The sequence below is a fragment of the Eleutherodactylus coqui genome, chromosome 1, assembly GCF_035609145.1.
Source record: "Eleutherodactylus coqui strain aEleCoq1 chromosome 1, aEleCoq1.hap1, whole genome shotgun sequence".
NCBI classification, from domain to species: Eukaryota; Metazoa; Chordata; class Amphibia; order Anura; family Eleutherodactylidae; genus Eleutherodactylus; species Eleutherodactylus coqui.
This window is the reverse complement of record NC_089837.1, coordinates 243,815,676-243,887,764: the sequence shown is the minus strand read 5'-3', so window position 1 is coordinate 243,887,764 and position 72,089 is coordinate 243,815,676.

Here is a 72,089-nt window from a genome sequence, read left to right as displayed (position 1 = left end):
TCAGAACAAAGGAAAGAGTGCATTATATAGAAAACATTACTTTCACTTTCTCCTGCAAATATGACACGTTATGATTGGTTTACATGTTATCACAAACTTCTGTACCACCTTAATTCCTAGATTTAGGCAGTCTTCAACCTCCATCTTGTGATACTTTTAACTAGGTTACAAATACACATTTTTAAAACAAAATAGCAGAAAACATATTTTCATTATGTGATTAAATCATCCTATAACTGACACACTATATAATATAAGTATATAAATAAATAAATCTTGTTATTTGTATAGTGCCAACTTATTCTGCAGCGCTTTCAGGTAATTTTTTTATTATCCCCCACCAAGCTGAGTACTCGGTTTACCGACCTCAGAAGGATGGAAAGGGGAGTCAACCTTGAGTTGGCTACCTGAACCAAGCAGGGATTGAACTCACAAACTTCAAACCATGGCCTAGAGCTTAGGGCTGCATTTCTGCTGCCCTAACACTCTGCACTACACGAGTACAAAAAGCTACTGAAAAAAGGAAAATAAAGGAATATAACAAGGTCTGAGTACGTTCTGGTTTTGGTTAATCTTTTACATTAACATTTAGCCATTTTCTTTCCAGGCCTACTTACCACAGATAGATTGGACTTTTACAGATCAGCAATACTAAATATGTTTTGGGGGTGTTTTGATTATTATTATTATATTATAAAACAATAGAAAGGGTTTTTCTTAAAACTTTTAATATATTTAATTTTTTACAATAAAAGAATTTTGTTTTTCACTTATTTTTACTTTTTATTTTAGTCACTTTTGGGGACTTGAACTTGTGATCATTCTGTATTACAGTATATGGCGTTTCTGCAGGCAATCTATTAGGACAGCACATCTTAATAGGCAAAAATTTATGGCAGCCCTGGAGGTCTTCAGAAAGGCCTCAACTGCCATGACACCCGGATGGCAACCAGCAATGTCATCACGGCGATCGGACCACTTTAATGCCACTGTTAGAACTGAAGGGTAAACAGCTGCGATTGGCATGAAATCCAATAGTAGCTGTTGTCATCAAAAGGTCCTTCATCCCCAGTGAGGAAATTACGAGGAAATTACATGCTCCGCCCATATCACATCACAGTGACATCATCACAGGTCCTGTACACACATGGCTGTTATTTCGCTAGGTGTTCATTAGTATTCCATAGCAACTGAGGCCACAGGGGGTTTGTATTCCACCCGTAATCTGCACAAGGAGGCAGGACCTTAGATGCTGTCACCATCAAGTGATCAGGGGCAAAGCATGTAAGTCATTCACTCGGGATGAACGTCATGATCATGTGATCAGTGGCGGAGCCTGATTGTTACGCCACCGCAGGTGCTTCATCTCCAGTGCTGTGCTGCTTCTGATCCCTATTGTATAGTATGAACAATGTATGTAGCAGTGCTGAGCATGTAGCACAGCTGTGTGCCAATGAGTGACTGTGTGGGTTACATGTGATGATGTGAATTCACCTGTGTTAGAGGAGTCCGGGGTCACATGACCAGGGTGTAATAAGTGTGTGCAAGACTCTGTTGTGCTAGTTGTGATCCCTGTTGTACGGGATGAACAATGTATGTAGCAGAGCTGTATGCGATGTACATGTAGCAGAGCTGTGGGTGACGTCCATGTATCAGAGATGTGTGTGTGTGAAGTGCATGTAGCAGAGCTGTATGTGAGACATGCATGTAGCAGAGCTGTGTGTGTGTGTGACATGAAAGGAGCAGAGCTGTGTGTGATGTCCATGTAGCAGAGCTCTGTGTGTGTGTGATGTGTTGCTTGTGGCAAAGTTGTGTGTGTGATGTGCATGTAGCACAGTTGTGTGTGTGTGTGATGTGCATGTAGCAAAGCTGTGTGTATGTGTGACATGCAGTAGCAGAGCTGTGTGTGTGACATGCATGTAGCAGAGCTGTGTGTGTGACATGCACGTAGCAGAGGTGTGTGTGTGACGTGCATGTAGCAGAGTTGTCTATTATTTATTAAACACCCTTAAGGCACAATGACGGTGACTTCATCACAGGTCCTAAACCAGTAGGTTCTAAAACAGAAGCCGTGTGCTTACAACTCCAATCTTTTTCACTATATTATATTAGTAACATTGCACCACCAGAAACAATAGTACTATAATTTCCTAATAATTGCTAGTAGTGTGTATAAAAGAGGCCTTACCAAAAGATACTGCACTTAATTTATGTCAGAATATCTACTGCCACTTGCAACTGAATTCAACATTGAGTTCTTAATGTATTTGTCCAGCTTTTTATCATTGGTATACTAATTTGGCATGGACAGGAGCGAGCTGTGATTCATGCAATTATGTAACAGGAATGTGATTCTGTCATTGACACAACTTATAAAGGAATTACTTGGCTAATTGTTGTAATTCAGTCATGGTAACATAAGGTTTATTAAACCTTGTGATAAATGCAAACAATATGCAGAGAACACATCAAAACATTGACATGCTTAAATGCATTAGGAGAATTAAAACATTAAATATTCATATTCACTACATGTATATATGATGCAGCTAACTGAAGATTATGCTAATTGCAATCAACATCACATGCAGTGCAAAGACACAGTATAGATTGAGGGGAAAACACATTTGCAGCTAATGTTACCCATGACAGTAAATACAAGTCTCTTTACAATTTACTTTAGTTTCAAGAAATTCCCTTTAACAAAGGGAGCTAGTGACAACCTCTGCATGATAAAAAAGGCATATTGTCATCATAATGCTCAATATTTTAGGAATAGGGATACACTCATGCCAGATTCCCATACAACAGCTGCAGAGTGCCGTTTCTTTTAAGTTGCCAACGCTATAACCAGATCCAAAATGGAAGAAAAGCAAAAGTTTTGTATGAAAAAATTATTTTCATTTTACAGCCTTTAAAGGGAAACTGTTGTGTCTGCAAAGCACCATCCATAAACTAAGTTATGGTGCGGTTAGTGGATGTGACAGGGAGCAGAGTGAAAATATGATTCTTTTCAGAGTCCTGTGCGCACACCCTTCCCTAGACGTGTATGAGATAGCATGCATATGGGACTCTGAAAAGAGTAAGAGCAGGAGGGTATAAAAACAATACATCCCCCGGCTCTCTGTCACATCTGCTGCTAATTTTATTATTTGCAAATATGGTGATACCAAATTTCTATATGATAAGAGATACGGTAAAATCAAATTTCATATTTTGCTATCATTGCATAATAAAGAGATTTAAATGACAATTAATGGGGAAAAAATCAGGGTTTCATTGTTTACTTTCTAGTGGATAAAATTCTGTCCTGATCATGTGATGGACACATGCGTGCCGGACTTATTACAGAACAAGGTAACAGAGCCAGTAGCATATCAATAGGGATCGCAGTTGCAACCAGTCCCTAAGTTAGGGAGCCCCAGAGATCCCCCTTACCACTGTAGCGCAGCAACCAGGAGAAAGCCCCAAGCCAGAGGAGGAGTAGCATGCTGGTGTAACCTGGGTATGTATCTATATATATAAAGACGAAAGCCCTCACTGACTCACTGACTCACTGACTGACTCGCCACTAATTCTCCAACTTCCCGATGTCGTAAAAAACATGAAATTTGGCACGAGCGTTGATTATATCCAAAATAGGAAAAGTAAAGGGGTCCCAACTCGATTATTCAATTCTAGCGCAAAAGAACTAGCGTCCAAATTTTACGTACGTAATCTAATTCTCTCACTTCCCAACGTCGTAGAAACATGAAATTTGGCACGAGCATTGATTATGTCATAAATAGGAAAAGTTAGTGAGTCCCAACTTGATTATTCAATTATAGCGCAAAAGAATTAGCGTCCAAATTTTACGGACGTAATCTAATTCTCTCACTTGAAATTTGGCAAGAGCATTGATTGTTATGTCATAAATAGGAAAAGTTAATGGGTTCCAACTTGATTATTCAATTCTAAGCACAAAAGAATTAGCATCCAAATTTTACGTACGTAATCTAATTCTCTCACTTCCCAATGTCATAGAAACTTGAAATTTGGCACGGATATTGATTATGTCAAAAATAGGAAAAGCTAATGGGCCCTAACTCAATTATTCAATTCTAGCGCGAAAGAATTAGCGTTCAAACTTTACTTACAGAATCTAATTCTCTCACTCCCCGGTCGCATAGAAACTTGAAATTTGGCACGGGCATTGATTATGTCATAAATAGGAAAAAATAATGGGTCCGAACTCAATTATTCAATTCTAAGCGCAAAAGAATTAGCGTCCAAATTTTACGTACGTAATCTAATTCTCTCACTTCCAGATGTCATAAAAATTTGAAATTTGGCACGAGCATTGATTATGTCATAAATAGGCAAAGCTAATGGGTCCCAACTCAATTATTCAATTTTAGCGCAAAAGAATTAGCATCCAAATTTTACTTACAGAATCTAATTCTCTTATTTCCCGATGTCATAGAAACTTGAAATTTGGCATGAGCATTGATTGTCATAAATAGGAAAAGCTAATGGGTTCCAACTTGATTATTTAATTTGAGCGCAAAAGAATTAGCGTAGAAATTTTACATACAGAATCTAATTCTCTCACTTTCCGATGTCATAGAAACATGAAATTTGGCACGAGCATTGATTATCTCATAAATGGGAAAAGCTAATGGGTCCCAACTCGATTATTCAATTATAGCGCAAAAGAATTAGCATCCATATTTTACGTACGTAATCTAATTCTCTCACTTGAAATTTGGCACGGGCATTGATTATGTCAAAAAAAGGCAAAAATAATAGGTCCCAACTCGATTATTCAATTCTAAGCGCAAAAGAATTAGTGTCCAAATTTTATGTACATAATCTAACTCCTCACTTCCCGATGTCATAGAAATTTGAAATTTGGCACGGGCATTTATTATTTCATAAATAGGAAAAGTTAATGGGTCATAACTCGATTATTCAATTCTAAGCGCTAAAGAATTAGCGTTAAAATTTTATGTGCGGAATCTAATTCTCTCACTTCCTGATGCCATTTTATATAAAGGAAATGTCGCATGGTTAGCTCCACGTGGTGTTTCCTGGGTAACGCAAAGAACCATGCAAAATGGTGAACATATTTTTTTCCTTGGTATCTCTAAAGTAACCACGACTTAATAAGATTTTCCGTGTGTACACCAGATAAACACCAGTACCAAATTAACTAGGGCGAAGCCGGGTATATCAGCTAGTATAACTATATATCTGCAGCTGGTATAGTTTTATGGTATAACTTATACCAGCTGTACATATGTAATTACTAGCAATTATTAGGAAATTATAGGTCCAGTGTTTATGGTGGCGCAATGCGCAACACAACTTTGCTACATGCACGTCATACACACAGCTGTGGTACATGGGCATGTGACAGAAACACAGAGCTGTGCTAAATGCCATGCGCCTGACAGACACAGCTCTGCTACATGACATGCCCATCATAGATGCAGCATTGGTACATGACATTTGCATGGTTCAAACACAGCTCTGCTACATTACATGTGCATGACAGATACAGCAGTGCCACATGCGAATGTTACAAACTCATCTCTGCTACATGACATGTGTGTCACAGACACAGCTTTGGTATATGACATGCGCCAGACAGACATAACATGCGCATGGTACAAACACAGCTCTGCTACATTATATATGTGTGACAGATACAGCTGGGCACAGTGATGAGCCCCTGGTTATGTAATCCCTGACTCCACCCACACAGGTGATCACATAATGGTGACATCATCACAGGTCCTGGTACTTTCTGTTGGCTTGTCCAGTATACAGTACTGCCAAAGTCACAAATGGCTCCTCCCACAGCAGTGACGTCACCACAGATCCTTCAGCCTGCTGGATCTCTGTGGTGTAGGTAGGTCAGTGTCTCTTGTCAGTGCCACTGAGTTGTGTCTGACATAATAATGGCTTAGTTGAGTCCTCAGTGTGTTAGGATCTGCCATAACGGCGCCAGGGAGTGGAACTATGATGGCACCAAGGGGGCGAGGCTATGACATTGCCAGGGTGGAGCTATGGTATCACCAGGGGCGAGGCTATGATGTCGCCAGAGAGCCGAGCTATGAGACTCACTCACTCACATACAAACAGACAAGTAGTTTGATGTACAGGATATACCCAGGTTACACAAGCATGCTCCATATCACTGTATACAGGGAGATGTATGGACCATGCTTTTATAACCTGGGTTTCTCCTATATATAATTGTATATGTACAACTGGTATAACTTATACATCTCCTGTATATAGTGCTATGGGCCAAGCTGGTATACCATAGGCATCTCCTGTAAATGATTGCAGAATTTGCACACAATTAAAATAATGCATCAGATACCTGCATGCGGTTTTCATAAACTGTATAAATCCACATGCAGTTTTTAACCCCTTAAGGACCAGGGTGCTTAGGTCCTAAAGTACCAGATACTTTTTAAGGAATTCTGCCCATGTGCTGCCGCATAATAGGTTGATATACAAAATGAGACAGCTCGGATTGGATGAAAACGTGTGTACATGGGTAAAGAATTGGCTCAGAGATAGAAAGCAGAGGGTGGTAATAAACGATTCATACTCAGATTAGACTACCGTCGCTAGCAGAGTGCCACAGGGCTCAGTATTGGGCCCCATTCTGTTCACTATATATTTATCAACGACCTGATAGAGGGGCTGCACAGTAAAATATTAATATTTGCAGACGATACAAAATTATACAAGATAATTAAAGCAACAGAGGACAATGTACGGCTTTAAACGGACCTAGATGAACTGGGGACTTGGGCAGAAAAATGGCAAATGAAGTTCAATGTTGACAAATGTAAGGTTCTGCACATAGGCAGGAGAAATGGATGTCACCAATATTCACTGAATGGGGTACTGCTAGGGAAAAGTGATATGGAAAAATACCTGGGGGTACTAGTGGACTGTAGATTTAACTGGCACAATCAATGCCAGTCAGCTGCTACAAAAGCTAATAAAGTCTTGGGGCGCATTAAAAGAGGTATAGGGGCGAGGGACGAGAACATTATTCTTCCGCTATATAAGGCACTTGTCAGGCCTCACATGGAATACTGCATACAGTTCTGGACACCGGTACTTAGGAAAGATGTTGCAGTGCTGAAGAGAGTTCAAAGAAGGGCAACTAAACTAATACATGGAATGAAGGGACTGGAATATCCAGAGAGGCTATTAAAATTGGGATTATTTACCCTGGAAAAAAGACAGCTAAGGAGCGATCAAATAACCATGTATATATACATTAGGGGACTATACAAGGATCTCTCCCATGATTTGTTTATACCCAGGACTGTGACGGTAACAAGAGGGGATCCGCTACATCTAGAAGAAAGCAGGTTTCATCACCAACACAGAAAAGGGTTCTTTACTGTAAGAGCAGTGAGACTGTGGAACTCGCTGCCTGAGGACGTGGTGATGGCAAAATTCATAGAGGAATTTAAGAGGGGACTTGATGTCTTTATTGAGCGGAAGGATATTACAGGATATAGATTTTAGGAGCGCAGCGGGTTGTTGACCCGGGTCTTACAGACAGGTAGTAACTATTAACAGGCTGAACTAGATGGACGTTGTCTTCATTTGGCCTAGCATACTATGTTACTATGTTACTTTTATTCTTCAGCTACTAGAATTTTTTTTGCTGTTTTTTTTTGTGACACATAGGGCTATTTTTTTTACTGACTTTTTTCCAGTTTTTTAATTTTAATAGGGGTAAAAAATACAAAAATTATTTTTTTAAAATCTATACTTGTTTATTTTCAAAATTAGTATATTTCTATTAAAGTAAACTTCAGGAATGAGTTCCTCATTTAGTTTTGATATATAATTTGTATAGCCTTAGATTACAAGATACATATGACGACAGTTTTGGTTGGCATTGGAGGTGGGTCAATTTCTTTTTTATATATATGTTTTTATTTTATTTTGTAACTTTTTAAAACTTATTTTTGCTACTATATTTGTTAACATCTTTTTTCCCCCATGATGTCATATAAGATCTTTGGGGGTCATTCACATTGTATCTATTTTTTTTATTTCATACTTTTCCACTGTAACTGTAGCATCTATAGGAGCCCCAGTTACAGGAAAAATATCACCCATGTAGTGACAATAAATGAAGAGAAACAAAGACTTACTAGCAGCACTCAAATATACCCCGCATGGTTGGGACTGGGATAATGCAGCAACCACAAAATGGAACCAGTGTTCCAAAAATCGGATCCACAGAAAGAAAGTTTGTGGCAGCATAAATTGGTGCAAAGAAGTGTAATCGACTGCGTTGGTCGAAACGTAGCTGTTTATCTGGGCATGGAGGAATAAAGTGATTACACTTCTTTGCACCAATTTATGCTGCCACAAACTTTCTTTCTGTGCCTGTAATGACAATAGTCACTGACAGAGCTGATCTGGGCCTGCTAAGACCCGGCAGCTCTGTCTTGTCAGTGAAAACCTGGCGGTCATGTGATCGCTGGATCAAATAGTGGAAGTGACACTTTCACGTTCTCTCCTCAATACATAGCACTCATTGAGCACTATGTAGCCTGTAAAGGAGAAAGCAAAAGCGGTTAAAAACTGCTTCTGCTTTCTTCATCGGGTCCTCTGGTTTGATATATACGGCCAAGGACACTACTTGTTCCTGCTGTGTTGCACAGCCTAAGGGGCCCACAAACAAATTTTCATGTATTCCAGGAAATTTGTCATGTTTGGAAAGATTATGTAAAGGGGCTGTATGGTTGAGGTATGGGTGTGGGTACAGATGACTACATGTTGTATCCTTTAGGTATGGGTACAGTTGCAGATGACTGCATGTTGTATGCTTTAGGTATGGGTACAGGTGAGGATAACTGCAATCCTGTATGGTTTTGGTATGGGTACAAGTAGAGATAACTGCATGTTGTATGTTTTAGGTATGGGTACAGGTGCAGGTAACTGTAGGCTATATGGTTTAGGTAAGGGTACAGGTACAGATGGCTGCAGCCTGTATGGTTTAGGCATGGTTACTTGAGCAAATGACTGCAGACTGTATGTTTTAGATATGGGTATAGGTGCAGATGATTGCAGGCTGTATGGTTTAGGTATGGCTACAGGTGCAGATGACTGCAGGCTGTATGGTTTAGATATGGGTACAGGTGCAGGTGACTGCATGTTGTATGGTTTAGGTATAGGTACAGGTACAGATGATTGCAGGCTTTATGGTTTAGATATGGGTGCAGATGCAGATGACTGCAGACCCTATGGTCTAGGTATAGGTGCAGATGATTGCATGATGTGTGGTTTAGGTATGGGTACAGATGCTGATGACTGCTGACTATATGTAACTTTGAGATGGATATTGATCTGGAAAATAATATTAAGCAACAACTGATGCCACCAATCAGAGGGATGTCACATGTGATCATAGAGGTAAGGGAAGATTTACATGGGATAATTATGGGCCAAAAAAAGTTCAAATTTTCAGTAATTTTCAATGGTAGTTGTTTTGTGTAAACAAGGAAACCCATAAGGTATTGGGAAAGAAATAACTCAGTCATTGCTAGACGCTTTGTTTTACTTACTGAAAATAAATGATTAGTGAGCGACTCGGTATCAGTGTAAACAGGTAGTTGTTCATCTTTGAACAACTGCCTGTTTACAGTGAATGGAGGAACGTGGTTGGAAGAGATCCTCAGCATGCTCCACCTCCATTCTTTGAACAACTTTGCAGCTGCATGAAAGCACACGAGCAATAGTCATTGGGACAGCTGTCATGTGCTTATGCTCTGGACAGTCATCCTGTGTAAAGTAACCCTAAATGCAATGTAATCACTATCACTGTGTAGAGCTGGCGTCTGACTTTTATATGATGACTGCATTATTTTGAGGTATGCTAGATCCTAGAGCTAAATCACTCTATCTAACTAAGCCCACTGTTATAAGAGTTGTTTTGTAGGTATGGTGCCTGTGAGATGATAGATAGATAGATAGATAGATAGTAGTATGTAAGGCTGAAAAAAGACATATGTCCATCCAGTTCAGCCTTTTACCCCCAATGTTGATCCAGAGTAAGGCAAAAAAAAACCCACAGAGGTAAAAGCCAATTTTCCCCATTCAAAGGAATAAAATTCCTTCCCGAATCTGGCAAATGGAGTAGTCCCTGGATCAACAACTCTTTTTAAGTTATTAATGGTTATAACATATAATTTTGTATCGCTCAAGAAAGACGTTCGGGGCTCTCTTGAACTCTTTTATCCAAATTGTCATCACCACGTACTTAGGCAGAGAGTTCCACACATTTACTGCTCTTACAATAAAAAACCTCCTTTGTCGATGTAGAAACCTTCTTTCCTATAGACGTAGAGGATGTCCGATTGTTACAGTCACAGTTCTGGGTATAAACAGATCATGGGAGAGATCTCTGTATTATCCCCTGATATATTTATACATAGTTATTAGGTCACTGCTCAGCTGTCTTTTTTCTAAATTAAATAATCCCAATTTTGATCGATTGTAGTCCACACATTTCGTTTATTACTTTAGTTGCCCGCCTTTGAATCCGCTCAAGCTGTGATATGTTCTTCTTGAGTACCGGTGTCCCAAACTGTACTATTATTGTAATATTCCATGTGTGGTCTGAACAGTGACTTGTAAAGTGAAAGAACAATGTTCTCATCATGTGCCCCTAAACTGCTTTTGATGCACCCCGTGATCCTATTTGTCTTCGCAGCAGCTGCCTGACACTGGTTGCTCCAGTTAAGCTTACAGGTAACTAAAATCCCCAAGTCCTTTTCCATGTCAGTGTTTACCAGTAGTTTTCCATTTAGTGTGTAATGGTGACATATATTTCCTCTGCCAATGTGCATAACTTTACATTTATCAGTGTTAAATCTCATTTGCCACTTTTCTGCCGATGCCCCCAACTTATCCAGTCTCCTTGTGTCCTCTCTTGTGTTAATATTGTTACATAGTTTTGTGTTATCTGCAAATATTTATATTTTGTTCCAGGTCATTAATAAATATATTAAAAAGAATGGGGCCCAAAACTGGCACCTGTGGTACCCCACTAGTAAACTGGTGACATTCAGTGTGGCGTTTACTTTGCACTCTGCATCTCATCTGACATTTCACTTTCCTCTGTAAATACACTAGAGAAAAATCTATTTAATAGATTTGTTTTCTCCTCATCATCCTCTACAATTTCTCCTGCATTATTTATTAAAGGTTCAATACTATATTAAATATTAATCTAATTATTATTTATATAGTCAAAGAATAGTTTAGGGTTATTTTTGCGGTCTTTGGCAATAAGTTTTTTTACATAATTCATTTTTTTTCTTAGGTTTTTAGTGCTTCTTCTCTGCCTTGTTGTTTTCATAGTTTGAATGCTTTATTTTTGCTGTTTGCTGCCTTCTTTACATCTTTAATAAACCATATTGGTCTTTTACTCCTGTAAGGTATGAACCTCCCACAGTAAGTAATTAGGATGTTTTTAAACCTTTCCCATGTATTGCTTGCACTCTAATTTTTAAAGACATTGTCCCAGTCAATAAGGTTAAGGGTATCACTAAGCTGATTGAACTTGGCCTTTCTAAAGTTTAGTATTTTCGTAGTTCCCCTAAAAAATTCTCTCTTGAACGACACGTTTCACGCTTAGCACAATATATTTAACTTGCAGGAAGAAAATACAATGTAGCACAATGTATTGGCTAAACGATTACTGTGACATGATATAAAACACAAATAGACAAATGCAAACTGAAAAGGGAAATATGCACTCAGCAATTCCATTAATCCCAAATCACACTTACGACACAGTACACTTAGAACACAGCACAATTATGTCAGCCATGCATGGTCACTTAGGCCGCCTGCAGACAGCCAGGTCGGATCCGGCAGCGAGAATTCTCGCTGCGGGACCTGACCCAAGCGCCTGCAGAGAGCAGCGCATACTCACCCGCGCCGCGCAGCTCCGGATCTTTCATGTGCCGGCTGCCAGGCAGCCGGCGCATGCGCAGAACGGAGTCGGCAGCCGGTGAGTGACCACAGCCGTCTGCCTAGGATTGCGTTTGCGAACGCAATCCTATGGCAGCTTCCAAGGGTGGAAATTCTGCGGGAAATCCCGCCGCAGAATTTCCGCCCGTCTGCAGGTGTTCATAGGCTTGAGTTGATAGAACACTTACTTGTAGCGCTTCTGTTCTTCCTCTGTTTGGAAGATAGATAGATAGATAGATAGATAGATAGATAAAACGATGGATATGTTATTTTTTCTACTAGTGGTGGAAGAGGGATGATACATGAGTTTCGTAGCTCATGCACCTAATTTTGTCAGACGTCTGCAACATCCCTGGTTGCTAGTGTTCCATGGGTGGGTCTCCCAAGAGACATGGTGATGCTGCAGAAAGCTCTGAGCAGACCACAGCCTGCAGTCATCAAGTGCGGTAAGGAACAAGGGGCAAGCTGAACTTGTGCACCCGAGCTCCTGAGCCTTTAGCTATGTCCCTGATCAGAGCTCTGTCTTTCTGCAACTATCAGGACACCTGTATGTTCATCACTGGACCTGGACAGATGCTTGTCCGCTGGAAGTACCCAATGATGGTTCCTATTGAATCGCTACAAGCAGGTAGCTTTAAATTTGTGCAAAAAGTATATTCAGGAATTGTATAATTTTTAAATTACTGAATGAATAAATGTAATCAGGTGCAGTCAAATTACTGCTTTAATAATGGACTAATGTTATGTAACATATATCCAAGGCCTAAAAGTACACTTAGCTACTGTTACTACCTTTTTTCCAGAACTCTTCTTTAGCTTTCCATTTGCCCAAAACTCTTATGTTCTGTTATGGATTTACTGTCAGTTGTCAATTCCATCCTGAAATTGGTAAAATGAATAATCTGTTCAATGTCTAATAGTAATGGGTCAGACTCCTCTACCATGACTTCATTTATGGACTTCTTCAGTGTAAATACACTTTTCATGAATTGAACATCGAGTAGTATTTAATTTTAATTTGCAGTGTTGAATTCTGTTACCATTGACTGTTGGACAATTCAATTGGGAGTACATCAGTGGCTGTAGGCAGGAAACTGTTTGTGAATTGGGTACTTCACTACATGAAGTGAAACACTACAAGCAGCTTGCAGGCTTTTTAACTCTCAGTCCTTTGTGTCAAACAAGCAGCTGTGAAGATTGAGCCATCTTCTGCTCTATTCTACCCCTGGATGTTACAAAATAATTGACTAAAAGAGTAATCAGGATTATGCTTTAAATAGGAATCACGTCTTCAAACTGAAATAATGTCCTTTTGTAAAGGAAGTTCTCCTGTCCCTGTTCACATGGCTCCTCTGAAATCCGTAATTGGGTGGGTCTGGAATAAGAAGCAATGTTTCTGTTCTGTAGATGGTTATAGAAAATAACTTTTGATCTCAGAACCATATTTTTTGTGTGAATCTTTTCAAAAAACTAAAGACGTAATTTGTGAGTCGCCCACCCTGCCCTCAGCAATCTTAGCCTTCTAAATGACTATTTATTACATGATTACATTGCCATTCACTAAGAGACAAAATCCATTCTGGACAGTGATTTTCCATTGTGGAATGAGATCACTGGAGAAAATAATGTTGTATGAGAGTGTATTCAAACAAGCTGTTATGCTGGAGTAAGGCCCAATGTCTGTCCGTGGATTTGATTTGCGGGACAAATGCGGGGGAGATTCGCAAATCAAGCCACCCATAGGGATGCATGGGCGCCCACAAGGCAATGAATAGTATAGGGTCGTGATTTTTTTTTCGCGGCGTGCGGATCGCATGCGCGGGAAGAATTCACAGCATGTTCCATTTTCCTGCGATTCCCACGGGAGTGGCTTCCATTGAAGTCAATGGAAGCCGTCCAATCCACGGACTGCTCACAGCTGTCACCATGGACGTGCCACAGACCTGTGGGAAAGCAGGAGTTTAAAAAGATATATATATATATAAAGCACTGCGTATGCACCAGGCGCGTTGGCCGGCGCACCTGAACACATCCGTCGTGCTAAAGATAGAAGATCCAGCCGTAACGGAGGATACACGCGCTGGATCTAGAGAGGTAAGAAACTGCGGCATTCAGCAGTGGAATCTGTGCGTTCAAGTGGACATTGGGCCTAAGGCTTATTTTTCCAATGACATTTCTATTCATGGGTGGTTTCACATCTGTACTCAAGGTAATGCATTCTTACTCTGTTTGGGAAGTGGGAAAGGGGAATTCCCACAGTCGAACATCTCAGTCTTCAGACCAAACTGATTATAATGGGCGCCTATAGGTTTCTGCTCAGCTGCCCAGTTTTTTGATGTAAGAAAAAGCTCTGCATGCAGGGTAGTGGCCCGAAGTCTATATATCTGGCCCCTCCATAATTGTCATACATGTCACAACTTCAGTGTGGATGCACTGTGCAAATTGTCTTGTTTCTAGTTATGTGTTTTGCACAGCTGCAGGATGCAAGAGGTTAATGTCTGAAAGTGGCTGGGATATGTCTAGAAAATGTAACAAGTTTGTCTAGTCATGTGATGATTGTATGAGATAAATATGAGTGCAAGGTATGTTTAGAAAAGTCTCCCAGGAGATCCATCCTCTTCAACGGTTGAGAGTGAAGTGAGTGTGCCGGCCACATGGTGATACCTTCAACCCTCATGTGGTGAAGGGATGGAAGCTGAGGAGAGGTATCCTGATGTTCCCAATTACAGGAACCCCTTTGAGGAGTGAGAAAAGAGGAGTCCACCGTGCAGCAATTAAGCTACTAATCTCAAGTGAGTGTCTGCGGAGTGTTGTGTCCCCCTTCAGTGTTATTCTACATCCCAGAAGGTGTGTGTCCAGGAGTGGAGTCATAGAGAAATCTCAATTGTAGGCATGGTTTCAACCCGTATCCTTCTCCCCGACCGTCTGCTAAATCTTTCTTTTCTGCACTGTCATTCAAAGCTGAACTCTACAAGTGAGAAGTACAGTTTTCCAGTCACTGTCTGTTCCCAGTGATTGAGTTTCCAAGGTTAATCGTGTGTGGACTATATTATTTCTACCACTGGAGAATCAAAGGTGTGAAGGAATGGTGGCGTCACGAGTGACAACTTCTTCAGTCCATTACACATATAAAGGTAACCGCTGTCCCAGCATTGCCTGGAAGAGGCCTAGCAGTGCCTTGGCCGAGGTTGCATGCGTTCCTCCGGGAAGAAGTTTGGTAAAGCCACCGTGACAAGTGCCATCTCTACCCCTGCCAGATCCTCAGCATGGGTCTTGTGTCTCGGTCACTGAAGCAGTGCTTTTTTTTCTCGTATTTTGAGCCGGATCAGTGACAGAACCTCTGACCGAAGGTTCCAATGCAGATGTGAAGCTGGCTTATTGCTACCAGAAACCTTTAGTTTGATGCTGTTTAACCGGAACATAGACTATTATGGACTGCACTGATCTTGACTGGTATATATTAACATAACATGGGAGATACAGATATAAATATTATAACAGACTAGTAACTTAAATTACTACAGGCCCGTATATAGAAGAGAGTTCTGTTAACCCCTTTACGTCACAGGGCATAAGTGTACGTCCTGGCTGTGGGGTACTTAACGCAACAAGACATACATTTCCATCCTGTGGATAGAAGATCAGAAGAGATCCCGCGCTATCTGGCAGTGGGAGACGGCTGTCACCAATAGCTGGCCTCAACCTGCAATAGCGGAGGTGCATTGGGACTGTGACCCCCGCTATTAACCCTTTCCCTGCCGCAATCTATGTAGATTGCGGCATGCAAAGCATTCGCAGAGGGAGCGTGCTCCCTCTATGACATCATTGGACTCAGCTACAAATGTCCTGCTTTGCCATTGCCTATAATCGCTAATACAAGTGATAAGGACAGAAGTCCTGCAATGCCTTACCATAGCGATCATGGGGTAATGGTGCAAGTACCCTACAGGACCATAAATAGTGTAAAAAAAAGTAAAAAAAAAAACCTTCTTATGCTTCTTTCCTTATTAGTATTAAAAAAAATGGAGAATTACATTTTTTTTTAATGCAGATGTCAATATTACTTTTAACATTAAAAAGTCCCATTGACATTTACATAAAAAAATGCTCTGATATTACAGTGGGTAGGAACCCTAAGTGTTGCTGGGAATCTGGGTAAAATATAAAGCAGGGTAATTAGAGGGCTATTTGGTCCCTGTATCCCCACAAAAGCACCATAGATACCCAAAATATCTTGATAGCTGGGCAACTCCATCAGATGTGGAGCATAATGCCCCCATACCACATCTCCAACAAACCTTTGAGATATTTGGATACATACGGTACACATCTACTGTATACATACGGCAACAGTACCACCTGGCCAGAACTTTATAATTCTTCTCCATAACCCGTGAAGACAAGGATACACTGTGAGGAAAAAGATAGGCTCTTAGAACAGCCTCCTAACTGAAAGCAACTCCCAGTTGAAAGAAACTCCTATTTGCTAAGGAAATTTACTCTGCCTGGGTTATTAGTTTAAAGGAATAAACTATACATATGGAATATTTCTCTCCCCTTCCCTGCTGAGAGAAAAAACACATTGTTGAATTGAGACAATGTAGGTAACACTGTCCTATGTCACCAAATGTGCCCTCTATCTTAGGGTATAGGGAAAACAGTTTAATTGGACTCTTAAACCACATGACTTAACCATATATATCATAGGCACAGTGTAACCAGTGGACATTTTACAGTTGAGCACAGGACGGAGAAGCTGCATCATGTTTATATGCCTATATAACAAATGGTCTGTTGTTAGGGACAGATATCTACAGACAATATATTGCTGCTGGGTATGAAAGCTTGTATACTGGGGTTGTATTGCAGGGAACAGAGAAAGAAGCATATATGCCTATATAAAACGTGATCTGTTGTTAGGGACTAGAGATGAGCGAACGTACTCGGTAAGGGCGATTTCGCAATCGAGCACCGCGATTTTCGAGTACTTCACTACTCGGGTGAAAAGTACTCGGGTGCGCTGTGGGTGAGCGGGGGGTTGCAGCGGGGAGTGGGGGGGGAGAGGGAGAGAGAGAGGGCTCCCCCCTGTTCCCCGCTGCTACCCCCCACTCCCCTCTGCAACCCCCCGCCCCACAGCGTACCCGAGTACTTTTCACCCGAGTAGTGAAGTACTCGAAAATCGCGGTGCTCGATTGCGAAATCGCCCTTACTGAGTACGTTCGCTCATCTCTATTAGGGACAGATATTCTACAGAGGATATATTGCTGCTGGTGTAAAGGCTTGTATACCAACAGTGAAATTAAACAGGGTTCTATTAGAGGGGTCAGAGAAAGTTGCAGTATCACGTTTATCTGCCTATACAAAAACATGGTCTGTACATTGGGAGAGGGTTTATTTCTGCTGCTATCAACATATATAGCAGCAAGGCAGACAGACAAAATACACTTTGCGTTGGGAAATATTGCAGCACTGGCCTCAGAAGTCGTTCAAAGTCACCAGTCCAACCACAACAAATTATTTGCAGACCTTACGCAGCTAGCAGTGGGGTTTGGGGACTTCAGTTGCACTGCACCAAACAGGGACAGTGCGCAAATATACAAGCTATACTGTATGGCTTTCTGTTTTCACATATCATGCTACCCAGGGACTGCGGCTTATTTAGTTGACAGGGCTTTTTTATTAATCTATATATATAAAATTGAATGTATGCGTGTGTGTCTGTATGCGTGCGTGTCTGTCTGTCTGTGTGTGTGTCTGTCTGTCTGTGTGTGTGTCTGTCTGTCTGTCTGTTTGTCCTTTATGCGCTACTACACCATTCATCCGATCGCCATGAAACTTTGGGAAGTTGTTGAGTACACTCCTGGGAAGATTATAGGCATAGTACATTTATGCTACGATAAATGGCGCGCGCGCGTCGTCGACAGTTACGACCCCCCCCCACGTAGATTGTTCGATTTCCATCATTGCCACTAATTCTCTCACTTCCCGATGTTGTAGAAACATGAAATTTGGCACGAGCATTGATTATGTCATAAATAGGAAAAGGTAATGGGTCCCAACTCGATTATTCAATTCTAAGCGCCAAAGAATTAGCGTCCAAATTTTACGTACGGAATCTAATTTTCTGGCTTCCCAATGTCATAGAAACTTGAAATTTGGCACAAGCATTGATTATGTCATAAATCGGAAAAGTTAATGGGTCCCAACTCGATTATTCAATTGTAAACGCCAAAGAATTAGTGTCCAAATTTTACGTACGGAATCTAATTTTCTCGCTTCCCAATGTCATAGAAACTTGAAATTTGGCACAAGCATTGATTATGTCATAAATAGGTAAAGGTAACGGGTCCCAACTCGATTATTCAATTCTATACGCCAAAGAAATAGCGTCCAAATTTTACGTACGGAATCTAATTTTCTCGCTTCCCAATGTCATAGAAACTTGAAATTTGGCACGGGCATTGATTATGTCATAAATAGGAAACGCTAATGGGTCCCAACTCGATTATTCAATTCTATGCGCAAAAGAATTAGCGTCCAAATTTTACGTACGGAATGTAATTTTCTCACATAGAAACTTGAAATTTGGCACGGGCATTGATTATGTCATAAATAGGAAAAGCTAATGGGTCCCAAGTCGATTATTCAATTCTATGCGCAAAACAATTAGCGTCCAAATTTTACGTACGTAATTTAATTCTCTCACTTCCTGATATATATAAATGAATGTATGTATGTCTGTCTGTCCTTTATGCATTACTACACCATTCATGCAATTGCCATGAAACTCTGGGAAGTTGTTCAGTACACTCCTGGGAAGGTTACTGGCATAGTACAACTATCCTACGATAGGTGGCGCGCGTGCGAGCATCGTTGACAGTTATGCCCCCCAGACAAAGATCGTTTCATTTCCATCTCAAGCACGAAAGCAAAAGGCATTACGAGCAACGGGATGAGTGTTCAACTACAAAATGATGCATCCGCCGAACGTTTCGCAAGACAATTGCTGGATATTGAGAATGCTGAGGTAAAATGAAAGCTGTGCTGTGATTGGTTGCTATTTCTTATACTGCTGAGGTAACATGAAAGCTGTGCTGTGATTGGTGGCTACTTCTTATACTTCTGAGGTTGCATGAAAGCTGTGCTGCGATTCGTTGTTATATATTATACCACTGAGGTAACATGCAAGCTGCGCTGTGATTGGTTGCTATATATAATACCGCAGAGGTAACATGAAAGCTGCGCTGTGATTGGTTGCTATTTTTTATATTGCTGAGGCAGAATAAAAGTTGCGCTGTGATTGGTTGTTATTTCTCTTACTGCTGAGGTAACATGAAAGCTGCGCTGTGATTGTTTGATAGATTTTATACTGCTAAGGTAACATGAAAGCTGCGCTGTGATTGGTTGTTATATATTATACCACTGAGGTAACATGAAAGCTGCGCTGTGATTGGTTGTTATCTAGATATATAAAAACGAATGAATGTATGTCTGTCTGTCTTCGCAGCAGCGCGCGACGGGTAAGCTAGTCTATATATATAAAATTGAATGTATGTCTGTATGCGTGCGTGTCTGTCTGTTTGTCCTTTATGCGCTACTACACCATTCATCCGATCGCCATGAAACTTTGGGAAGTTGTTGAGTACACTCCTGGGAAGATTATAGGCATAGTACAACTATCCTACGATAAATGGCGCGCGTGCGAGCGTCGTCGACAGTTACGCCCCCCCACGTAGATCGTTCGATGTCCATCACTGCCACTAATTCTCTCACTTCCCAATGTCGTAGAACCATGAAATTTGGCATGAGCATTGATTATGTCATAAATAGGAAAAGCTAATGGGTCCCAACTCGATTATTCAATTGTAAGCGCCAAAGAATTAGCGTCCAAATTTTACATACAGAATCTAATTTTCTCGCTTCCCAATGTCATAGAAACGTGAAATTTGGCAGGAGCATTGATTATGTCATAAATAGGAAAAGCTAATGGGTCCCAACTCGATTATTCAATTCTATGCGCCAAAGAATTAGCGTCCAAATTTTACCTACGGAATGTAATTTTCTCACATAGAAACTTGAAATTTGGCACGAGCATTGAATATCTCACAAATTGGAAACGCTAATGGGTCCCAACTCGATTAGTCAATTCTATGCGCCAAAGAATTAGCGTCCAAATTTTACGTACGGATTGTAATTTTAAATAGGAAAAGATAATAGGTCCCAACTCGATTATTCAATTCTAAGCGCAAAAGAATTAGCGTCCAAATTTTACATACGGAATCTAATTTTCTCGCTTCCCAATGTCATAGAAACTTGAAATTTGGCACGAGCATTGATTATGTCATAAATAGGAAAAGTTAATAGGTCCCAACTCAATTATTCAATTCTAAGCGCAAAATAATTAGCGTCCAAATTTTACATAAGGAATCTAATTCTCTCACTTCCTGATGTCATCTATTTATATAAAAAGGAATGTATGTCTGTCTGTCCTTTTTGCGCTACTACACCATTCATCTAATCGCCATGAAACTTTGGGAAGTTGTTGAGTACACTCCTGGGAAGATTACTGGCATAGTACAACTATCCTGCGAGCATCGTCGACAGTTAGGCCCCCCAGGCAAAGATCGTTTGATTTCCATCTCAAGCACAAAAGCAAAAGGCATTACGAGCAACGGGATGCGTGTTCAACTACAAAATGATGCATCCGCTGAACGTTTCGCAAGACAATTGCTGGATATTGAAAATGCTGAGGTAAAATGAAAGCTGTGCTGTGATTGGTTGCTATTTCTTATACTGCTGAGGTAAAATGAAAGCTGTGCTGTGATTGGTTGCTATATATTATCCCGCTGAGGTAACATGAAAGCTGTGCTGTGATTGGTTGCTATATATTATACTGCTGAGGTAACATGAAAGCTGCTGTGCTGTGATTGGTTGTTATTTATTATACCGCTGAGGTAACTTGAAAGCTGCGCTGTGATTGGTTGTTATCTAGATATATAAAAACTAATGTATGTATGTATGTCTGTCTTCGTGGCAACGCACGACGGGTACGCTAGTATAAAATAAAAAGAAAACCCAACAAGAAAACAGCAAATACATGCCGTACATGTTAGCAGCCTCAGACGTAGTTCAAAGTCACCTGTCCAGCCACTATGAGTTATCTGTAGGCCATACACAGCTAGCAGTGGTTTTCTGCAAACTACAAAGTTAGCTGATAAGTTGCATAAAACTACACAAAAAAATAGCAAACATGAAGAAAGCATGGGATAGAGGACATGTCAGTAGTGGTGGTAATGGAGGTGGTAGAGAATGGGCCAAGTTGCCAATCAATTATCTCCCACTGAAGCAACATTCTGTAGGAGGCAAGGAAAGCCTGCTGCCATTAAGTAGAAGTGACTCTGCCTATGAGTTGCATCCACAGCATGCAGAACAGGTCATAGAGTGGATGACACAGCACGCCTCAAGAACCATCACCTACTCTTTCTCCCAGTCACAGGTACACAACAGTCAGTCTGCACCAATCGGTCATGAGCATTCCTCATCTACTTCATCCCATGCTAAATCGCCCTCCAAAGCAGTCCAGATGGATCAGTCTAAGGAGCTATTTAATCATATGTTCAGTATCATGGATGCAGTCGAAACAACCAGAGGTACCTGCCTGAACTCTGCCTGCCCCGACCCTCGGACTTGTGACCCGAATCTTGTTTGAACAGCACCAGCCGAGACATCGGTCTGTATCCAAACCCTGCACTTTGGCCTGTCTGATGGTGCATTGCAGCAGTGTCATTGACCCCTGCGGGTCAGCCCCCAACTACAGCGGGACTACTCCAAGAGGTAGCAGCCTGCTCAGTTCCCTGCTGTAAAGGCCAGATCCCTGTACAGTGGTTAAAGCCAAACCAGTTAGTTGGCGCAGTGGGTCCACACCCACTGGTCATAACAGAAATTAAGCTCTTGATGCTCATTGTGACACACAGTCCACTCAAGAGGAGGAGGATGATGAAGAGGAAGAGGAAGTAGAAGATGATGAGGTACTTGACCCAACGTGGGCAAGCAAGGAGATTTATGAGAGCAGCTCCTAGGGAAGGAGGAAGAGGTGGACGTTGTACGGCAGCACCATGCTAAGACAGGAATAGATTATCACAGGCAAACATAACGGCTGTACCATCACCATCAGTTACTGTTAGTTGCAGCAGCACCAACATCAGGATCACAGTTAGGTCTGCTCACAGGACTTGTAGAGCCTTGGCAATCTTTGAAACCCCACATGATGACAGAAGAGGGGTCATTTGTAAGATCTGTGGTAAGCATTTAAAATATGGCAGTGACATAAATAACCTCAACACAATGTGTATGAACAGTCACATGAATTCCCATTACCTGCTGCCCTGGTAAGCCCACTTTAGCCAGAAGGCCAAAAGTAGGCCTCATCCTGCTCCCTCTTCCACTGCCTCTTCTTCCATCTCCCTCCATGTTCATGCTGTCGCATCTGAGCACACTTGGCGTCTCGTTAACATATATATCTCAAATATACCATTTTCCTTGGCAGCAGCAAGGCACATGGCATAAATAACCATCTTTGGCCATAGGCCCTGACCTCATATGGAGCAGTGTCCTTACGCGTCACGCTTCAGTTATCTTAACCAACTATGCAAGGCTTTGTATTCGTAATCTATGGTGCCATAACTTATCACACTAATGCTATCACAGTCCCGTTAGTCCATCAACCCCACCCTGGGGTTTGAAACTCATTTGGCTATTTGCTTTTGCTTCTTTCTTCTTATGCATCAAAGCCATTTCGCAGACCACTCACTGTGTACACTGTAGATCTTTGGCACTGCTGCTGTGATGTCAAGCACTGTGGGGAGAGAGACTCCTTCTTCTCCCACGCGCTGCAAGGATTTTTATCGCAGGAGTCTTGCAGCTCCATCCTTCTTTGTTCATCAGGGCCTTCTGGTCTCTTTTTGGGTAGCTCCAAAGCATAGGAAGCTGCCTGCTGCATAACCCCTCTGCAATGGCTACCTTAGCTTCTTGGCTCTTTCTATGGTGCTGGCCCTTTACGAGACACTTCTGCTATCTCTCTTGCTGTGTCCAGACTGCACTGTAGTGCGACGCAGCTCCTTATCTTTAAACGACATCTGGCTGTGCTGAGAAACTTCTCTCAGGCTTGGGGCGTGGGTAGGGCCTCATCCTGCATTTTCCCTACTGGGGCGAGGTCCTCAGGGTGGTGACACGTCATGTCTGCCTCACCAGGAAAGCAGAGCCTCCTTTAACATGGTGTCTTGCGTCTCTCTACAGCTCCCTGCTGCTGGTCTGGCAGGGGAGCGGGGCCTAGAAATCGCACTCCTCAGCGCCTTTGACAGCCCATGTATACTGTTCTGTCTCCTCCTCTTGGCCAGGTAGAAGGCCAAAGGGGGCTGGGCTAGTTGCTATGGCTCCCTGGCCATTTGACAGTGAATGCATGCTACTCTATTTTGTAATAAAGAGCGTGCAGCACTACCCCCTTATATATGCACTCATGTTTACTGTATAACTATGAAGGTATAAATAGGGTACCGTGACTGTATATATTGACCCTAAATTATGTGGACATGTCTATAACTGTCATCTGACTAACATGGTAAAAACGTGATGACTACTGACAGTTACTGAAGACTGACACTGAAGTTCTCAGAATGACACTGCCAGACTCTGTGACCCCAGTCTCTGCAGCTTCAACACTGGAATGCATTCTAGTCACCTCTACACCACCTCCTCTTCTGCAGGATTACTTGAGATTTGGGGCATTGAATGTATGGAAAACTTAAGCCTGAAGCTCCCTTCCGTCTGAGCATCTATCTGCATATTGACTTGACTCAACTATTCAATACAGCCCTGTAAATGTTTTACTATCTTTTTCCAGACTTCTTCTTTTCTCTACAATTTTTCCATATCAAAGATTTGTGAACGAATCGCATGTGGCCCAAAATGATTGACTTTGCTGCAGACCACCACCTTGGCCTGCATCTGGTGGAACCTTATGTTGCTGAAAACTAAGATCCATTCCTGCAATATCTGTTTCAGGGCCACACTTTTCAATCCAATGACAAACTGGTCTATAAGACTCTGACTCGTATTTCCAAGGGTCCCCATAGTGTGGATCTTTCTTGTGAATACTAATCATTATCTTCTGAAGGGCATTCTCACAGTGAGGGATTCTCTCATTTTCCCATTGAAGTCAGGTGAAAAACCAAGTTTATAGATTACCAGCATAGGTGTCACTCTATAAGCAGCCTTAAATGCTTTGCAATCCAATTTTGGATTCAGGGTTTCCTAGGGGGCTTTCTCTTTCTGCCATTATACAATGGCACCATCTGCTGGCTAGAGCCAGTACTGCGGTATGGGACATCCTGGAGAGGCCACCAACAACAGAAAGGCCATTAATATACAGTAAGAATACCCTGACGGACGTCTTCCGACATCAGAGCTGTACAGCCTGTCTTCAGAGGTCAGTGGATTGGAAAGGGTTAATACTGTATTTCAAAGACTGTGACCAAAGTTCTATGCTCTGGTTCTGTTTTTTATTAATACAGTTTTCAAGCACCCCCCTCTAAGGCACTGAGAGCTAGTAAAAATTAAAGCTCTGGAGCCGCACTGTACAGTCTTACAGTCCTCTTTAGCATTTAGATCTAATTAGACAGCATAGCTCCCAAAATAGGTCCAACCAGCAATAGCATTGTATATGCTCCACCACTAGCAGCACTAGACATTGCAGCCATTACACTAGCACTTTCCATCTCATTCATCATATCTTCACGACTACACAAAATTGAAACTGATTGCAGGTACAAATTATGACGTTGGTTATGAACAGGCTTTACACTAGTTAAACAAACAATGCTTTACTGAATGCATGATAAAGAATAATATACTAATAATATTCAACAATATTAGTTGGATACAATGCAAACAGTGTACTATCAATCGATTAATGCTATAACTCAGGCTGTACCCTACGAATTAGGTGTTTTTAATATTGTGCCCGAACTATAAAATTATCACATTCAATAAATGGTTTACCCTGGCCAGGGGTAATTAGCTCGAAAGATACTGTTTTAAAATAGGAGTCTCATCTGAAGTCATCCCTTAAACAGCATGTATGCAAGTACTTGGATAAAAATGGAGTAGTTAACCAGAGCTAGCATGGGTTTGTAACAAACAAGTCATGCCAGATGAATCTAATTTCCTTCTAGAACAGAATCACCGACTGGGTTGACCAGGGAAATGCGGAGGATTTAGTATATCTTGACTTTAGTAAAGCATTTGACAAAGTATCTCATACTATACTTATTGAATAAATGACCAAATATGGGATTGACAAGGCAACTGTTAGGTGGATTCACAACTGGCTGAGTGATCGGATTCAAAGAGTGGTCATAAATGGCTGTACATCCAAGTGGAAGAATGTATCAAGTGGGCTACCACAAGGCTAGGTCTAGGCCCAGTATTGTTCAACATTTTTATAAATGATCTGGAGCAGGAAATTGATGGGAAACTCATCAAATTTGCCGACAACACAAAGCTAGGTGTGATAGCTAACACTAGGGAAGAGAGACAGAGAGTATTCAAAAAGATCTAGAAAAGCTAGAACAGTGGGCAGCAACTAACAGAATGGTATTTAACAAGGAGAAATGCAAAGTCCTACATCTGGGCAAGAAAAATGAAAAAAGCACATACAGAATGGGAGGAATTGGGCTAAGCAACAGCACATGTGAAAAAGACTTGGGTATACTAATAGATCATAGACTGAACATGAGTCAACAATGTGATGCAGCAGCCAAAAAGGCAAACACAATTCTGGAATGTATTAAGAGAAGCATAGAATCTAGATTTGGAATATTGTGTCTAGTTCTGGGCACTCCAATTTTAAAAAATACATAGATAGACTAGAGCAAGTTTAGAGAAGAGTTACCAAAATGGTGAGCGGTCTGCAAATCATGTCCTATGAGGAACGGTTAAAGGATCTGTAAATATTTAGCTTGCAAGAAAAAAGGCTGAGAAGAGACTTAATAGCAATATCTGAAGGGCTGTCACAGTGCAGAGGGATCAGCCCTATTCTCATTTGCACAAGGAAAGACTAGAAGCAATGGGATGAAACTGAAAGGGAGGAGACACAAATTAGATATTAGAAAAAACTTTCTGACAGTGAGGGTGATCAATGAGAGGAACAGGTTACCACAGGAGGTGGTAAGTTTCTTCTTCAATGGAAGTGTTCAAACAAAGGTTGGACAAATATCTGTCTCGGATGATTTAGTGAATCCTGCACTGAGCAGGAGGTTGGACCCAATGACCCTGGAGGTCCCTTCCAACTCTACCATTCTATGATTCTAAGTAATTTAGTCTTGCAGGAATTTCGGTTAACTACATAACTAAATCTGCAAACTGAAATATGCACCCTCTATCCCCTGAACCAATTATTAGTACAGTACCTTTGCAGAGGTTGTATTATGATGAAGTCAAAATAATCTGTACAGATAGTCCCCGACTTGCGAACGTTCGATTTACGAACTTCGCAAGATGTGAACAATCTGTTCTGCACAGTATGATATAATGCTATGGCATTACATCATGCTGTGCAGGGACCGGAGAGGCTTCTATCAAGCCTGATAGAAGCCTGTCCGGTCAAATCGCGGGGCACTGTGCGGTTGCTAGGCAGCCAGGGGCCTCCTGAAAGGCCCCAGGGCTGCCTATGCAGAGTACCTATCAAGCCGTGCGCTTGATAGGCAGTCTGCATAGGCAGCCCTGAGGCCTTTCAGGAGGCCCCGGCTGTCTAGCAACCGCACAGCGTCCCGCGATCTCATCGCGGGACTCTGTACGGGCCACCTGAACGCCGGGTTCCGGCTGTTTCTTACAGCGGGCACCTGGCGGCAGCAGTTCCGATGAGCCGCGCCGCCCGTCAGAACTGTTAATACTTTAAATACTGCTCTGACAGCGGTATTTAAAGTGTTAACAGTTCCGACAAGCGATGCGGCTCGTCGGAACTGCTGCCGCTGGGTGTCTGCTGTAAGAACAGCCTGCACCTGACGTTGTATGGAGCAGGATCCACTCGCGATCCCCTCCATACAACCATTTGTTCGGACTTGCGAACAAATGGACTTGCGAACAGGCTCCTGGAACGGAACCTGTTTGCAAGTAGGGGACTATCTGTATTACTGATGATGAGCCTGGGTGATAGCTATAGTTCTCACCATCACACACCACCAAAACATGAATATCTGGATACTGGCTCTGTTCTCTCTTTTCTTGCTGGTGGTCTCCTTCTCAGTGACGAGGCACTTGCAGTCGATAATTGCAGCTGAGATTTCCATGGACCATCAGCAGATCTCATTTTTGGCATTCTTGTTGCAGCAACTGAGTAGTGTCACTCCAAGAATCCAAGTTGTGCTCTCTCTGACTTTCTGGTACAGGAAAAACCTATCCCTTTAGTAGCACTGGGGTGGCTCACTCCTCACAAGGCTCTCTGCTCCCTATAAAAACTGCTGAGTCACCACCCAGCTCATGAATAGCACCTGCCTTTTATACCTAGTCCATCAGTCAATCGAGGAGCAGCTCACTCCCTCATAATCCACAACAGCAAATCACAGCTGTAGAAGAGGAGAAATTCATGCTCATCTGAATCCACCCTTAGACACGCAGATTTTTGTGCGAATATTTCTCTGCAATGGAATACTATTGTCCTGTGTAATATTCTGTTTCATGTGAAAGTTCATTGAAAATACATTGTGCCAAATCCTCCAAAGAAAGACATGCTCTTTGCAACAGCTCTCCATTCTGGCTATCTGAGGGAATTATAATTTCCATATGCCCCAGTAGTATGAATGCCTTTAATTGGCCTGCACAACACAGGGGAAAGAACATATCTGCACTAGAGATGAGTGAACGTACTCGTTTCGAGTACTTACGCGCCCGAGTACCGCCATTTTTGAGTACTTCAGTACTCAGGTGAAAAGATTCGGGAGGCGCCGGGGGGCGGGGAGAGGCGTGGCGGTGCGGGGGGTAGCAGCGGGGAACAGGGGGGAGCCCTCTCTCTCTCCCTCTCCCCCCCACTCCCCACTGCTACCCCCCGTGCCGCCACGGCGCCCCCCGAATTTTTTCGCCCGAGTACGGAAGTACTCGGAAATCGCGGTATTCGGGTGAAAAAGGGGCGTGGCCGAGCACGTTTGCTCATCTCTAATCTGCACCTCATTAGACTAAATAAGCTTTTAAGCCACAGAAGACGTGTGTTGCACATGCGTGTGAACTGGTACTGCGTGCACAAAAAGTACAATACTATGCGCAGACATGTGGGAAAATCTATCTCATCAACCTCAAATACGTTGCACTAAGGCAAGCGCTTTTGCGCATACGCCTATGCGAAGCTGCTCCTAGGGCTTCTTCACACAACTGTATTTAAACATGTTAAAAACATGTAAAATATACTAACTTCAATGGGTTTATTCTCAGACATGTGTTTTGTGTGCGCATTTCACGCATGCGGAGAAAAGTAGGACCTTCTCTATCTTTCTGCGTTTTGCATAGAAGTCAATGGGAGGTGCGCAAATACACAAGGGGTGGCGTAAAACACTGCACAAAAATGCCCCCCCCCCCCCAAAAAAAATACATCTGCACCACTATTAGGCTAATAGCCTTTTAGTCCACGGAAAGGGTGTGTCGCACGTGCGTGTCAACTGACACTGCATGCGCAAAAACTGCAGTACTATGCACAGAAGTGTGCAAATGTATTTTGACCACCCATTTTCATGCACAAACACCTTGCGCTGCATTGGGAATTTTTGCACATACGCTCGTGTGAAGAAGCTCTTATACTGTAAAAAGCACAAATGTGCATCAAATCTGCTGCATGTGTATATGCACTTCTAAGCTATGCTAGCACAGCCACCTAATGCAAAGTAAGGAAAAGCTTTAGAAACCATAGAAAAAAACATACAAATGCAAATAAAATATTATTTTTTGTAATGTTCTTTTCCCATAGTCTTGTATATGTAAATATATTAGTATATAGGAAGTTGTTTGCTTGTTATATTTATCAAATGTAAATGATGCTAAAAGGACTTACTCTCTACCCTATTATATCTTTATTTCCACATATTTCTAAAGACTTTTTCACCGTAGTAGTTTCTATCAGGCGTATGTATTGGTGTGAATGAAGATAATTCATATGACAGTTTTGTGATGTAGTTCAGAGTCCTGAAGAATCAGCATTCTTAACTGTGAGAGATTCATTGCTGTATGCACAATGAAATCCTACCAGACCATGTAATGGAAGTATAACCTGAGTCCTCCCCACCTGTTACTTGCTAGACAGCTAACTTTCCTTGGCTTTTGCTAAAGGTCGGTGCTGACAAATCTATCTATTTGGGGCAAATTGTCAGTGAGAAACTTCCGCTCGAACTATTTTGGACAAAACTGGCTGTTTGAAAGGGTAAATCCCATTGCATGAAGGTCTGAACAATGGCCAAATGTGTTGATGTGCTGCTGGTGGTTTGGACGGGACAAAGAGCGGATTAATTGGGGCCTTGGCTGGCTGATTCGAGATGGCTCCACTCAGCCCGCACTGCAGGGTGCCCCATTGACTGGTACCACAGTCCCACTTTTCACAAACTCTAAACAAAAGTCAATTTCTCTCTCTCTTTTTTTTTAGAGTGAGCGAGAGGGAGAAAAGGGAGGAGAGAGAGCCCGTGTTTGAGCAGTGCAAGGTGACTTGATGGATTATAAGACCCTATTGTTTGCTTCTTTATGCCTGCTATAAAGTTAGTTACTTTCTCGGCATAGAAGAAGGCAAAGATAAAACAATGTCTGCTTTCACAATTCAAACAGACAAATTGATGTCAGAAAGCCATGATTTTTGACATTTCCACTACATATACAATTAGCAAGATTCTTGACTAAGAGGAAAACCATTATCAACATTATGAAGCTCACATATTGTACATTTATATTAATTGCATTCTCTCTTACCCATTCTACTGCATATAAACTCACAACTTTCTGCATGTGAGGGTAGGTAGGAGCTTGGGTGAGATCTAACAGGACTGATCTGAATCCTGCAGTTGTATAGAGCACTGTGTCTCTCAATAGAATTCAAAAGTCACAGGGAATCGTGTTAAAAACGGGTCATTTGTAGTTAATAATTAGGCAGGGATCCCCTGGGAAAGCAAACAAAGCAAAGTAGTATAATATGTTGCTCCCTGGGATAATTAATATAATACAGGCACATTCAAATGACTTTGGCAATAGCAGACTTTATAACACGGAAAGTTTTGATCTGCTTAAAGTTTTATTTATAGGTTTATTAATTTATCTCTGTTTATATCATCATTTATAATCATAAATTACACATGGCGTCTATCTTGTAGTGACACAATTTTAATTAGGAAAACGTTACGCAATCAAGATTTTTTCTGAAAGAACTATATTAGAATCATGATATTTATACAGTGTAGTCAAAAAGATTGACCCAGTGGTATACATAGGTTCTGGTAGTATGGCCTATGCAAATGCATACTCGTAGTGGCCTCCATCTGCTATAATAGGGGCAGATCATCCATTCAGGCATCCACCATTGTCTACATGAGATTCAGGTACCGATCCATGTTGGGCCTCCTTCAATTATGCCATCACATAGGTCTTTCTTCCAGAACTTACGTTTTCTTACTGTAGTCATAGCAGCAGTCCCATGACACTTAGAGAGACGTGGTAAGCGGATTTTTGCTCCTCACATGATTCTCTTCAATTTTTCAATTGGGTTTTACTCACTGTCTATTACAGGAACTACAACACAAAATTGAAATAGATGTTCTGGAGTTCGCAGGGGCCTGGGTGCCAAAGCATCCATGCCTTCCTTTTCAAGTACGCTATTGTTATTTCAATATAGGACATCAATGCTGAGATACAGCACTGGATCAGTCTTTTTTACTACACCCTGTATACGCAATGCAAAAAAACATTAAACCATATTTTTCCCAACATAACAATAAGAAGCAAATAATTATTTTGTTTCAATAGTGATTCTTGAAGCAGTTCTCAGACATTATAATAACCACATATATTGCAATCAATCTAATGTCTATGGGAGAGGCCAGTTATGCTGGGAAAATTGATTCGCTCAAAATAAATTGTGTTTTGCAACCACATACCCATCCCATATTTATGCAAAAGCCCAAGTGTATGTCAATGGGGGAATTGTTGTTAAAATTTTAGCTAGCAATTAACTTATGACTGAGATAAGCACAAATCAGTCGTTGTATAGCGCCAACTTATTCCGCAGCGCTTTCAGGCAATTCATTTATTATCCCCCAGGCAAGCTGAGACTCATTTTATCAACCTTGGAAAGATGGAAGGCTGAGTCAACTTTGAGTTGGCTACCAGACCCATACAGGGATTGAACTCGCAACCTTCCAATCATGAGTAAGAGCTTAGGACTGCAGTTCTGCTGCCTAAACACTCTGTGTCACATGAGGCTCCATACATGTACTTCCAAATTGTTTTGTAAATGGAAAACTCCCATCAGAGTCATGGAAAGTGGAAAGTCTTCAAAATCCTGATATATCCATATGTCATCCCTATTTCAAAGGGTCTTGCTGATGTAATTTAATTTCATGCCTAGAAAAGAGTTCATATTCTCGATCACTAATACTGCAGTACTGATGGTTAGAAGGGGTAAAGTTTCTCCTTCGTAGGTTTTAGAGACTTATAAGGCCGTCCACGGTAAATATATGCAAATTGCATTGTTCCGTCTTCCATATGCAATACTGATGACACACTTATGCAATATGCAGATCCATATTACTCACATTTTCAAATAAACTTATATGAAACAGGCCTAATAGGCAAGATAACATAACCTGGGGATAGCAATCATGGTGGGATTGTTCTTGCATTTTTAAGCATTGAAAAAAGAAGAGAAGAATTATGGAACACAACAAAATCTTAATGATGGTTTACTACCTATTGATATCTTCTAAATCTTTTGACTGGTATAAAGACATTGCCAATTAGTCCTACTCTCCTGGGATGAGATGTATTTCTGCATAATGTTTCTTTCTGGGGACTGTGCCCAGTTTCTCAGTACTGACCAAATACTCAAAAATATCACAATCTTTGTGTACTTCACATTCAGCCATTACGTTATTGAGTACTTACTAGCTCTTGAATGGAGGTCTATTTATTTATTACCGTCACCCAAAGCAATTACTATACTCTCAACGGAAAATGGAATATTGGTGGACAATTCAAGAAGTTTAAAGATGGGTCTAAAGCTAACCTTAAAAACTGTGGCATAGACATCGAGAACTGGGAAGCCCTGACCCTCAAGTGCTCAATTTGGGGGTCAGCCATTACCAACAGCACTGTGAATTTCGAAGAGGCACGAATAGAGGGCGAAAGGGAGACATGTATCAAAAAGAAAACCAAAGTCCCCACTGTGAAAGAACCTGTGGATCAAGAATAGGTCTCTATAATCATCTACAGATCCACCACAAAGCCCCTATACTTGGAAGACTATCATGCTTGGCCACAAGTGATAGCCTATGATGATTTTAAATATTTCATGATACTGTACCATCAACACTACTGGATGCAAAATGTGGACATTTCAAAGACAGGGATCATGTGTAAATACAACTTGGTTGCAGTTGCGAAGGGAACAGTTATTTTCGTACACTGATGATATGGGTATTTAGGCTAATCAAGCATAAAATCTGCGGCTACACACTCTGGTCAGGATAGGACAATGTCGAACCATGCCGGTTGCTCACCCCCTGCAGTTCAAGGAGGTTCACTATCAATCAGTAACTCCCACTTATGCAAGTATGCTTCACATTAATTTCTTAGTTCCAATCACATACAGCATGTTCCTATATCTCCAGATGGGAAAAAGAACAAAATAGTTCAAACACCTTCCAACAATTTTAAGAGAGAAAATGCAAGTAGCGTTATTGACTGAAAGTGGACTTCTTCATATTCTATTTCCTGTAAAACATATTCCCTCTTGTACTACAAGTGATGGATTAGCATTATCATATCTTACATACATTGTATAGCTATGGATTTAGTGTTCTTAGGAGCTTGTCTATTGGAAAACTTTGGACTTTTGTGGTTATCTATACATTATCTCTATTAAAGATACTCTTGGTGCTGGTTAATACACAAGCTATAAACATTTTACTTGGATGATTTATGTATACTGGATAATGACCACTAAAATATAAGTGCATGAAGTATATGAAAATGAATACGTGAACGCTACATTTACTGCAAAAACGAGGCCAAGGAAGCTGAAAAAAAAAATCAATCCTCACCTATCAGGCGCCATTCGGGTCCCTGCCGCTGTCCTCTGGAGCTTCGGGCAGGCCTTCGGGTACTTGTCAGTGCCGACAAGGTATCTTTTGCTAGTGACAGAGTTTGAAGACCCTGCCTCCAGCAAGAGATTGCTCTGATTAGCACATTGAATGGCTGTGATTGGTTCACCGAGCGCTGGCTCTGATTGGCTCAGCCAGCGCTCAAGGAACCAATCAGAGCAATCTCTTGCTGGAGGCAGGGTCTTCAAACCCCGTCACTAGCAGAAGATGTTCCGTCGGCGATGACAAGTGCTCAGCAGCCTGCTATGTGAGTGTTGATTTTTTTGTTTGGTAGTGTTTGTGTTTAGTGCTGCCAAAAATGGGGTACCCAGTTGTGCCATGTTTTCAGTGGCACTAAAACTGCTGCCCATTCATTTAAACGGGCGGCTCATAGCCGAAAGCGGCCAAAGATAGAACATGCATCACTGTGAAAATGCAGCGTTGAAGACGCTGCGTTTTCAGGCTTGTGTGTACAGTGCCATTGAAATGAATGGGAGTGTTGTACAGCGTTTAGTGCAGTGCTGAAAAGGCAGCACTAAATGCTGTACAAAACCATCTGTGTTAGGGAAGACTAAAAGTTGTACTTGCATTTTTGAACCGCAATTAAAGTTACATCAAAAATTGCATGTGGATTTAAAGAATACATGCGTTTCTTTTTTTTTTTAAACTGCATGCAGCTTTTTGATGCGCTTTTTAATTGTGTGTAAAGTGTGCAATCATATACAGTATATACCCACGTTATACCAGTATGGTCTATATCACTATAAACAGGATATATAACTTATTGTTTTGCTGCAAAACTCAACATGCAGGTAAATCTCAGACAGATATACAAATTATGAGAGTTATGGGGTGATTAGATAAACAGTCTTGCCACCTGAAGCCCTAAAAGTAGTTCCACCCCTGGCCTATAAAATGGCCCCCAGAGGCTACTTGTGTGTAGTGGACATGCCTTTACAACACCCAGTCAACAGAATTTGAGAGCGGGCACATTATTGGAATGTGAGAAGCTGGATAGTCATATTGACCAATTGCCCATTACCTGTGCCATTCTGACCAGACTATTAGGAGGTGTTAGGACCAATGGATGCTTGACAGCATGCACACAAGATCACCGGGACACCTTTAACAGGCCATTGGTAGAGAGGATCGTCTGATCATCCAACAAGCACAAGCAGTTCGAACTCTTTAATTTTCTGCCATCCAGAGACAGGTGGCACCATCATTACAGGCTCTTGTGTCTGTTGGGACTATTTCCAGGCTCTTGGCTGAAGGACATTTGGTGTCACCACGCCCATTAAGTGAAGGAGTGAGGAGTCTGCAGAATCTGTGCCTGTTAGAGATGGACAGTGGCAAAAGAAAGGAGGCAGCCGGTGTTTGATAAAATGAAAAAATGGGTCCCACCTTTCTCGTCAGTCTTCTGCACTCAGTTCCATTTGTACATGCATACTCACAAGTCTTTTGCATGCCATCCAGTCACAGTGGCTTTCTATATGCGATAAATCCAAAATCGGGAACAAAAGTACCTGTGTGAAAAACACCTGTTTATTACAAAATGTGCTCAATCACAGGGACATACAGAGAACCTTAGAATGTTTCAGTTCTAAGGTTCAATTAGAACTGAAACGCGTTCTCTGTATGTCCCTGTGATCGAGCACATTTTGTAATAAACGGGTGTTTTTCACACAAGTACCTTTGTTCCCGATTTTGCATTTATCGCAGCCGGTGTTTGAGAAGTGCAGCTCCATAAGGAGCCAGAACTGACGTTGCAGAGAGAACAAAGCTTCAAGAACTACAGTTAGAGAGTAACTACTACAAAGGATTCACATCATCCTGAAGCTCTAAAGACATGCCACCTACATTATGGTACTGAATACACTGGAGATATGTAAGTGAGGTGAGTCCTCAGGAAATCAGGGCCTGATGTGTGCACAGGTTTAAATTACCAGTTAAAATACCAGTCTCTACCAGTTAAAATACATGAACCTGAGCCGACACCGTAGGAGCACATATTCATCCACCAGTTGCGGACAAGTTATTGGACAACACTTAAAGGGGTTGTCCTGCAAAAAGAAGTAAGGTTAAACACTTCTGTATGGCCATATAAATGCACTTTGTAATATACATCGTGCATTAAATATTGGCCATACAGAAGTTATATACTTACCTACAGGGGGTCCCCCCCCCCCCCCCCCCCTGTGTTGGCGTCCCCGTCTCCCTGGCACCAGTCAAATCATTCTCCTTGATTAGACGCGCTTGCGCAGTCTGCCTCTTCTGTCCCGTTGAATGGGGCCGCTCCAGCGTGCTCGCGCCGCACAGGTCGTCTGCGCATACTATATACTTAGCTACAGGGGACCCCCTGTAGGTAAGTATATAACTTCTGTATGGCCAATATTTAATGCACGATGTATATTACAAAGTGCATTTATATGGCCATACAGAAGTGTTTAACCTTCCTTTTTTTTTGCAGGACAACCCCTTTAAGTTACTCACCACTGCTGGGTTCAGTAGGACTACCACGTGTTCTACAACTGAAGTGTGTTGCTGAGCTTCGTGATTTATAAAAGACTGTTACCATATCCCACTCACGTTAGAGTTAAGTCAGTTTGAGTCAGTTAGTTGTCTAATGTTTCTGAATTACCACATTTTGCTAATTAATTTACAAAAGCTTCTGCTGTCAACTTAAAGGGGTTGTCTCACGCCAAAAGGTTTTTTATTTTTTTTCCATAGGCCCCCCGTTCGGTGTAGGACAACCCCAAAGGATGTGTTAAAAAAAAAAATAATTATTACTTACCCGAATTCCCACTCTGCGACGTCTTCCTTCTTCCTTCTTCTTCCTTCACCAAGATGGCCGCCGGGATCTTCACCCACGATGCACCGCGGGTCTTCTCCCATGGTGCACCGTGGGCTCTGTGCGGTCCATTGCCAATTCCAGCCTCCTGATTGGCTGGAATTCGCACACGTGACGGGGCGGAGCTACGAGGACCAGCTCTCCGGCACGAGCGGCCCCATTCACCAGGAAGAAGACCGCACAGCGCAAGCGCGTCTAAAAAAGCAAGAAGACATCAGAATTAGACGGATCCATGGCGACGGGGACGCTAGCAACGGAGCAGGTAAGTGAATAACTTCTGTATGGCTCATATTTAATGCACGATGTACATTACAAAGTGCATTAATATGGCCATACAGAAGTGTATAACCCCACTTGCTGCCGCGAGACAACCCCTTTAATCTCAAAGTTTATTAGTTAAAATTAAAGAATATATATTTTGTAAGCCTGGTATTTGCATCATAGCCTGATTCCTCTGTTGCCTGCGCCTACCACGAGACACACACTTTTTGTGTGTGGACAATTCTAAGGCTGGGTTCACACTGGGCGGATTCCGGGTGCAAGTCTCGCGGTTTGGCCGCAGCAAAGAAATGCAAGATTTCCGCCGGGAACCCGCTGCTTCAAAACCCGCGGAATTTAGCCACGGGTTTTGAAGCGGCTTGGCCGCTCGCTACTCCACTGCTGCTGGCACTCCTATAGAGAAGAGCGCAGCCACAGCAGAAGAAAAAGTAAATAAACATGCTGCAGCCGGCGAATCCGTGCCGCAGCGCAGTCTTATGCCAGCTTTGCCATGGCCAATTCGCCATCCCGTGTGGGCAAGATTTTGGAGAAATCTCTTCAACCTGGCAGGCTAACACGTTGATTAGCGGCCGCAGGCGGATTGGCTGCGGCAAAACTCCAGACGGAATTTCCGCGGCAAATCTGCCCAGTGTAAACCCAGCCCTAGTATTGCTATGCGACCCCATGAGTTCTGTGTATCATTGTACATGTCCTGACTCTCCTTTCAGCTACAGCTGCTCTACTTCTCTCCCATCCACTAACATTACACATGTGAAGGAAAGGGCGCACACCACTTCTGAAGATGTTCAGCCTCTGGTGCTAATAGATGCTCAGTCACAGACACATACAAACTGGCTTAGCATCCTTTAGAAGCAGCAGGTTGAACATCTTCAGCAGCCAATGTTGGCCCCATTCCTCTGTGACTGTAGTTATTGCGCCATGCAGTGTGGCTAAGGAGGAGAAAGAGGTATACATGCTTCTTCTTTTTCCTTCTGCTGGCTACACTACACGGCACAACAAATACATAGGGGGAGAAAGAGGCTTATCCCCCTCCCCGCTGAAGATGCTCAGCCTGACACTGCTAAAGAATGCTAAGTTAGTTTACTTGCATGCCTTTTAATTTTGATGTATAGTGCAGCACCTGCACAGGGGTTCACATGGAGTGCTGACGAATTGCTCAGCCTGCTGCAGCTAATTCCTCTTGCCTGGTCCTAGAATTAGTTCTGCTCACCAGATTCAGCTAAGCAAGGGAATGTCTATGCGCAATCTTCTGTCAGCCAATCACAGACACATTTTTTTTTCTAAGCACGTTTGTGATGGGCTAACACTTCACAATACACAATCCTCTGCCTAGCCCAAATTTACAGCCATTAGCAGGAATCAGATCTAGGAGTGGTAGAGAAGTGCTGCTGACTGGGAGCACCAGGACCCTACTTTTTGTGGATAGTGCCAAGAGCCATTTTGGAGCCGTTCTTTTTGCTATTTTTTTTTTTAATCATTAATCCCATTATGCATTTTAATCTTATGGTAAATTTCATTTTGATGATGTAGGGGTGTACAATTGTGTCCAGTGGCTGGCATGTAGACAGGTGCTGTGTCCAGGCCATCAGCAACAGGTGCCAACTGTAATATATAGTTGAAGTAGCTGCTGGGATACATTGGGGTCGGTAACGGGTAGGTATCAGCTGCAATACAAAGGAGCAGGCAGATAGCATTGTCAGAGGAAGGCCAGAGGTTGGTAATGGGTAGGTATCAGTTTACAGTGTGTAGGAGCAGGCAGGTGGTGGAGCTGGATTACTGGCTGAGAGCTCAATAATCAAGGCAGGGAGGAAGTGGTAGGGCCAGGGTTTTAAAGGAAGTCCAATCTGGGAGAACAGGGTGGAGCCAAATAGGAAACTTGATCAGAAGCAGGAACCAAGGAAAAGGTCATACAGGGGAGCTATCCAAAGGCTGAATAGCTCAGCAGGTAGAGCCACCGCCAGGAGCTCCTGGGTTCGAGTCCTGATAGGCTCTTTGCTTCTTTGCTAGGAAGGACTCAGTTGGCCTGTGATGAGAAAGTAACCTTTTGTTGATTAGAATAGCATAGATTGCATCCAACAGAGAGCAAGAGTGCGCTGTCTTGAGCTCTAGAGATGAGTGGTCCTTGTATCATGAGTCTCTGCAGGTTGAGAGGAGTCTTTCTGCAGAATAACTCTCAATGAAGCTGGGTTTGTTGAGTAGGATGGACTAGAGATAAGGAAATTGAGATCTACACATATATTTGTGGGGTACCCTGGAGTGTGCATGGGGTCTAATAGCTGCCCAGTGATCTGCCGTGTGTATATGCTTAGCTTCAATTTAATGTCCCAAAACTGGGACAAAATTCACTGGCCTTGCAGACTTTGTGGAGCTACGCATTCCTAATAAGCTGGTTAAAAAGTACATCTGAACTCAGATGCATTTGTTAGCTTGTATTATTATGTGTAGAAATATTGGTATAAAAGGTGTTTCAATTATTTTCTAAAGCAAGGACCTATGCATTCTGTGCAGTCACAAAGACTAAATAGAGTTATTTTTCCCGGTCCATAATCATCCCTTCTTTTACCCAGGCAGAAAAGTAAGTTTACTGCTGCACACAATAGCCCTCTCCAGTCTAAGGTTTGGGAGACCTGAGTGACCTAGGAAAGTTAATTAGTGGACGAACAAAGAATAAGGCAGAGTAGAATACATCGTCTCTCCTCCAGCCAAAGATGTCATCCATTAATTAGGGAAATCGTTAAGGTGGCCTTTATTGAAGCCATAGAAAAACTGCAGTTGGCGGTCGACAGTTTTGATCAGATTTGCCCCAGCTAAATAATGCTACCCTTAATGGTAAGGAGGATTTCAGGGGGTGGGATGGGGAGGGATGTGTTTCAGCAACATTACAGTTAAATAGCCGCCAATTGTGACAGCTTTGATTCTCAGGGCATACTTTGTCCATGATGTAATCTTTATTGAACCTGGTAGAGAAGGGGAGGGAGAACAGAATAAGGGTTGGAGATAGAGAAGGAGGGAGAGTTAGAATGGTGGAGAGAGAAAGCTAAGAGACACTGATAGAAGAAAAAGATTAATGAACTCTAGAGGGAAGAGAGACAATGCCACATGGAGAGATAAGTGGACATTGAGAGACAAGGGTTTAAATGAGGACACTCTAAGAAAAAGCAAAGAAACAACAAAAATGATCCATGGGCCTGATGTTACCATGTCAATAAATACCATTAGAGTAGAGATATCACTAAGTTGTTAGAACAGTGATCATTTTTAAGGAAGGGAAATCAAATATTCAGCAGGATGTTGTATCAAATTTGATCACTTTATAGCACTTTATAGCAAAAATAAATGTTCATGTCTATAACTTACTGACAAAGCAAGGAATTAAGTGTATATGGTTGATGCCATGACAATTCAAAATGATTATTACTTTGGAGGGAATTTGATGAGGTCAGTCACTTTCTGTACCAAGATCCTCTCTTGTTATTAATCACTTGTTAGGATAGGAATCAGAAATACTATTCTTCCTAACAGGTAACTGTTTAGGTATTTTATGATCGAATAAACTAGCAGTGGATATTTTGCCCAACATATGTGATACTTTTCATCTCAGTGGTTTTGTCTCATAATAACAAGCCAGATAAAACTGATGCATCTCTAGAATGTCTAGTCTAACTTTTTACCTCCTATTATCTGGACTATTTTTAGATAGATTTTGCTCCAAGGATTTGGTGTATTTTAGCACCAAGAGGCACATTAGGGCCATAACGCTTTGCCATGAAATGAAACCCCATCCCACAAATCCTGATCCTTTTTTCAGACCTGGTTAAAAAAGAGGGCTATTTAAGAAACCCTTGACACCAGAATTCTGGCATCCAAAAGTTGCGGTTTTACTACACCCCATTAGTTTTTCAAAAAGTGGGTAGGGCCCAGTCTTAGTGGGCATGGCCACATGCAGCCTGTATCTTTTGCTATAATCTAAGCCAGAAAATAGCGTAAATTATGCAGAAAACTTGTTCCAGCATCTAGTTGGAGTAGATTTTTCACCTGGTGCATGGAGGTACTGCCAAATGAAAAACCTACCCTAACTAGAAATGGCTTGTCACGTTTGTTTTTAGTAAATGGGTACAATGTTTATCTTTCATATTTGTAAGCATGACTTTTTAATGCATACTAATAAATTGGAGTGTTCATCTTTATGTGTTTGGTGTTTGATATTATTGTTTGTAACTCTTTGCAGTGTTTACTTACACACTTTGTTAATATACCCCAATGTGTATAAAAGTGTCTAAAACACATAATAAATGCAGTGCAAAGTATATAAATTAGTTTTATGGCGCAATCTGTGCCAGAAAAGTAGCGCATTTTAATAGTAAATCTGCCTCACTGTGTACTAAAAAGGAGCTGGAAGAAGTTCTTGTCCTTCATATAGAAAGTAATGTATAGCTTCCAGCAGCTCTGTCTGACTATATGTAAGGACTTGCTTAATCTGCATGTTACCTGCTTAGTTTTGGGTTATGGGTTCAACATACAATATTTTCAACATACAATGGTTATCCTATAACCAATTAATATTGTAGGTCGGGGAACTGCCGTATAACTATTTGCTTATAATGAGCTCACAAGACTCCTGCTCATAACAAATGAATAGCAAAGAGGAAGGGTATACAAGTATAAAAATGGTAATCGTTATGAAAAATTCTATATCATATCCTACCTTGCTTTGAATTTTCATGGTTCTCAAACATGATGGAGGCCATAATGATTATTGAGGAATGCTCAATTATTGCTTTAGACACTTGGAAGTTGCTCTTGGGTATTTTACTTTTGAAAAAGTAAATGTGCCATTGGGGCACTGGGTCTCACTTTCGTTCTAATTCCATTAATTTAGTAGACACTTCATTTTCAGTTGCACTTTCTTTTTAACCTATGGTCTTTTCTGACTGCTAGTTACTGGTAGAACTATAGTGCATACATGAGCATCAAGTGGAATATCAGAGCTTGGTAACATGCAACCTTTTGGCAAGGCCTTTTTGAGTGTATTGAAGACTAGCTGGAATTTGTGTGATCTCCTATGTAAAATCATTCTTCACCTCTCCAATTAAATCCTCTCATGATGATTGTTCCATGAAACCTATGTTCGGTAAAATGTTCTATTGAGGTTGGAGCTGTCCATTATGCATTCTGCAATTTAAAGCACTCTCTAAATTCATCAAGAAAATGTGACTTGCAGCATTTTTTACAAATCCTTTTCTGGGGGTGCTGGGATTATCTTCATGGAAAAGAAATACATGTACACCTTCATCTTTGCATAGACTACACGGTCCTGATTGTCATCATTGATAAAAGGCAGCCAGTAACAGATCTTATTTCAGGACTGTACTAAAAGCAAAGGCAATATAATGTTTGTCAGAATTGACCTTTGTGAGGCTTACAATTTTGCTCATTATACAAAATGTTAAACAATTTATTCATACATTTGCAGAAGGAATAACTGATGAATGGTACCCTGCAGAGTTCTAAGTAAAGATGCCCCAGAAGTGCTATTTTAAGGGAATTCAAGTAGTGACCAGACATATTATTGTGTTGGGGCACTTTCATGCTTGGCAGTATACAGCAGGGTGCTCTTAAAAAAGGAACCCCTGCTCCATGGACAGTGGTGTTTGTTAGTCTGCACTTCTTTCAACTGTATCCGAGTACTCAGAACAACAAATCACCACTCTTCGATCACTTCTGCTTCAAGTATCACCTGCCACACTGGGTCCTGATACTGTCACACATAAAGTCCTGATAAGCTTCAGGACCAGGTGTGCAGTGAGTGTAGTGGGCCAGAGGGTCCTCTAGAATAGCCACACAATCATTGTCATGTCACACCTGCCTATGTGCTTCAAGGAGGCACAGGAGGTGCCTTACGTCAGAGAACCCCTGTTTCTCCTCTTCCTAAGCTAAAAGCTTGGCAACAACTGGCTGCTAATTGGTTGTATGTCATGCTCTCACTGATTGGACAGGGGGTTTGGTTAGAGTTCAGAGCAGGAAATTACACAGTGGGCAGGAGCAAGGCAGGAAGTGAAGAAGGAGTCGGAGCAGTCTTCAGTAGTCAGTCTGCATAGGAGGTCATTGGAGGAGGTCGTGCAGGGAGGAGGTCTGCAGTGAGAGCAGCTGAAGAAAGTCTTTCTTTTCAGGGAAGCCAGGATTCACCAGCTCCCTAGTCTTATCTGCAGTGTGGAGAAGGAAGGTTGAAGCCATTCCACTTAAATAGTGAGTTACACAAAACCCAGGGAATTCAAAGCCAGGGCTTGTACAGTGGCCATCTTAGCTCTAATTTCAACACCCGCATAATTCACCTTCAGTAAGCCTCACAAATAACTAGGCCTGTGGGAATTCATACTGGGTAACCTTCCAAGTTCAAACAGAGAAAGAGCATTAAAGAGGAAATTGTATTTACTTGAAAATCAACTGTACTGCATAACCATTTACTCTGCTATTATTTTGCAAGACTTGCACTGTTAATTGTACCATGTTGAAAAGTTGAAGTAAACGGTGCACTTCCGGTTTGCTAACCAAAACAGCTACCAGGACGTGTCAAATTATTTCCGCCATTGACTACCGTAGTCCCAGATGCAGTGCTGGCGTCACGTGACAAACCACCGTTCAGCTTAATAGGAAATTTATGTGTATTTTGTGCCACTGAGCTGCAACCGAGTAGGACACCTTTGCCACCATTTTCGGGAGAGATTGCAGAGCCACCCGTGACATCCATTTCACAGTCCCCGTGGTCTCCCCCACTTTGGCACGTCTCGTTCGGACGCTACATACCTGCTGTTTTGGCATCATGATCAGGATAAAACACCTATGCTGCATACATGTGGTTGTGTTAACGCAAGCCTTGCCTGCAATCATTCCAAAAACTTAAAAGACTGTTTCAAAATGTGTGACCATAAGGATAATGCCTCTGGCAGCCACCAAGCAATTGCTACCATTCTGGTAGTTGCCCTGCACTTGCAGGCGTGCCAGCTGCTGTAGTGCCTGCAGATACCGCATTGGTAGTCCCTAGTGCGTCTGTTTTGCACCACTAGCTATGCTGTATTGTTTAGGAGCTCCATGGCTGCTCAAATACAGTGGGGAGAAGCATACCCTCAGAGAATTTAGAGGAAAGATGGGAGCTGTACTTAGATTGTACCCATTAGCGGCTGAACAAAAGGTAGAAATACTAATGGGACAGTTAGAAGGATCTGCCACCAGAGAAGCTAAAACTTGGTCGTGCAAACATAGGAAAACAGTAGAAGATATATTTGAACACCTGCAGGCCATATTTGATTTACATACAATGTCAGAAATGAAGAAACGTTTCTTTAATAAGAGACAGAAAATGGGTGAAACATTAAGGGAATATGCATTGTCCCTCCAGGAAAATATGAAGGCTGTAGTATGTGCTGATCCTAAAGAGGCCAATGGTACTGACCAGACTTTGAGGGAACAATTTATTGAGGGCTCATTTACAGAAACCCTCTGGAGCCAAATTAAAATGTTGTCCATCCAGCACGCGGACAGTAATTTTATTAAATTTAAAGAGTTGGCCATTAAAATCATGGGTGCAGATCCCCAGGCCGCTGAAGGGGAGCAGTCTAAGTATGGGATGACTTTGATGGGTGACAATAAGCTGTCCTGCCCCCACAAGTGTGATGTGTACAGGCAGGCTAAACAGTCCAGCGATGCTGCTAGTCAGCCCCTGCTAGAAACGCAGTGGCAAATGGTTCGTGTTAACCAGTAGTGTTGCAGCTCTTAGCAAAAAGATCAGTGAGCTGGAGAGCTCAAATGCATCGCCCCCAGAATCAGACCCGGAGCGCAGGCTACTGCCTTGACTGCCTCGGGCCGACCGCTTAAAAATTTGTTTGGCCCCACCTTCTTCGTCTGTGTCAACTGATTCCAGAACAGAAGGGATTGAAAGTGATGCAGAAACTGAATCAGATAAAAGTCCAGATACTGAATGCCCTACACCATTTAATTGGAAAAACCAAATGATGAGGTACCAAAATCATATTGCCAGACTACTATATCAAAAACCAGCACTGGTACCACCAGCCCCAAGTGGATCCCAAGTCTCCACACTTATGTCCTCACCAATATCACCACCAACCAGTCCGATTTCTTCATCACCGTCAGCAAATCTAACTTCTTTTGCACCACCATCATCACCAGTAATCCCAACTCCATCACCACGTCATTCATCATCAGTGCCCACAGCACTAATGCCACCAACACCGAGAAAAAGATCATCAGGAAACCCAATCCTCAGAAGATCCACAAGGAGTACCCATGAACAATTACCCCTGCGGCTGTAGGATTAGCATTGCTATAACTTCATTTATTAAATCATATGGATTATTAAAGACCATTTAACTTATTAATGTTCCAGTAACCAAGATTTGTGACTTGAGAGACTTCCCAGTGTGTTCTACAAGGTATGCAATGTTTAAGAAATGTGCCTCAAGAGACAACTTGATGATCCTACAAGTTATTGTTTGTTGTTTATATGCTCACCTTTGCCCTGTTCTTTCAGAGAAGCTAAACTTAGTGCATCACCCGAAAGCATTCAGGACTCTTTGCTTATCCCACTCATCACAAGGACTCCTGCTTAACCCTTGTGGGAAGGCAGCCACCAGTAAAGGATTGCCAAGCTTGAAAAATAACTGTCTTCCTGCATGTTTCCCTTTCAGGTCCTTACATGAATATGGACTCTGCACAGGACTTTAAAAATAATGATGTGTGACTGTTTTCTAACAAAATGAATTCCTTCCCTTCCAGGTTGCCTACTGTTCAATACATGTCTCTAAAAAATTTCATTTATTGATTGCATTTACTGTTCATGCATATTCTGTCTGACCTTGGGGAGAAGAGCTATGAAGATGCCCATAGCTAGCTGGGATCTAAGGTTCTGCCTTGTTCCAACGCAACTTTAAAAAAAATACTTGCAAGTACTCTACAAATCTAAAATGAATGTGTTGACACACATATTCAATGGGTACACCTTTCGCTCCTCGCAGATCGGTACAGCCAAGAGGGGCTGTATTTTTAAGTAGAGGAGAACTGCAGTGGCCCATAAGGTCCTCCAGAATAGCCACACAATCATTGTCATGTCATACCTGCCTATGTGCTTCAAGGAGGCATAGTAGATGCCTTATGTCAGTGAAACCCTGTTTTTCGACTTTCTAGGCTAAAAGCTTGGCAACATCTGGCTGCTAATTGGCTGTATGTCATGCCCTCACTGATTGGACAGGGGGTTTGGTTAGAGCTCAGAGCAGAAAACTACATAGTGGGCCACCATGCTGAGGGGAAAGAGGAGAAAAAGTTCAGGAGCAAGGCAGGAAGTGAAGGAGGTGTCAGAGTAGTCTTCAGTAGTCAGTCTGTATATGAGGTCGTCGTCAGAGGACGTGCAGCAAGGAGGTCTGCAGTGAGAGCAGCTGAAGAAAGTGTTTCTCTTCAGGGAGGCCAGGATTCACCAGTTCCCTAGTCTTACCAGCATTGTGGAGAAAGAAGGTTGAAGCAGTTCCACTAAAACAGCGAGTTACTCAAAAGCCGGGGAATTCAAAGTCAGGGCTAATAAAGCGGCCATCTTAGCAGCTAATTCACTTCCAGTAAGCCTCACAGTTAACTAGGCCTGTGGGAATTCACACTGGATAACCTTCCAAGTTCAAACAGAGAAAGAGCATTAAAGAGGAAATTGTATTTATTTGGAAATCAACTGCACTGCGTAACCGTTTACTCTGCTATTATTCTGTAAGACTGCCACTGTTAATTGAACTGCGTTTCAAGTATGTTAAAAGCTTAAGTAAACTGTGCACTTCCGGTTTGCTAACAAAAAAATCTACCAGGACTCATGTTAAATTATTTCTGCCATTGATTACCATAGTCCTGGATAAAGTGCTCTGGTCCCGTGACAAACTGCCATTCATCTTAATAAGAAATTTATGTGTATTTTGTGCCACTGTGCTGTGATCAAGTAGGACACCTTTCCTGCCATTTTCGGGAGAGATTGCTGAGCCACCCGTGACATCCATCTCGCAGTCCCTGTGGTCTCCCCTACTTTGGCGTGTGTCGCTCGGACGCTGCATGAGCATCACCTAAAGGAGAAGTGGCCCAGAGACAGAGGGGGGAAGTTGAAGCATACAGTATGTGGGTTGAGCAGAAAGTTAACTAAGAGCACAGAGCTGTGTAGAGATGGGCTTCAGGCTTTAAGAAGCCAAAGATCAGGCTGTGCAGTAGAGCCAACTAGAGGAGGCTACTGGCTACTAAGGAGGTCATATCGCATCACATCAGTTAGGACCCTTTGTCAGCAGAAACGACAGATACCTCCAACAGACAGACTAAAAGACTGTCCAGCTTATAAACAGGTTGTTTCAGGAACTCAATTCTGTGGGCTATGAATCACCTAACTTACATTGGTATCCCAGAACAATTGGGAACTCTCACCTTATACAACACTGGAGGAAATGTGGCCATATCTATGTAGAGACCAGCTTGCTCCCACTGAATATTTGGATGCAGCACCATTGGGCACAGTCACCTTTAGTAGAGAGGGAGAGACAGACTATTTACCTCTAGAACCTGCCCCATGACAAGTGTGAGGTACATGCTTTTCAACATTTGCCCAGTCTGTCCCTAATTTTTTAAGGCGATCCTAGCAAATATTTATCTCTGCCACTGTGCCGCAAAAGCAAAGGTGGCAGTTTCTTTTATAGCCAGTACTAATTGGATCAATCCTATAGGTAACAGCCAATATTAATTAATACCTCTCCTGCATCCCAGCACCTTCTCTTCAGGGCACTCCTCTGAAGCTCCAGGAGCTGCCAAAAATGATGTCCTGACATTAACCTGCATTAGGACATTATACATGGCAGGACCTGTCAAGTTTCCAGAAGAGGTGTAGAGCGGAAGGAGAAGTGAGTAATTAACCCTTTCCAATCCACTGTCTTGTACAGCTCCAATGTCAGAAGACATCCGACTGGGTATTCTTACCATCTATTGCCAGCCACTCCACTGTCGGAGCCTCTCTAGCGCACACACACTGGCTTTAGCCAGCAGATGGCACCATTGTATAACAGCAAATAGAGAAAGCCTTTTAGGAAACCCTGAATCTAAAATTGGATTGGAAAGGGTTAAAAGAGTATGACCGGGGGTCTAAATGGAGGGTTCTGCTCTGGAGTCTGAATTTATTTAGGGGTCTGATCTAGGGTGTCAAATTATTAATAGGTCTGGTTATGGTTATGTCTTTATTTATTCCGGTTTGCATTAATCAATGGCTTTGGTTCTGGGCAGGCTGGCCTTTGGGGTGCGCGACCAGGCACTGTTTACATGATGAAGGGGGCGCCACTAGACAGTGTTCCCCCTAAACTGCATGGCTCAATGGCCATACAACTTCTCATCTCGCCCTCTGATCGAAGCCTGTGCATGGCACAGGCAACACTTCTGCCTCCAGACTGAGTACATAACTAAATACTACTACATAACTCTATTCGTGTGAGTTAAAGCACATTTAGAGAGGGGTAGTAATATTAGCAACTGTGAGTCAGTTACTCTTATTAACTACTAACTCTCTTTGACCACTCTAAGGATATGCGTGGCACCTGATATTGGACACACTTCAGTGAGCTGTGCAAGACCAGTGGACAGTGGGTATTGCATGTCCGATTCCAGTCCATGATACGGACTAGAATAGGACATGCTAAATGGTTCATGTGAAAAATGCCTGCGTGTGTGTATAGTCTAGTTGGCTATAATGGGTCTGTGTGCCGTGACTCCAGTACTTGTAGCACTGTAGCTGGGAGAGGAGTGAAGAAGCTGTGCTACATCGCATAGAGACTCAGAGCAGACAACAATGTGTGTGTATTATGGAAATTTAATCCTTAACACCAAGTAGAGTTTTAGCAATGGAGCCTGGTGGCCCTAAATGTATGCTGGGGCACAGAGGGTCTTAATATTATGTGGGGTTACACAGGGGATCACTTTTAAGTCAAGCCACAGCAGACGCATTTCTATGGTGGGAGGGGGCACTAAAAAAGTGGTGCAGAAGAAGTTTTTTTGGTCACCTGGCTGGCCTCCCCACAAAATAAGGAATAAGATGTGATCAAAAAGTTGATGTAGCCCAAAATTGCTCTCATAAGAACTGACTCTTGTCCTGCAAGAAAAAAGAAGCCTTCACAAAACTACTGTGAGAGAAATTTTAAAAAGTTATGATCCTCAGAATATGGTCACCAAGAACCATTTTTTTCCATACCCACTATGCATGCAAGTTTTTAATAAATGATATGGTAAACTAAATGGTGTAATTATAAACTGGATGTAGCGACAAGTGGTTAAACTAGAAAAAAAATCCATATGGCCAGTTTCACACAAGAGTATTATGGCCACATTTCTGCATCCATAGTACACCCATGTGAAACTGACCTAAAACAAATATTAAAAAGCCTTTATTTTTTTTAAAGTAGTGCATGGAAGTTGTACCTAGATGTTTACAATAGTGTCTCTCACTATGATGGGGGGGGGGGGGGGGCGCACAAGAAAAAAGTTTTGCACAGAACACCATCCAAGCTAAGGCCGGGCCTAGTTCTGGGTCTGAATTAACGGGTCTCCAGTTATTTAAGGGGTGTATCAATTAATTTAGGAGTCTGGTCTGTGGTCAACAATAATCAAGGGTTCTGGTCTGTGGTCTGCATTAATTTAATGGTCTGGTATGACAGGAGCAACAAGGAACCGGGGTGGCAGGGAAACACAACAGGAGAGTATAGGCTGGTTTATTATTTTCTAAGAGGTTGCTGTGCTTTGTTTTGTTTTTTAAGTAGCTGCTAGATAACTACTTTTTAGGCATTTTGGCCGCCTGCAGACAAGCGGAAATCCCGCCGCGGGATTTCCCGTGGGATTTCCGCCGCTGAAAGTCTGCATAGGAGTGCATTACAATACGCACTCCTGTGCAGACGGCCGCGGTTTGGCCGCGCGAAATCTCGCGCGGCAAACAAACCGCGGCATGTTCTAATTTTCTGCGGGGCACGCACTCACCTGGCCGCCGGCTCCGGTCTGCGCATGCGCCGGCTGCGCGGCAGCCGGCACATCAAAGAGCCGGGGCCGCCAGGCGCGGGTGAGTACGCGCTCGTCCCTGCAGGCTCTGGGGTCGGATCGCGCGGCGAGATTTCTCGCTGCCGGATCCGACCCGCTCGTCTGCAGGCGGCCTTTGGTAGAGAAAATCTTTTGAATACCTTAAGTCCAGTGTTTGAGTCCCAGTGTTTCAGTGTTTGATGCGAATGCATCAATGTATAAGAGAAACTACACAGGATTTATTGTAGCCTTCAAGATAGATTCTCTAGTGCAGTGTTCCCCAACTCCAGTTCTCAGGGACCCCCGACAAGTGATGTTTTTAGGATTCCCTCAGTATTGCACAGGTGATGTAATTATTGCTGGTGCCTCAGACATTGCCACAGGTGTTCGTACTATAGGATATCCTGAAAACATGACCTGTTGGGGGGTCCTGAGCTGCCTAGATACAGTTGAAAGAAAAAGTAATAGAACCCTTAGGAATAACCTAAATTTCTAAAGGTTTGGTCTGGGGTCTCATTAATGTATGGGTCTGGTCTGGGTTCTGATTAATTTTGGGGTATGATTATTTTAGGGTCTGCTCTGGGGTCTAAATGTTTGCTACACAGCATATCATTTTCTAGCTATGCAACCACTTTCATCTGCATCTGGGTTCCTTAGTTACTATTATTTTGCTTGTATCTGGGGGCACTGGTTAGTACTCTAGGTAAAAGAATGGGGGCACTTGAGATTGCAGCAGGCACGGTACTGGTGTTAGCAGCAAGATGGCAGCATTAGAAGTTGTGGGATAGTGTTGCTATAGAAGGTGGGGAAGGATTGTAGATGCAATGAGCCAGAGATGTCTAGGCAGCAAGCACTGCACATCAGGAGAAGTCATTAAGGCATTCTGGGACCGATGGAGATGAAAAGGAAAGTGAGCAAATAGAAATGAGAGAAGACATCACCAGTGAGGCACATGATTTAGCTGTACTGTATTCACTATTATGGTCCGTTGAGTGTAAAGCTGGTATCTACTCCTATGTTGTTACTGTAAGATGGTATTAGTTTTCTTTGTATAGTGTTTTTAATTCAGTTACAGTATGGTGATATTTTTCAGACATTATGTAGTTATAATATGTGCTCATGATTTGGCAATATTATTTGTACCTTGTAAAGAGATATTACAAGGTTGCTATGTGACTGTATTATTTAGAGGTATACTGTCTTAAATAAATTATTTTTTATCAAGGGGCAAATTATTTGGGTGCAGTTTTTCCATGAATGCAGGTTCCAGGCACTACAGAACTGATTTTCATTATAGTGCATTGCTGAGCTGGTAAATCTCAGTCTATTGTATGGTCTAAAACTTGTCTTCATGTATGCAGAGATATAATTTTTTTTTGCTAGGGGAGAGACATATCATAGAGTCATAGAATGGTAGAGTTGGAAGGGACCTCCAGGGTCACCCCCTGCACAATGCAGGATTCACTAAATCATCTCAGCCAGTTATTTGTCCAGCCTTTGTTTGAGAATTTCCATTGAAGGAGAACTCACCACCTCCCGTGGTAACCTGTTCCACTCATTGATCACCCTCACTGCCAGAAAGTTTTTTCTAAAGCTAATTTGTGTCTCCCCCTTTTCAGTTTCATCCCATTGCTTCTAGTCTTTCTTTGTGCAAATGAGAATAAGACTGATCCCTCTTCACTGTGACAGTCCTTCAGATATTTGTAGACAGCTATTTAGTCTCCTCTCAGCCTTATTTTGCAAGCTAAACATTCCCAGATCCTTTAACCATTCCTCATAGGACATGATTTGCAGACACCCCACCATCTTGGTAACTGTTCTCCGAACTTGCTCTAGTTTGTCTATGTCTTTTTTAGAGAGGGGTGCCCAGAACTGGACGCAGTATTCTAGATTAGGTCTGACTAAGGCCTTAGTCACACGGGTGTTTTTTGCCGCGATTTGCGGATCGCATGACGGATGCGCATCCGTAAATCGCGTGACCAGGGCCGAAAAATCGCCCAAAAAAACTGCTCCTAGCCGCGTTTCAATAGAAACGGGCCGGAGCTGTCCAGCGCATTGAATTCAATAGAGCCGGCAATACAGCCGGCTCCATTGAAAGCAATGCACTGCCGGCGGTCGCGGGATGAATTGTCGGGAAGGGCTTAAATATATAAGCCCTTCCCTGCAATTCATCCAGAAATGTGTAAAAATAAAAAAAATATATATACTCACCTTGTCCCGGCAGACGGAGCTCAGCGCGGCCGGCCGGCAGTGGGTGTGAGTGGGTGTGAGTGAGAGCTGCCCCTGATTGGTCCCTGCGCTGAGCCAATCAGAGGCAGCACTCACTCACACCCATTCATGAATTCATGAATGGGTGTGAGTGAGAGCTGCCTCTGATTGGCTCAGTGCAGGGACCAATCAGAGGCAGCTCTCACTCACACCCACTGCCAGCCGGCCGCACTGAACTCCATCTGCCGGGACAAGGTGAGTATATATATATATATATATTATTTTTTTTTTACACATTTCTGCATGAATTGCAGGGAAGGGCTTATATATTTAAGCCCTTCCCGACAATTCATCCCGCGATCGCCGGCAGCCCATTGCTTTCAATGGAGCCGGCTGTATTGCCAGCTCCATTGAATTCAATGGGCAAACATCGTTCTTCTCTGCCACAGCTGTGGCAGAGAAGAATGATTTGTCTAGTATATGCTCTCAATGGGGTCGGCGCTGCTGCCGCCGGCCCCATTGAGCGCATATAGAGAAGAGAACAGGAATCGCAGATCGCAGATAGGTGCGATTTCTGTTCTATATTTGTCTGATACCATTGCAAAGCAATGGTTTTATAAAATCGCCGGACGCATGCGCACGCGCAAATCGCGCGAAGAAACGCCCGTCTGACTAAGGCCTAAGGGCACCTGCAATGGGACTTTCTAATGTTAAAAACGCATCGCAAGTTGGTGCTTTGCAATTTTTGTGCGATGCATTTTTAACATTAGAAAGTCCCACTGACAATCGCATAAAAAAACCTCAGTGATATTGCGTGAAAAAAATGCAAGTGGGTATTCACCCTAAGGAAGAGTAGAGGGGGATAATTACCTCACATGATCTAGACTCTTTGCTTCTCTTAATACATCCCAAAATTGTGTTTGCCTTTTGGGCTGCTGCATCACATTGTTGACTCCTGTTCAGTCTGTGATCTATTAGTATACCCAAGTCTTTTTCACATGTGCTGCTGCTTAGCCCAGTACCTCCTATTCTATATATGCTTTTTTAATTTGTCTTGCCCAGATGTAGGACTTTGCATTTCTCCTTGTTAAATACCATTCTATTAGTCACCGCCCACTGTTCAAGCTTTTCTAGATCTTTTTGAATACTCTCTCTTCCCTATTCCTTGGTGATTGTGCCACAACCTTTTAAAACCTTAGCACACAATTAGTATTGAATAATTATTAACTAAGTAATATTTATCAATGATGTTGAAGTGTCTTAGCATGGATAGATGAAACATAAAATTAATGTTTTATAGTAATATAGTTTAATTTGCTAAGTACTTTCTTAAACTTGTTTGCAATTAGCTCTTCAATTTCTCTATTTTTTGTCCCCAATCCATATTTACATGACTACGACCTTTTATTCAAATGACTACACCCCCAAATGTTAAAGGGGTTGTCCCGCGCCGAAACGGGTTTTTTTTTTTTTTAAACCCCCCCCCCGTTCGGCGCGAGACAACCCCGATGCAGGGGTTAAAAAAACCACCCGCACAGCGCTTACCTGAATCCCGGCGGTCCGGCGTCTTCATACTCACCTGCTGAAGATGGCCGCCGGGATCCTCTGTCTTCATGGACCGCAGGGCTTCTGTGCGGTCCATTGCCGATTCCAGCCTCCTGATTGGCTGGAATCGGCACGTGACGGGGCGGAGCTACACGGAGCCGGCATCCTGCACGAGCGATCCCATTCATAAAAGAAGAAGACCCGGACTGCGCAAGCGCGGCTAATTTGGCCATCGGAGGGCGAAAATTAGTCGGCACCATGGAGACGAGGACGCCAGCAACGGAGCAGGTAAGTATAAAACTTTTTATAACTTCTGTATGGCTCATAATTAATGCACAATGTACATTACAAAGTGCATTATTATGGCCATGCAGAAGTGTATAGACCCACTTGCTGCCTCGGGACAACCCCTTTAAGCAAAATATTAAGCAAATTGGTCAGCTCTGCTGCTTACGGACTCTTTAGACATGACAGCTCTGGCACTTATTTTTAAAATGGTATCCCTGGGATTTAATAAAACTTTACATGGGTCATAAAATACTCACATGTACTGCTGGTGGAATTGTTGCAGAATCAGTCTTGCTTTGTCTACGTATGTATATAAAAAGCATCATATATGTATATAACATACTTTTAGCAGCCTTAATGTCTTTCCTTTTATTTGTGTTCTTTACGAGACAATGCTATATGATCACAACCTGTTGGAAAACCCTTCTTTGCAGTAATGTAGTCTCTGATGTTACTAAAGGCACAAGTTCCTTGGTGAAGCACTAACTCCTATTCATGCCATTTATTTAGTGTTGAAACTCATAAATATTCTCAGTCAAGATGACGGCCAAAGCATTTTGCACAGCTGCTACTTGTTCATAATTGGGTAAATAGAACAATATGATGTCTAGCACCTCTTCTCTACTTTTCAATTGCCATCTTTTCATTTAGTGAACATTAGCATTTTGAGTTGACCATCGTTCAATATAAGTCTTTTATTTAACATCAACCTGGTTGAATGGATTGAAGGTAAGGTACAGTATGTTAAGTAACACATGCATTGTTTAACTTTATTTTCCCATAGAGAAATTTAGCTTGCAAACAACCAAGACAAAGCAGAAGAAATAATCAGTCCACCAACCTGCTGTAAACATGGCACACTGGAGGCTCTAAATTGTCATGTTAAATAGCAAAAAGAAGACTCGAGGCATAGAAAAAGAATGAAATATTGGATTTAAATATTTGGTTGCAACATTACAACGGCAACTAATTTAGCGAGCAGTAAGCACTATCATAGATCACAGTTATTCAACCATGGTTATGGAACACAGCAACACCGTGGCAGCGTCCAATGCCTAGTGGGGTCACACAATGAAAATGCAAAATTACGCAGTCGAAGTTGTCATGGATTATAGTGACAATGTCTAATGTCTTTTCTCACACATAATCCTGCCTATTGTATGTTAAGATCAGAATCTGTAAGAACTTCGCAGAAATACTTAAGCTTGTTTTAAGGCCTTATTCACTTGCCCATATGAAAATCTGGTAGTAATCTGAAATCTGTCTAAATGCGCAAACTGTACTTGTTAAATTCTCTATTGGCATGTAATATAGCATATGCTTCTATAGCTACAATATGTTTACAGCTTAAAGATTAGTCCTCCTCGGTAATTTAGTATTCGTATAGTACCCTTGTGAGGGAAAATCTGTACGCAATATAACATTTAATGGAGTATGGCACAATTTATTTCATACAGCTACACAGAGAATGTACAAAAACAGTTTCATATAAACATATGATATGACATAGCGGTACAGAAACCTGTAAAGGATAACATTACTGCCATATTACAGCTCTGTGCTATATCATAACCATAATATGGCTGCATAGCTACCTATTCATCTGAATATAAGTCCCAAATGCTTCTGTAGGTCTAAGAATTGCCATGTTCAGAAAGCAAAAAAAATACATATTTATCACTATTTGCATATTCAAAATGAAGGATTATCCTGGTAAATGTGCACAGCATGGTGGTTCTGTGGTTAGCACAGTTGCCTTGCACCAAGGGAATCCTGTGTTAAAATCGGACCACCGAAAAATTTCCAAGTACTCTGATTTATTCCCATGCTTCAAAACCATACTGATATATTAACTAGCTAGTACCCTATATTCAGACCTCCACAATTAACAGTATCCACAGAAATCATTGGACACTATGGTGGAGCATACAGTCAACAGCAACCTGCCTCATCATTCACTCCAATAGGACAAAGGCCCCTTTGGGCTTTCAGGTCATGAGATACAGTGGATATGCTATGCAGGCAGCACAATGCAATGGCATTGCTGCACCGCATGGACTTTAAGCTTTATCATTTGGAAATGTGGTTGGGTGTGTAATAGTCTTATTATTTTTTAATGTATAAAGGTGGGCACTCTTTTCGTGTGGGGTACAAAAGACGGTGACATAAAGGAAATATTGTGAGTGTTGAGTCAATTCTACCGTGGGCCATAAAGGGGATATCATTCCTGAGGGGGTACGAAGTAGAACACTATTACTGTGAATCTGTGTGGGGGTATTATCAATTTATAGGGGACACAAAGGTAGAATTTTTACTGAGTGGGGCACAAAGAAAGACAACTGTTAGTCTGTTAGGAGGTACAGAGAGGGCATAATTACTATGTGGCAGCAAAAAGTAAGGTCACTAATAAGTGTGGCATAAAGTGGAAATCATTACTGTGTGGGAACACAAAGGGGGGAAAGAATTACTTTGTTGGCAGAGCAAAGAGGGTACTATTGTTTAGCGTTACAAATACTGTGGGGTACAAAAGAAGCACTATTTGTCTTGGGCACAATGGTGGAATTATTACTGTGTATGGGCACTATTACTTTGTGGGGCACAAAAGGGGACACTATGACTGTGGGGCCTGGAGTGGGTCATTGGGGGTAGCAGCAGGATGGGAAACACATTATTCAGACCTATAATATCATACAGATTGCTGTATTAAAGGCAAAGGGTGCTCACACCAAATATTGATTTGATTTAGTTTTCTCTTTTGTTTATTCACTTATACGAGGATGGGATTCAACCGGTTCAATGGCAGAACCCGTTGTTAACCCCTTCCCGCTGCAAGGCGTAAGTTTACGTCCTGGCAGCCTGGTACTTCCCGCAACAGGGCGTAAACTTACGTCCTGGAGATAGCGCGGGATCACATATGATCCCGCGCTATCCCGCAGCGGGAGCCGGCTGTCAGTCACAGCCTGCGTCCTGCTGCAACAGCGGGGGGGCATCGGAGATGCCCCCCCCCCGCTGTTAACCCCTTCCCTGCTGCGATCTAAGTAGATCGCGGCAGAGAGAGACTTCACAGAGGGAGCGCGGCTCCTTCTGTGTCTCCGGCCGGAACTCGCGATGTCATCGCGAGAGCCCGGCCTGTCACCATGGCAACAGGATGCCAGACACTGGTGTCCTGTATTGCCTATGCCTATAATCGCTGTACAAGCGATAAGGCATGGCAGAGCAGTAGCTCTGCCATGCCTTATGACAGCGATCATTGGTACAGTGATGTAAGTCCCTCAGAGGGACACAAACAGTGTAAAAAAAACAAAGATTAAAAAAATGAATTTAAAAAAATGTAAAAAAAGAGTAAAAAAACCATTTTTTAATGCTTTTTCTCAGATTAGCATAAAAAAAGGTAAAAAAAATAAAACCCCACATATTTGGTATTGTCGCATCCGTAACGACACGTACAATAAGTTGCACATGCTTTTGACTGTGCACGGAAAAAAAACGCTAAAAAAACGCTTAAAAACTGAGGCAAAATGCTAATTTTTAGCATTTTGCCTAACTAAAAACGCAATAAAAGTGATCAAGAAAGCCGTATGTACCCCAAAATGGTACCAGTAAAAACTACAGCTCGTCTTGCAAAAAATAAGCTTTCATAGAGCGCCGTACATCAAAAAATAAAAAAGTTACAGGACTTTGAATGCAGCGATTTAGAATAGAAAAAAGATTTCCAAAAAAAAGGGTTTTTATTGCAGAAAAGTGGGAAAACCTAAAGAAAATGTAAGAATTTTGGTATCGTTGTAACCGTACTGACACGCAGAAAAAATTGAATGTCTCATTTATGCTGCATGATTAACGTTGTAAAAAAAAAAAAAAAAAATCTATGGCAGAATTGATGCGTTTTCTCTCCCTGCTATCATAAAAAAAAATAATAAAAATTTACAATATAGTCTATGTACCCAAAAGTGGCACCGATAAAAACTACAGTTCGCCACGCAAAAAACAAGCCCTTATACGGCCGCGTCGACGGAAAAATAAAAAACTTATGGCTTTTGATAAGCTGAGAAGAAAATCCGCCAAAAATTGTTGCGTCCTTAAAGGGGTTGTCTCGCGAAAGCAAGTGGGGGTAAGCACTTCTGTATGGCCATATTAATGCACTTTGTAATATACATCGTGCATTAAATATGAGCCATACAGAAGTTATTCACTTACCTGCTCCGTTGCTGGCGTCCCCGTCTCCATGGCTCCGTCTAACTTCGGTGTCTTCTTGCTTTTTTAGAAGCGCTTGCGCAGATCTGTCTTCTCCATTCGGCTCGGCTCGGCATCACCGGCATTTTGGCTCCGCCCCCTTGTACGCATCATTGCGAAGCTCCGCCCCCGTCACATGTGCCGATTCCAGCCAATCAGAGGCTGGAATCGGCACATGTGACGGGGGCGGAGCTTCGCGATGATGCTTACAAGGGGGCGGAGCCAAAATGCCGGTGATGCCGAGCCGAATGGAGAAGATAGATCTGCGCAAGCGCGTCTAAAAAAGCAAGAAGACACCGAAGTTAGACGGAGCCATGGCAACGGGGACGCCAGCAACGGAGCAGGTAAGTGAATAACTTCTGTATGGCTCATATTTAATGCACGATGTATATTACAAAGTGCATTAATATGGCCATACAGAAGTGCTTAACCCCACTTGCTTTCGCGAGACAACCCCTTTAAGCCCAAAATAGGCCATGTCATGAAGGGGTTAAAATCACAGCCCGTTCGTCGAACCTGTGAGAAGTAGTTCACCTGATCGAGGTTCTGCTTGACTTATGTGATGCTGTACCTGGTCACCCACAAGTCATGAAGAACTCTGTGTCTCTCTACCTCTACTGCGCCTTTGCACTGGCTACCATTGTCCAATCAAACAGAGGAGATAGCAACTCGCATAACCAGGCTGTCTCCTCTCACCTCCTTCTGTGCAACCATCCATTGTAATGCTTTGAAGTTATGGTACACACAGCATGCCAGTACTGCTGCTTCAATTACTATTGACTGGCAACAGTTTTTGATGTTCTAAGCTGCTAGCCAATCAAAGGAGGGCATTTAGGATAGGTAAGGGATGGGGAAGTGAAGCAAATTGGGATTGGTGGGCAGTGTTGAAGAGGTCATGCTAGTTATTCGCATATATAGAGGTGGAAGGCAGCATTAAGCTTTTTATGCCTTTTTACTGGCTAACTAGCAAGGAGCACAGTACCTCAAAACCCCAGGTGAGTTTAAAATAGTGGCATTTCTTGCATGTGTTTGTGCACCCACAGTATCCGCATAAAATTGGTTCTGGTGCCTATTGATCAGCACTAGGTATGGAGGAGGAAGAATGAAGCATACTCTGAAAAAACAACCTACCTACAGTGAAGCATGGCGGTGGCTTGGTGATGCTCTGAGACTGCTTTGCTAACTCTGGTACTGGAAACCTACAGCATATGGAGGGCTAGATGGATTCAATCAAGTATAAAGAAATTCTAGGAGAAACGCCATGCCATCTGTATGGGATAATGATCCCGAACATACCTCAACGTCCACTAGGGCCTGGTTTCAGAAGACGTGGCAGCTTCTGGAAAGGCTGTCACAGTTGCCTGACTTGAAGCCATTAGAAAATCATTGATGGGATTTAAAGAAGGTGGTTGCAGCAAACAGACTCAGGGATATTAGTGAACTGGAGGCCATTACTCAGGAGGAATGGGCTAAGATTCCTCAGGAACACTTTCAGAAGTTGGTGTTTTGCTATGCATCACATTTGCAGCAGATCATAAAAGCAAAAGGGTGATCTACCATGTACTAAAGACACTTGTTATAAAGGGGTTGAATAATTTTTAGACTGCAGTAATTAAAAGTGACATTTTGTGTTGAATTTAGAGAAACCAATTGTTTTATTAGCTGTTTTGAGCCATTTAAATTGTTTTTGTTTGGTTTGGATCTGGTGCTGTATTTATGTACTGAGCTTGGTTTTGGTGCTGTATTTATGTTGTGAGCTTAGTTCTGGTGCTGTATGTATGTAAGAAAGATTGTTCTATTATTAACTATTAGAATTGTATTGCAATTATTTTATTTATAAGTTTAGCGAATTTTCTTCATTGCATTACACTATGGACACCTTGTGCACATATTTTAGTCAGACAAGCAGGAAACCTGTTAAAAATTTGAATGACACCCCTGCTTATATACATTTTTTGTGGAGGGAGGGAAGGCAAATGTCTTGGGGCTTGTGCAACCAAGATTGCTAGATCTTTAAAGGCTCAAGCAATGTCCCTGATTGTGTGCCCCAGAAGGAATATGGGGATTGTGCATTTTTACTCTATTTAAATCTGATATGTATGAGTGTTTTTTGAGTCTGTATACTTTTATGTGCAGAAGAAATTGCAGTTATGCATATTTGACACCTGTGTAGTCTGTACACCATTGACTTCAATATTATAAAAGGTGCAGAAAACATGTTCATTTCCTTGATATTTTTAATGAAATGAATGGAGAATGTGTTGTTCCCCTAATGTTAAAGGTTGCATCAGAGTAACCACTAATGTGACTGCAGCTTCACAATATTCAGTATTCAAAGCCACAGCCAAACTATCATAAGGGATATATCTAATATATTGTATTTAATTGTTATACAGAGTGAGAATTTTTACCTTCACATTTTATTAAGAAGTGATCTCAGTACTGTGTACTGTGTAAGTGACAAGTCAATCAATCAGTGCCCTCCATCCTCATGGATGGTGCTTGTTTCTCCTTTTCAGGAAGACAGAGTAAAAAGGGAAAGACAGAAAAGAGACATTTTCTTTCACACGAGTCCCTCAGAATTACAGTTCATGAACTATTCAGTAAACTGACCGGCCTGAGCCTCCCCTTCAACGGCCTAATCAAAGGGGAGGATCTATGTGTTTTGTTGCTTGTCAAAAACAATCAGTGCTCGGCCCATTACATTTGCAGCACGTCGTTCTTTAATTGGTGTAACACACTGGGAGTTGAAAAGAAGAAAGTCCCACAAAAGAGCCCAAGTGAATGAACCCTGACTCACACAAAAATACTCTTCAGAAGTTCAGAGCTGGACACTAACAAGGATGTATAGAGTTAGAATGGAAAGGGGTTAAGTTCAGCAATGTGCTACCTTGCAGACCCTCTGTGCAAAGCAATGATAGCATTGACGGCTTCCAAAATAGCCATCTACATGGAAGGTAAATCCTCACATATGCCCACACAATAATCAGTGTATCCTGTATTTTCTAGAACAGAAAAGGGATTTCCATTAGGAGAAAACAAAAACATTTTAGATTAACCTTCATTACCTGTTACTGACTTTTTCTTCCCATTTAGTGTGAGAATAATGGTAACAAAAGGCCTATAATTTATAGAATTGGTTGAACATACGTTACTTAAAATATAGAGCATATGTGATTATGTACCAGTATAAAAAGTCCATAAACATATTTATGATGTACAAACAGTACATGATTTTTTTGCCATGTAGTAGAATATTTCATTGACCATCTGGCAGAATAGTTGTACAGAGCTCATGAGACACTGTGAACGGAGGCTTTATTGGTTGAAAAGGTAAAGTAATGTGATTTGAAGTTCCAGACTCGGTAGGAGGAGCAGCAGAGCCTTTGCCCTGACAGGATTGATTAGTGTGATCTGCATGGAATAATTAAAAAGAAATCTAGCGTCACAAAGTTCCAGGGAGTGACCTGCTTTTTTTCTGTGAACCACACACTTAGCCGGTTAGTTTGGGTTAGCCTCTGTCACATGGGCTTTTATTCAGACTTTAATTCACTAGAGCTGAAAAAGTCAGATTCCAGCATTCTGCATTGGTATTCCTCACTGAGTGCTGCAGTTTCGCCTAATTCCACAAATAAAATAGAAAAAAGTTATGTAATACACATTCAAGTGTTTTACTCCCATGCAACAAACCATAACTGAGGCCAGCCTCCATAAACACCGCCAGGTGTGTACACTGATAAGGACAGAGTGTTAGGGTTATGCTGGCTGGGATCTGTTGTACCACAGCGTTTCTAGCAGCACAGCTTCACAGGTGTGGTTGATTGAGCTGGCTAGGTGTGGTTTGCTACAGTCAGCCAATCTCAAAGGTCTGTTGCTTATATATACAAGCTGCTTTGTCAGTGTCTGCTGGTTTCCCTCCTGCAATGTGATCAGTCTTGTGTTCCTGCTTGTCTGTGCAGACTTTAGCATGTCTAGTGTGAACTGTGTTATGTTCCCTCATGTTTGTGCAGTCTTCTGTATCTTCTGTGCATATGGCTGGACATGAGGTGTTTGTGCATGTGGCTGGGGGCAGTTGGTTTCCTCATTCCCCTTTTGTCTGTATTCTTGCTTGTTGCTCTGTGTTAGTGTGAACTGTGTCCTGTGCTGCTTGGATCATTTACTATCTAGGACAACTTAGGTCCTTAGGTTCCAGTGCATGGCCGTCCCTATCAGGGCGATTGCCCTGCTTGCTGACAAGTATCCCGGGCTAATTGTCTTGTTAGAGTAGGGACAGCGAGACAATGAGGACCCTTGAAGTGGGCTCGCTTCTTAAGTGACTTGGCCAATCCACGAACGAATTGCTTGTACTTATTATAGCATTTCCATCTGTTTATTAAGGTGATTATGCTGATGTGTGTGACAATATTGCATAACATAACTAAAGAAAAATCAAGGAGCACATTGTGGATTTTGGCGCCTTCCATTTATTGGACCAATTTTTCTTTGACATTTTCATAGAACCAAACTTTTAGTAATTTTCTAACAATGACGCTGTGGACGTTCAGATTCTGCTCATGGGAGCATGCGTGTACCTTTGAATTTTTGTATTACGGATGGCCGTGAGGAGCCGCAGTTGGACACACACAGTACAGATTTTTTTTTAAAAATCTTCCCTTTTCCTGCGCTGTCGCTAGGCGATAACTCGTGTACCCACGAACTATCCACAATGTCAATTGTAGATGTGCCGCATGTCCAACGGCTTCCATTGACTTGGAAGCCGTCCGTGCCGATTCCGCACAAAAATAGAAGATGCTGCGATTTCAATTCCATGAGCGGAAATCGCAATCGCTGTCTGCTTATGTGAGCATGCGAATGTTCTGTGCTTGTAATGGATGTTGAATACCGTGACGATCATAGATTCTGCAATTCAAATTTAATCGCATGAGACCGGCCTAAGTGAGGGATGTTTTTTTGCAGGAAAAAATTAAAGTTTTAAGTGGTGTCATTTTGGGGTGCAGAAACATTTTTGTTTGTTTTTTATTGCATTTTTCATTTCTATCTTTTGGAATCCATTCACTGTACGTTATAACTAAGTATTATGTTACCTTGTTACAATGTTAATTGCATATGGGCTCTAGGCCGGTTGCCTCCATTGAGTTCCAAGGAGGCCATCGGCGGCAAAATACAGCATGCTGTGACTTTTCTTCCGATCGAGGAATACGCAATCTTTATCTGCGAGTGTGAAGTAAAAAACAAAAGTACATTTCTTCAATGCCTGCGTTTTGCCGAGGAAAGTCTGCACGGACGCCAATCACGAGATCTTCAATATAAATCCGGTCAGCTTATTTATTATTTTCTAAAAACAACTTGGGCAACCACTGTAACTTGTAAGTGGAAGTCAGATTTTGAGAGAGTTTGTCACCACCCTCATGCTGCCCTCTCCAAGGGCAGCATAAGATAGTGACAGACATATGATTTTTTTTTTATGTCCATTAACTGTAACAGCGCTCACACTGCATTGGAGAAAGTAGTCTCCTAGTGCAATATTCATAAACTGCAGGGTTATCTCCGACCATCCCAACCTTAAGGTGGTGACTGACAGCTTTTTTCCTATACAAACTTGGGGACTAGTCAACTTGTAGGATTGCCATATCCTGGGCAAGATGGTTGGCACACACAACAAAATTCACTTTAAGCTAACTTTACTGCTTCTCTTTACAGCACAATACTTCACAGTCACATCTGGCCATCCTGCCATTAACTATACATTTACAATCCCTCTCTAATAGATCTTATGCCCCAAAACCGCGAACATCACTTCATACTGCATCGACACCCACTGCTCCTTGACAATAGCCTGTCCTTTCCTAAGTTGAGAAAGTCACCAGTGAAGCATAATGAGCTTGGCTACTACACAAACTTCTGAATGGAAGCCTGCCCTTTTCTTCAACAACCAGATTCCTTTCTCCATGTCTTACATCCAATCCACCAAAGGAGAAGTCTATTCCTCCACTCAACTAACCTCTCTGGTTTCCCGCAGTGTCATTCCCTGACACTTTAGTGGCATAACTATGCACCTCAAGCAGCATTACTCTTCTTCAATAACTGCACTGTTGCAACAGTAGTAGTATGAAAGCTGTGAATCAGTGGCCAGAAAGCAATGTGGGCAATGCTGCCGCTCATGAATATTAAGGACTACTTCCTTCCAGTGTGATGTGAGCACTGCTAGTCATAAAGTGTAAGTTTTTCAGACAGTTCTTAACAGACACATAGAACAGACATAGCACTGAAATCAACATGCCTGTCATTACCTTATGCTGGTAACAGAAAGGGCTGCATAAAGGTGTTAACATTGCGTATGGACGCAGATTCGTAGGCACATTGCTAGGATACCAGATACAAATGAAATAAAACAAGCAGGAATTTGTGGGCAGACTATGCAGGACAGAGTGTGGGGAGCAACACAAACATCCAGCCTGCTGTCTGCAACCTCCATTTATTCTTCTGGGTTCTTCCTCCACAAGAATAAGTGGTTTGCTTGTTTCTTTTAAATGGTTTATACTACGTCCAAAAAAGTAGCATAAAACCAGCCAAGCCTAGAGAACAATATCCTTGTCTTAAGGCTCTCAGACCAGCTCTCACCAGGACACCTCAAGAGAATGTCAACTGGGCGGTCGCCTGAATGATCGATGGGTGTTTCCAGGGGGTTGGGCAATTTTCTGATGTCATTCCCTGCTTGCAATCTTTCTTCTGTGTGGACAATACGGTGTCCATACGTGTACATCCACCTGTATACGTGACCATTCACAGGTCATGTTTTTGTATCTAATAAAATAAATATAGATTTTATATTTTTTGTGGCATTTTTGCATCATTGTAGTGTATTGACATATCACTGCAAAGGGAAAAAAATAAACTGAAATATCACTGCCAGAAGACATACTGACCTTTACACTAATACAAATATATACAAGGGTAGATACAAACACCACTTCCCAACAGAATGCAGAGGCAGATTACTATAGAAAGGAGTGGTGCAGAAGTGCAAGATACTGATAAACAATAAGGAGCTATGTAGCAAAGTTCACTGACTAGAATACCTGCAGACTAATTCATGTAACTACTGGTCCTGCACGCTTTTCAAAATAACCCATTGACTGCAAAGAATACAGGCAGAATACAGCATAGTATGGTGGTATCTAGTACTGGCAGCCTTCATTATCAATTTATACAAGAACAGTACCTCCAAAATGAACCTGTTAGTTACACATGACTTAACATACCGTAGGCCACCAGTTAGCTCCACTAGCCTACCACAGTCTAAGGATACATAATGTAGGAAGTAGGTGGATCAGTGCTTGGTCATCTTTGTCAGAAAAACCCCTTACACATCACGTTGCGCAACATATATTCTCAGCTGCCTATTCCTAAATCCAACTGCCACCTGCAAATCTGAATCAAAGGTGTCACTTGAACTTTAAAAAGTGATGGTCTATCCTTAGGATGAGTCAATAGGAATTGGCTGCCATACTTAGAACAGCAACTATGAAAAGTATGGTGCTATGAGTGCAAAAACGAATTAAAGTTATATAATACATTACATGTATGTCAAGATAATACCTTTTTAAAAAAAAAAAAACTTGTTCCACAAAAAAAAAAGCTCTTATACGGCTACACCAACAAAAAAATGTAAAAAGTTATGGCTCTAGGAATGCAACTCTAAAAAACTGAAAAATGGGTTGGTCATTTGTAGTGTTGTGTGTGGTAAGAAAAGAAAAGCTAGCCCTTAATAGTGGGGACCCCACAGCCAGGCGATGATAGTAGACGGAGTCCAAACCAGAAAAAAACGTCAGCTTCAGCGGATAACAAGGAAATTGTAAAAAAGAGGTAGGTAGGTTTCTACGTCTAAAATCTTCTTTCAATTTCAGGGAAAAGACATCATAAAAGACAAGTTGTCAAGAAGCTGGACGCATTTCGTCTAGTCCTACAGCCTTTTTTAACAGCTTATGCACACACACTGACAAACAGTCTTATATAACACAGAACTCTAAAAACAAACAGATGCATGACTTGATTGCTGGTGCTGAATTCAGACTGATTGGTTGCTGGGTGGATCCACAATCCATTCATTCACGCCCAGGTTTGCTGCAGGTTTTCAATGGGTGTATTAAACTAGCAAATATATCTAGAAAGAGACACATATTATTAAATCTCATATTACACATTATACATCTGTTTATTGACTGTTACAGCAATCTTTTCTCTTCCAAGTGAAAAATAAATAAATAAATAGCACTTGGGAATGTTAAGTTAGATTGCTGTAATTTATTTTCCCCTGTGTATCTCTACTCACTATAACTATACAATATTTTATTCTTTAATAATCTACTTGTAACCATTTCTTCAATGATTTACTACTATTTCTTATATTTTTTTATTATTTCTTTTACATCACTGGAAGCTTTCTCCTAGAAGGTTCCTCCCTTCCCAATAAACCAGAGCAATCTGCTCTGGTTGAACATATAAAATATGTTATTAAGAACTGTCAAGTGGTTGAGAGACTGCAAAGTAAACCCTAAGTTATTATTAAACTCCATTGAGTAATGTGTACATAGTAACAGGTGAAGTGAGATTTGTAGTGTTGATCATTTTGATTATGCAAAATCGAATCAGGTGATTCTGATTGTTGACAAAAATCCCTGGAAAAATCGAATTTCCTATAATCCCTATCAGCAACCAAAGTGCATTCCTGATGTCACCAAATGTGCCTTCCATCCTGAATATAGGCAGCAGTTTCATTGGATGCCTGCATCACATGATTCAGCCATATATAACATAGGCACAGTGTAAAGAAACGCCATTTTACAGTTGAACACAGGACAGAAAAGCTGCATCATGTTTATATGCCTACATTACACATGGTGTGTTGTTAGGAACTGATATCTACAGAGGATGTATTGTTGCTGGGTGCTAAAGCTTGTATATCAGCAAAGAACCTAAATAGGGTTCTAGTGGAGGGAGCAGAGAAAAAAGCTGCATCACATTTACATGCCTATACAAAACATGGTCTATCCATTGGGAGAGGGTATATTTCTGCTGCTGTCAACATATAAAGCAGCAAAGCAGATAGACATACTACACTATAGAGTGGGGAATATTGTATATTAGTAGTATCTTATAGGTTATGTATCTTCACTACAATTCCTGACTTTTAGAAGTTTGGAAGTGGACATCAACTGACAACATGGAAAAGCAGAGGAGCCATATAGTGAGCTGCAACGTATACTATATGTTTACAGACTTACCAGAGGAAAAGCCAAACTTCCCCTGCCAGAAATGCAAACTTGTGTCTCTACTGGAGGAAAAGGTGCTCAGTCTTCAGGAGAGAACAGCTACATTGAAACTCATTGAAAGGTGAGGATTTCCTTGACAGAGCAGAAGAAAGTCTTCAAAATGTTGAAGGAAAAAAAACGTCCAGTGTACCTGCAGAAGAGGCATGGAAACATGTGACCCAAAGAAGCAGGAGTATCAGGAGTCAACCACCACCCATACTGCTCAGGAATCGGTACGAGTTTCTCACTCAGAGGGACCTGGTACTGGTTCCTGAACAGAAGGAGAAAGAGATACAGCAAGAAATGGCTCTACTCACAAAGAACTGTGTAGTAAGCACACAGAATCCTCTTGAATAGAGAAAAGGAAGTGCTGTTGTGAAGAAGACAAGGAGAGTGGTGGTTGTGGGGGATTCCCTATTGAGAGGAACAGAGGCCGCTGTCTGCAGACCTGACACCTCACGAGAGGTGTGGTGTCTTGCAGGTGCACAAATCAAAGATGTGTTTGATAGGCTATCAAGACTCTTCAGTCCTACAGAACACCACCCATTCCTACTAATACATGTAGAGAGAAATGACACTGCAAAAAAGGACCTTGCAACTACCGTGTCTCCCAGAAAATAAGACACTGTCTTATATTAATTTTTGCCTTATTTTCTTGTTTTGCCTTATTTTCAGTGTCTTATTTTTGGGGGATGGGGGGGGCTTATACTTACCCTGCCACTGGCATCTGTGTCCCTCGCTCTGGTCCCCACGCTGCTGCAGTTCTCAGCACTGACAGGATTCTCTTCTCCTGGTAATGGGACTTTGAATACCCCGCCTCTGGTAAGCACTGTGATTAGTTCTTCGAGCGCCAACTCTGATTGGCTGGTGGTCGATCCAATCACAGCACTTACCGGAGGTGGGGTATTTTAAAGCCCTGTCACCAAAAGAGAATCCTGTCAGCGCTGAGAACTGCAGCAGTGTAGGTGAATATTGCTCTTTTTAACCTAGTGGGGGTAGGGCTTATTTTCGGGGGAGGACTGGCTTATATTTTAAGCCCTCCACCCCCCATTACCCTCCGAAAATATGGGTAGAGCTTATTTTCGGGGTAGGGCTTATTTTCGGGAAAACAGTATCTGCAGGAACTAGGAGCACAGGTAATCTTCTCTTCCATCCTTTTAGAGGATGGCCATGGAATAAGAAGATGGAACAGGATTCTACAGGTGAACAACTGGCTACATCGATGATGCCGTCAGCAAAGATTTGGATTTCTAGACCATGGAGCGAATTACTTATACGATGGACTGCTTTGCACCTTGCAAAAACAGGCAAGCATATATTTGATGGATGCCTTGCTATACTCATTAGGAAAGTTTTAAACTAGAACAATATGGGAAGGGACGTGAAAGGCCAGGTAAAAATATACAGCTAATTATTACATTTGAGAATCTTGCTATTAAAAGTGGAAAGAAGGAAACAAAGACAAAAAATTCTGAAGGAAAGTAGAATAGCAAGAGACACAAACCACAGAAATCACAAACTAAAATATTTTTACAAAAATGCACAGAGCATGGGAAACAAACAAGGAGACTTGGAACTCCTAACACAGGAAGAGAAATATAATGTCATCACAGAAACTTGGTGGAATGATACACATGGTTGGACTACAAGGCTTGAGGGATACAGCTTATTTATAAGAAACAGAGCTAATAAAAGGGGAGGAGGGGTTGAGTTGTATGTTAGGAAAACATTCATCTCCACAGAGATTCAAGCTTCAGAGCATGGGAGTTCTGTAGAAACAGTTTGGTAAAGAATACAAGGAAAGAAAAACAGAAAGCACACCATTGTAGGCATTTACTATAGGCCACCTGGACAAGCAGAAGATATGGATGAACTCTTTCTACATCAGAAGGCCAACCTCTCTAAGAAGCATGACATAGTGATCATGGGAGATTTTAACTATCCAGACATTTGTTGGGAATCTCTCTCAGGTAAAAGTAATGGATCAAACAAATTTTATCTGCTCTTGCTGACATTTATTTTCCCCAAAGGTAGAAGAAAAAACAAGGGGATCTGCTATTTTGGACCTAGTTCTTACCAACAGGGAGAGAATGGTTGAAAAGTAAGGGTGGCTGGGACCTTAGGAGGCAGTGATTATGCTATCCTTGAATTTTGGATAAAAAGGGGAGGAAGACCTAAGAAAACTCAGACCTCAAGGTTGGATTTCAGAAAGGCAGATTTTAATGAACTCAGAAAGAGGGTAGGAAGATTCCAATGGATGGATTTTCTTAAAGGGGTTGTCCCGCGCCGAAACGGGTTTTTTTTTTTTCAATAGCCCGAGACAAACCCGATGCATGTGTTGAAAAAAAAAACCGGATAGTACTTACCCGAATCCCCGCGCTCCGGTGACTTCTTACTTACCTTGCGAAGATGGCCGCCGGGATCTTCACCCTCGGTGGACCTCAGGTCTTCTGTGCGGTCCATTGCCGATTCCAGCCTCCTGATTGGCTGGAATCGGCACACGTGACGGGGCGAAGCTACGAGGAGCAGCTCTCCAGCACGAGCAGCCCCATTCAACACGGAGAAGACCGGACTGCGCAAGCGCGTCTAATCGGGCGATTAGACGCTGAAAATTAGACGGCACCATGGAGACGGGGACGCTAGCAACGGAACAGGTAAGTGAATAACTTCTGTATGGCTCATAATTAATGCACAATGTACATTACAAAGTGCATTAATATGGCCATACAGAAGTGTATACCCCAACTTTGTTTCGCGGGACAACCCCTTTAAGGACAGAAATGTCCAAGAAGGTTGGGAAATATTACAAAATGAGATTCTCAAAACACAATCGTTAACAATCCCTAAAAAAAAGGAAGAATGCGAAGCATTTAACGAGACAAGGATGTATGAACACAGAACTTGCACACATGTTAAAAAAGGAAGAAAAATATGTTTATAAAATTAAAAGAGGTGGGATTTCTAAAGAAGAATATAATGAGGTCTGCAGAAACTATATGTCAAGTGTCAGAAAAGCTATAGCTAATAATGAATTAAGGCTTGTAACAGAGGCCAAAGGCAATAAAAAAGGATTTTGAGGGTATGTAAAAAGCAAAACAAAAGTCAAAGATGCTATTGGATGCTTACAATATGAAAATGGTGAATTGGTTAAAAAGGATGTTGAAAAGGTTGAATTTTTAAATTCCTATTTTGTATCTGTTTTCATCAACTTATCTTCCCTGTGCTATTGGGAGAATAAAAGAATGCAGGCTATCTATAAGCAGAGAGATGGTGCGGGAATACATAGCTAACTTAAATAAATTCAAGTCTCAAGGTCCAGATGAATTACATCCTAGGATACTGAAGGAAGCAGCAGAGGTAATTGCTAAATCACTTGCCATAATCTTTGAAAACTCCTGGAGAACAGGAGAAGTTGCAGAAGATTGGAAAAGGGAAAATGTTGTCCCAATTTTCAAAGAAGGGAAGAAGGTGAATCCAGGAAACTACAGGCCTGTGAGCCTGACTTCTAATCCGGAAAGATCTTTGAACAAATTATTAAACAGCACGTATGCAAGTACTTGGATATAAATGAAGTAATTAACCAGAGCCAGCATGGGTTTGTAACAAACAAGTCATGCCAGTAAAATCTAATTTCTTTCTATGACAGAATCACCGACTGAGTTGATCAGGGAAATACCGTGGATATAGTATATCTTGACTGTAGTAAAGCATTTAACAAAGTATCTCATACCATACTTATTGAAAGAAAAAGACCAATTATGGGATTGACAAGGCAACTGTTAGGTGGATTCAAAACTGGCTGAGTGATTGCACTCAAAGAGTGGTCATAAATGGCTGCACATCCAAGTGGAAGAATGTACCAAGTGGGGTACCACAAGGCTCTGTCCTAGGTCCAGTGTTGTTCAACATTTTTATAAATGCTCTGGAGGATGGAATTAATGGAAAACTGATCAAATTTACAGACGACACAGAGCCAGAAAGGATAGCTAACACTAGAGAAGAGAGAGAGTATTCAAAAAGATCTAGAAAAGCTTGAACAGTGGGCGGCAACTAACAGAATGGTATTTTACAAGGAGAAATGCAAAGTCTAGGCAAGAAAAATGAAAATAGCACATACAGAATGAAATTAGGCTAAGCAGCAGCACATGTGAAAAAGACTTGGGTATACTAATAGATCACAGACCGAAGATGAGTCAACAATGTGATGCAGCAGCCAAAAAGGCAATCACAATTCTGGGATGTATTAAGAGAAGCATAGAGTCTAGATCACGTGAGGTAATTATCCTCCTCTACTCTTCCTTAGTTAGACCTCATCTGGAATACTGTGTCCAGTTCTGGGCACCCCAGTTTAAAAAAGACATAGACAAACTGGAGCAAGTTCAGAGAAGAGTTACTAAGATGGTGAGCGGTCTACAAATTATGTCCTATGAAAAAGGGTTAAAGGATCTGGGAATGTTTAGCTTGAAAAAAAGAAAGCTGAGAGGAGACTGAATAGCTGTCTACAAATATCTGAAGGGCTGCCACAGTGCAGAGGGATCAGCCCTATTTTCATTTCCACAAGGAAAGACTAGAAGCAATGGGATGAAACTGAAAGGGAAGAGACACAGATTAGATATTAGAAAAAACTTTGACAGTGAGGGTGATCAATGAGTGGAACAGGTCACCACGGGAGGTGGCGAGTTCTCCTTCAATGAAAGTGTTCAAACAAAGGCTGGACAAATATCGGTCGGGTATGACTTAGTGAATCCCGCACTGAGCAGGGGTTGAACCAGATGAACCTGGAGATCCCTTCCAACTCTACCATTCTGTGATTCTATCGCAGTTCCCTGTTTGCGGCCTCCGCCCCCGTCACATGTGCCGATTCCAGCCAATCAGGAGGCTGGAATCGGCACGTGACGGGGGCGGACCTACGCG